Source organism: Rhinichthys klamathensis, unplaced genomic scaffold, assembly GCF_029890125.1.
Source record: "Rhinichthys klamathensis goyatoka isolate OS25496 unplaced genomic scaffold, OSU_Roscu_1.1 h1tg000228l_1, whole genome shotgun sequence".
NCBI lineage: Eukaryota > Metazoa > Chordata > Actinopteri > Cypriniformes > Leuciscidae > Rhinichthys > Rhinichthys klamathensis.
The window spans coordinates 1,213,939-1,286,027 of record NW_026606752.1 but is presented as its reverse complement, the minus strand read 5'-3'; the positions used below and the strand labels follow the sequence as shown (position 1 = coordinate 1,286,027).

Genomic DNA, 72,089 nt, shown 5'->3' with positions numbered 1-72,089 from the left:
TAGGGTTAAGTTTAGGGGTAGGGATATGGGTTAGGTTTAGGATTAAATTTTTAAGACAAGAATGTTGTTCCAGGATCAACAAAATATGTTGACCCAGGAATACGTATAACTCTGCAAAATCAGAATATGCATCCTGGCACAACACTCCTGTTAGAAAATGTAATCCTAACCATATCCCTATACCCATAAACCTAACCCTACCCATAACTTATCCCTAAAATCAGAGGGAAATGATAGGTGAATAACACTGATGTAGGCCTTGAAGCACCAAACACTGCTTGTAAGCTTAAACTTGACATGAACTGTAAACCTGTCCCTCAAATCTGATTGGTCGATTGGAATGTTGTTCCAGGATTGTTTTACTTGGTGAAATCAGGTTTGAACACAATCCCATTAGCCTGACTTCGTCATACTCATATTCTAGTCAGAATGTGAGTCTGATACTGCTTCATAGGGCTTTGATTATGAGGCGTGTCTTAACCGAACCAGGAAAAAAAAAAACTCTGCACTCAATTGGATAGACCTACAATCAATGAGAGCAACGCAGTAAGTCAACTACTTTGCATAGCACAGTTGTCAACTACAGAACTCAAATGCACGCACGCTGGAAGAAGTAAAATAACGAGTGTTGCTTCTTTTACTTGGTCCTCTATGAGTGCGACCAAAGGAGAAACCACAACGACCACAGGGTTTTCATTGCGTCCCATCTTCTTAGTGACCATCGGAGTCAGCTGATAAATTAAACTTTTGCCGAATCCCGTAGGAAGGACGGCAAACACATCTTTCCGATCGACAAATGCCTTGATTGCAGTTCTCTGTTCGTCTATTAAAATGAATGCGCTGTCGATTTCTTTTACAACAGACGCGATAGCGGAATCTATACATCTCAGTTCTCCAGCTGCAGTCATCTCTGAGGGAAACCAGTTAAGCGCTCTTTGATAACGTGATGATTACGTCCCTGCAGATCATCTGTCCATCATCGTATAAAGCCCGCCCTGGCAATTTGATTGGCCCGAACATTTTTTGACGGATCATAATTACTCCTCAATGGAGCGAGTCCAGACCGAACTTCCCGACCAAAAAATGTTGTGGGCGGAGTTCGGGCTGGCATCCAGGCTACAATCCCATGGCAGTTCGCCACAATTTTACATTTTGGCCAATTGGTGGCTAATTCGTATTATTTTGTACAATCGCATTCACATGTTTTTGAACGGTCTGCTTGCGCCCCAGTGAAAGGTTGGGTTTAGGTGTGGAGCTTTTTGTTTAAAAATGTTTTCTTTTGAATAAGGTGCTGTTCACACAGAATACGTTTTCCCATTCCACTGCACAACTTTTCCATTGTTTTTCTATATAAGCACAAGCTAGATGGATGTGTTTGACCGTTACATCTCATGTGTCGTGCATGGCACGGCTTTCTAAAAACGTGGCAATGAACTTTAAAAAAACACGAATCTATAGGCCTATGCATTTTTGGTTTTGTTTCACTGACCTGTGTCTCATGTTTTTAAAAGCAAAACTGGTTTCTATGTGAATAGGCCCTAACATTGTACAAATTCATATAAAATTGGCACCTCGTAAAATGGTTTCAGACTCAGTTGACGCCCCTTGGTAATTCTTTGGAGCTGTTTGCCAAATACTGATTTCATCTGGCCTCAGTCCATGTGCAAACAGTAGTTTGGGCAGGTGGGAAACTGGCCCTCCAAAACGCAGAGAACTAATTCACGAGACTTCTGTGACATTTTCAGACTGAACATGTGTTGCCAGGAAGTGAAGCACATGTTGTTCACAGGAAAGATGTAAATAATTATCTGCTCACAACAGGTTTTCTTTCCCACTGGGTGTTCTTACAAATTTCGCCGGAAAAAATAAAATTATACTAATGATGTACACCCTTGAATGAAGAACTTGGGCCGGCTTGTTTAATGCCATGTAAAATTACAATAACATGCACAGTATTTGCATTTGTAGATTGATCATTTGAGGCTAAAAATTGAGGTTGTACAAATGGGAATTATCTACATCACCTCTAGAGAGTTCAGAATATGAAACAAATGGTTTCCATGAGCAGAATTTTTGTCCACTTTTTTTTTTTTTTGCCTTGGAAATACATACTTAGTATGATTATTCATTTTTAGATGCACAAAATACGCCATAGAAAAAGAAAACGCTGTAATGCTACAGTGCACAATATTGTTTTATTAATTTGTGCGTTTCACTTAGCAATGTTAAGTTGACTGAACAAACACTTAAGTAAAGCTGACAATACATTTTTAGTATAAACAAATAAGTTGGATGCAATTAAGTTCATGCAATTACATGAGTTTTTAAGTAATGTGAACGAGGATGGTTTGAGTGAAACTAACAACAGTGAAAGTTCATATTTTTTTCAAGTGTGGCTGGTTTCCCAAAAAACAAACAAAAAAAAACTGATAAATAAATAGTGAATTTTAAAAAGAATGACTGGAACACAAATGAGATTAAAAACAGCATTGAGAAAATCAGTTTTAAAAAATGCATATAAAATGAATATTGAGTTGATATATGTCTCATTTACCCATATAAAGTAATTTTAGCATCATACCGTAGCATCTAGACAAATTAGCATTAGGTAAATATTTCTGTGCACAAAATAATAATAAATTACAGGATTATTTGGATTGTGACGATCAGTAAAAGCAGAAAAAGTAGTGTTCTCTATGAAATATGATTAATCAGTCTTAAATCTGACAAACGCTGACATCACAGTCATTTATTCTGTATCTGAGGGTTGGTTCTGCCTCGGGTGAAACCTTCAACTACAGCAAACGTCAGTTTTTTATCTCGCTTGAGCAAAGTTGTCGCTGCAGAGATGTAATATGTTTGTCTTTCGATTCAATTAGCTTACAAAAGACCTTGAAGCAATGCAATCAATTATGGGATGATGTTCTTTTACCTTGCAGTAATGCTGCCTTCAAGTCACGTAGGAATGATTGCATTTTGAGTGCACTCGAACACAACACAAAGTCATAACTGCCAGTTTTTTAAAGCACATCTTTCTGAGAATAATGGTGGTGAAATGGTTTTGATCATAATTCGTTGTCAGTAAAGTTTAGTGTATGCGGTTTATGAAGCGACACGCTTGCAAAACAACACTACATTTCCCATAGTTCTCTTTCGCAGCCTAAAAATGATCAAATACATTGGAAAAAAAGTTAGACATCTAAGGCCCACACGGTGCAATGCGGCACCAGGCGCAACGCAAGTGTTCGCTGTTTCAGCCCGACGTAGTTATCATTTTCACGTCCTGCTTAAATAGCAAAATAGTTTGTTTAAATAGTTGTTTAAATAGCAAATGCATTTGCGCCCATTTGTCCGCCCATGGGCTGCTGGTCTGAAAACGAGGTGTGTTCAGGCCATTGTCATTGCGCGTTGCTTTTTTAAGGCAACTGAAATAGAGTATTTTTTTGTTATTTTAAGGGCGCATTAGTAATATGAGCCTATAGGCAGGTCCACAACGCGCGTACATTATGCTTATTATGCCAAATATTAAAAATAAAAAGAATTACAATGTAAAAGATTATTATGGTGTACATACAGATATGGTGGAATCTGGCTTGTCCCGTAGATGGTCTGCTTGCGCGCTTTAACCTCCCGCACAAGCAGATCCGTTTCCTGTCTGGAGACGCGTTCAGTTTTTCCCCTTGAAAATTCCGCCATTACAGCAAATCAGCCATGGCGTGAGCGCAACTGGCTTTTAAAGGGAATGGGATGATGGGTAAATGGGAAAAAAGTTCTCTGATTGTTTTTCTGCACGTTACATCCAAAACACACCCATTACTCATCAAGAGAATAGGGACAACCCTTTTAGACCATGCGCCTGGCACGCCAAACCATTTTTCCCGTCATCAAACTAGCAAAGTTGGATTCGGACAGCTTTAGACCATGCGCTTAGATCGTTAAAATAGGGCCCCTAATGTGTATCCTTTGCACCTCATTTCGTTGCACTAGTACTAAAAGCCTCCAAAATCACGTCATAATCACGATTTAATTTCAAATTACTTGCACAAAAGAGCTTTCCAGGAGAACTCGAAGAAGATACAATGAAAGAAAGTAGCCGCTTGCTTTTGTTTTTGCTAACATGGATAACGTAGCTTGCTAAGTTACGTGCTAGCAGCCATAACAGCATTTAGTATGTTTCTATAACTTAAAAAATTTAAAAAATGACAGCAAACTTCCATAGACCTTATTCACAGCAGCGCCATCTTTGATTTTTAACGGGAATGAAAGCGAGGCTGTGAGGGATAGAAATACAGTGCATATCTGCAGTGGGTTGAAGTGTTATATAATGTGTTTTTGGACTGTGTTTGCTGACAAAACACTGCATAAAAATCTTTCCAAGACATTTCAGTTGACAGATAACATGACCCGTGGAAAATAATACCTGATCTAGGAGCTTTATACAGCTTTTTACAGGGGATGCCATTGAAAACACAGGAAGTCTATCGCGCAGCCTCGCTTTCATACTTGTCATGGCGCTGCTCTGAATAAGGTCTATAGATTTCATTGAAACTAAACTGATAGAAACTCTGTTAAAACAAACCACAGTTTGCTAGCTGTTTCCAAACATGTCGCTTTCTGAGTGACCAACCCTGAGCCACGGAAACAAACACAAATCCATCATGACAAGCAGGATATGGAGAGATTACACCTTCCCTAACATCTACTTATAGAGCCTGTGACCACTAATGGTCTCCTCTTTGCAACCATGTGTTCTATCATTTGATCTCATTTGGCTAACAATAAAAGAGCCAATTAAAGCATAACCACATTACTTTGTTAATAAAGCAGACAGATTGACTCAAGGGAACATTTCATTGGCAGTTAATTATGCACAGTGGTAGTCTCGAACCCACTGAGCCAATGTGTAGCAATAAAAGCCGATATACTGCTGCCAATTCCCACTCACAGCTGCATTCAGCTCTAAAACCAATGGATAGCGGCTTGCTAAAGCCAGGCAGACACTCTCTGAAGAGAAATAGAGATTTGCAATTCTGCTGCTACCTCGGAGAGTTGGGGAAAGGTCCGTTTTTTTAATGAACAATGAATAGAAGACGGCACGGAAAGGTCAACTTTAGGTCACTGTTGGTTTGCGAAATGCTACGGTTCTTGGAATTAAGCTGAAAACAAATGGCATCAAGAGAATTAGCATTCTTGTGCACCTCTAAAGAATGACTTCAACAGAACAGTCATACACTTGCCTTCAAGAGACCTAACAAAGACACCCCATTGTCTCAGTATAAAGCTATCAAAGATGAATCAATGAAACTTAAGCCTGTCACGCCGCTGGATGGCTTGACCTTGAGTGATAAACTTGCGTATGTATCTGCACAGGCTGGTTCCGCACTGCACAGGCTGGTTCCGCAAATAAAGCAGTGTGTGAACAAGGACTCGGTGCGCCAGACTGACATTTTGTCAATACTGTATTGGCGTTCCACTTAACCCCGGAGACAGAGGGATTATTATGTTGTTTCATGGTGGCAAATGGGTTGTTCACTCACTCAGACTCTATTTTATGTTATTTATGTCTCTGTGTGTGCTTGACTAATTTAATCGACTGTTTCGGTGCTTTAGTGATCCTAAAAACAGAATATTTTCCACACATATGTTGATTCTTATTAAATTTGACGTTACGCCAGAAGCACACAGTTTCACATTTATATTGATGGTGCAGCGCTTCCTTTGAAATGTACCGACACTAAAACAAATAAACCATGAGAATTAATTTAAAAATGTAATTAAAGATAAGTTCTGTCAATAAAAAACAGGCTTTCATCTGTAACACAACATTGAACATTAATAGCAGTGCCAATGTTTAGTGGGATCAGATCTACTTTTTAAGCTGACAGCTTATAATTCTTTATAATTAGTAAGACATGCAATAAAAATGATGCTTATTGATAATGCCCAACATTTAAATATTCATATTCTTAACAAGGCAATTACATTTTGCAATCATTTTAGGGAATTTCATAATATTACTACGAATAATAATAATAATAATATAAAAATGTTTTATTCAAAATATTATGTAATCGTATTATTATTACTTAAAAACTATTGACTATTTAAATTACAAGTTAATAATAAAATTGTTTAAAATATTTTATAATCCTATTTAAATATTATTTATCCATAACATTATTGTTATTGCATGTTATTACAACAACATGTTATTACATTGCTTTAACTCTAAAATAAGTTAAGCCATTTTTAACTTTATGAGTTAAACAAGATTTAATTTTTTTTAAGTGAGTTTAATTTAATTTAAGTTGAAATTACTTAAACATCCACGTTGATTGTACTTAAAAATGTAAGGCAGCAACTTTTATTGATAATAATATGTAAATATTTTTTTAATACTAATATTAGTTTTGTTATTTAAAACAATTTGCTATTTAAAATTTTTCTTGAAAAGATTTGATGGAATGCTTTGAACAGTTGTTTATTAAGAAAATTATTTTAAATTACATCAGCGTTATCTAGATCAACATTTATATGTTAAATGGTGCTACTGTCCTGACAAGTCAGTCTAGGCTGGCCAAAACCGAATCGCTCCAGTTGTTCTAGTTATGAAGATCAGTTACATCTTCATGTCATACCGAATGGCCGTCCAGCAGTTTGTGATAAATGATGCTTGAAAAGCACTTAGATCAGTCACCGTTAAAAATCTGGCTGCGAGCTCACTGGTACAACTTCATTTCCAAGGGTTAATATGACATGCCCTCTCCAAAACAATGAGAGTTTAAGCACATTTTCCTGTCACTCGAGAACCTTGGCTCTTTGATGAAGTGATCGATGGGGCAGGTTGAAGCAGATATGTTATACGGACACATACATCTTGATGTGATTCTTTTTGTGGCCCCATAATTCACCGAGAGCATGTCATATATTTAGGTCTTCCCATGATGCCGCTCTCTAGCAAGCCATTTAATGACAATGGACAGGCCCGGCGTCGCTACTAATACAATCCATTATCTGTTTACAACAGAAAAAAATTATTTTATTCACCCTGATTTCGTTCCATTGGGAGATTATCAACGTCGTATGAAAAAAAAAAAAAAAACGTTGTATGGTGGTATGGAACATTATTTTTTTACGGTACATTCCAAGCTAAAAAAAATATGTTCTAAGAACCTTTTGCTAACGTTATGAAAATGTTTTTTCTGAATGTCCTCTGAACGTTTTTTTTTTTCCTGGTTATATAAGGGAACTTCCATTTTATAATTTTGCACGTTAAAGGAACGTTACTTTTCAAAGTTCTCTGAACAATCTAACACAAGTACGTTTAAAGAAGTGTAAGACAGACTAAAACGTTTCAGAAAAAGTTCAATGAATGACGTTTTTGTGCCTAACGTTTTGAGAACATTATTATAGAGATAACTTTGAACAAACATTCTTATATTACTGTATGATTATTTGTTCACAATTTTGAGAAAAGTCCTTTCAGGAGCTAAATTACTAAATTTTTGGCCTTTTTTTTGTTCTCGCTGAATTATGGGGCCTCAAAAATAATCACATCAAGATGTATGTGTCCAAATAACATATCTGCTTTTAACTATAGTCTACTTTTGTAGCACCGTTTGGATTGACATGAGGGTGAGTAGCCTAATATAATGAAGTATTAACTATTTCTTTAAAGGCCCAGTGAAGTGCTTTGAAACGTGTAGTGTTATTCAATGTGTTGATGTAATTTCCACTGAAACAGGAAGACAGGGCGGGGCATATCGAGCAGCTCCTCCCCCTTTTTTAAAATAGCCAATAGCGTTTTGTTTATATCACAGCTCGGCCAGAGCCATTGAGCTCCTTAAAGCTGCATTTGACAGCCACAGTGTAATAGATTCTCCTTTTACATTTAATATGAAACTGTTACTAAAGCACAAAAGTGAACATGATCACGCTGAGGTAATAAATGAAAGCTATGCACGAGTGCAGCAATGTGAGTTAATATGTGATTTCAGAGGTCGTACGTGTTGTTCCATCCATCTCTCAGTCACCCCCCCCCCCCCAATCATCTATGCCTAAAGCGGGAGGAATGGTGTCTGGAGAAAGTCTATCCTCCACAAAAAAAAGGAGAAATATTGTCTTTTAACAGCCACATGAAAGGAGAGATGCTGTGAGCCACTTCAACACGACAGAATAGCCTGCAGGGATTTAAACAGAGCGAGAACCGTCTCGGGCAGATTTGGATGCTGTCACGTACACCGCGCAAACTCACCGTTTATGTGGGGATTATAAGCAAATAGTTATTATTTTCATGAAATGGAGCATTTCCATTCTAACTAGGGCTAGCAATGTTAAAATATTGAAAAATCTATTAAACATTAAATGTTGAATACTTGCTACATCTGTCTCCAGCTAATTGAGTTGCTACCAAGAATGTTAGGACTCAGGAGAATAATTTGTCAGTGCAAAAACATCGAATGGTCCAATTTATTGCTTGCTGCAGGCTGCGGAGTTCCAACTGGCTTTGATCAACCTTTTTAGGTCAGTATCACTTGAAATACAGAGAGGTCTCAGTAACCACAGAGAAAATATTTCATCTTTTTCCTCTCTTCTCTTTTTAAAAAAGAAAGGGGAAGTATTTTTGTAGTCGTCTGGTTGGTTGCGAGGGAGATGCTAAATTCTTTATGGGGCAGGAAAACCAGGATAGCGAGGTAGTTACTCGCCTGTGTTGTTTATTTGCAGTTACGCACCGATAATCGGTTAAACATTTATGATAGCGAACGCAATTATAAGTTTAGCTGCAACACCATCAGATTCTGTCCCCTGCTACAGATCAATGGATCGACGGTTGTCAATAGGCATTTCCCACACAGCTCAAACAGAGCTCGTGCTTATATCCTGAGAATTTTGAAGTCAAAGCAAGGAAACATCAAACGGGAGGCACTGACAGCTCGCGCGTCCGAGTTGCGTTTCTGACAGACAGACAAACCGCTGAGATGGATGGGAACAAACGTCGCTTTTTTCTTGTTTTTTCCCCAAATCTTGTTCATAGGGGCTTTGTTCATTTCCTATGTATGTATATTCATATTTAATTTTGCTTTGCATCTGCCATGTCAAGCCCCTAAAATAACTACAATTTATGATGAACCAATATTATGAGGGTAATATTCCATTGACGATAACTGTCAAAGCGGATTACATTGGTGTGTTCTAAAAATGAAACTATTTGTAATTCACAGCATTCCCATCAGTAAACATTTAATCAGCGAGTTTTTTTTACAATTTAAAAAGTAGCCTATAATTATTTACGACGTAAACGGAATTAAACAAATAATTGCGACTGATATTGCTTTTTCATTCAACGTTTAAGTGAAGTGATGTTAATATCAAGTAACTTACATTTTTCCCATATGCTAGAAGTGTTTTAGGCTATATTTGACTCTAAACGAAAATAGTTCCAAGCGAAGCAAAGCAAAGTTTACCAATGCTTCATGTCTCGTTCCTGAATGAATCACTATTTTTGAACAAATCTGTTATATTAATGATTCAATGGTTCATTCATAATGCATTGGCTGCGTCCGAAATCGCATACTCTCTTGAATAGGTACTTATTTTAAATAAGTAATTACTTCATGACCACTAAAAAAAGTATGTTCTACTATATGTAGTATGAATGAGTGTCGTATAAATGTAATATAGATGTACTACATCCACCATGTTGTCATTATCATATGATCAACCAGCGTCAGTTACATCGCTTCACTGCCATTCATTAATCTTCTCCCGTGGCCTCCTGGGATAGTAAAATGTCCATCGTATGCACACTTCAGAATCTCGCCGAAAAAGTAGTCGGTCATCCAGATACTTTTTGTCTTATCTTTTATGAGTACTGTGTATTCGGACATACTGTTTTTCGCCTACTACAAAGTAGGAAAATATGCGATTTCACTCGCTTTGTTCCAGAATGAATCAGCAGTTTTGAATGAATCGGTTGAATGAATGATTCAATGAAACCGTTAGAAAGAGTCACTTCTTGTTATCATGTAGCCTACTGGAGTAAAACTTTTTTTAAAGACCAATTTTTATAACCACAAATTTATGCTTTCAAATGAAATGCTAGTTCTGTAATATAATGGCACTTATTAAAATGCTAGAAAAAGTTCATTCATCACTTTAGGGTAAAGACACAGTCCATTGTTCTCCATTGTTAACCTTGAAGATGTGTCGAGATGCCATCTTTTCCAGGCTTCTGCCCTGATCCCATTCATTATCACTCAGAACGATCCCTTAGGTCACAGGGCCAGAGATTTTAATCACGGGGCCATAAATGGAAAAATTAAAGAGTGCATTTATAAAACGCTGAATGTGTGAAATGAAGTTTTTGGATGGCAAACCTGCAGTGGTCTGCTCTGGTCGTTAGTTTTGTAAAAGTGAAGCCAGGTCATCTATCTGGGCCATGTGCAGCCGTCTTTAAGACGCAAACACTACTATTATTCTGCTTTATGAGCTTGTCTGAAAATACTACACTGTAACATGCAATGCCACACTTCACCTTAGTCGTAAAATCTGACTTAAGGTTTATTTCTGGCCTGGGCTGTAAATTACAGTAAGATTCGCTGTTATGGTGAAAGGAACAATCACTTGATCCTCTGCAGCCACCGTACAACAGCAGCACTGAACATGGCTCTTGACATATTAAGGAAGGAAACATTTTACAGTCAGGACAGTAGTTAATATTATAGTTTACCAAATAAAGTATAATAAATAGAGCTATAAAGCTGCCTTGTATTAGTTTTATTTTGATCCTGTCTGATTTTATAATTAATTTAATTAGTTGAACTTCATGACCATTAAAAACATAAATGGGTAGCATGAGACCTGTTTGCCACATATCATTCTTTTGTACATTTTTATAAGACTTCGTCTACTTTTTTCTAATTTTGAACTATTTTTTAAACAATGTACAAAATGCTATTATATATAACAACTATACAGTATTAAAAATATAAATATTATAATAATATATTAAATATAAAGCATAAAATTATAAATTATTACTGTAAAAAAGTTGCTGCCTTAATTTAAGTACAGTCAACTTGGATGTTTAAGTAATTTCAATTTAAATTACATTAATCTGACTTAAAAAAAATGAGTTGAATCTTGTATAACTTATTAAAAAAAGTAAAAATAAATGCTTAACTTAATTTGGTGAGTTAAAGCAATGTAAAAACATATATTTGATTACACAACAGTGTAATGGACAGCTATTTATTTAGATAGCTATACGTTTTATTTTTCTCATATCACTGTGATATCTTAAAACAATAACATTTCTCGCTTTTGTTCCTTAAAAAGTCAAATCATTAATGTCCATTTATTCACTTAATGTATTAAAAATCCTGTAATAAGCAGAATAATGTACAGTCAGCTGGTAATTATAACAAAATAAACTATATTTTGCAATCATGACCAGCTAACTTTACATTTTTCCTTATACTTAATAGCTATTATTTTTATATATCTGTTCTTCCATAAAATCAAGCACAGCATCCACAGACGGATGGTTCCGTCTGTGGAACATCCACAGACGGATGTTCAGACGAAGGGCCTCGATTTTTACGCGAGAGCCATGACCACGCTAACAAAACGTGAAGGGCTGTCCTTCTCATGGGGCCGAGACGCCCACCCCTGCGTGGGGAAATAAACGCGCTCACTCCGGTCCGCCCCGCACATCAGTCACGGGGGTAATGATCTCCGACTGCGGACAGGGTTACAGCGACGGCTCCGATCGCTCTGCCTCGTGGCCCCACCGGCAGCACGGGCCCCCAGATACAGCACGCTGTCAGCAGATAGACACTCTCTGATGTATGGGCCATGTAGGTCACTGAGATTAGTGTCACAACCTTCAGTACGCATTATAATGGAGTTTAACATGGGTGTCATTGCATTACTTTTGTCAAGGGCCAGTGCAGGACAGTTATGTGCAATGATTAGAGTAAATAAAAAATCAATCCAGGTTTTGATGACCTGTAAAAGAGACGGTTTCAGCCATTAAAATCATTTTCCGCTTCTAGAATGCCAATTCATGTATAAAAAGTTCACCCAAAAATGAATATTCAGTTATTATTTACTCACCCTGATGTCGTTCCAAAGCTGTATAACCTTCTTTCTTCTGTGGAACTCAAATGGAGATGTTTTGACAAATGTTCATGCTGCTCTTTTCCATATAATGAAAGTGGATGGGGAATGTAAAGCTTAAAAAATGACAGACTCTTAAAACTAAAGTTTCTTTATTGGCATCGATGGTTCCACGAAGAGCCTTTGACATCCATAATCTGTCCGTTTCTTCTCATTTGCAAAAGAAGTCAATACTACTCGCATGCGGTTTCACACACGCGGAGAGCTCCTCCACTCAATTATTGTGTAGTATGATAATTAACCAATTCACTATGCACGGCCAATTCTCAAAGGCGTCTTTGAACTAATTGTTCTCATTGACTCAATTAATTATTTGTTTGCTGATTTAATTATTTTCAGATCTGGAAAAATGGCCTCTTAAACAAGAGGCCAATGACTGTTGCCAGAAAATAAAAATTCATAAAACAGGACTTGTTTTACAGGAATGATGTACTTACCAACTCTTTCTAAAAAAACAAAAAAAAACCAAAAAAAAAAACCACATACAAATATTAATAGATAAAATCTGTCAAATTTGATTGCCAAGCCAAATATCTTAAATTTGAAGACATAATATGGTGCCACATCAATGTTTGGGTTTGAAGAATTAGAAAAAAAATCTTTATTTATGATATATACGGAAAATATTTGACTAAAGTAGGCTACTTACACATTTAGAAAATTAAAATTCTCAATTTAATGCAAATTGCGGAAATAATTATTCAAATTCACTATTTTACTCATTTATATAATCTTATTCTATTTATTCTGCTTATTCCACCAGTCTTTACAATATTATATATTGAATATATTGTGTATATAGTACTGTATATTACAGTGAAATGCAAAATTGGGTACAAGGTCTGTTCTGTTTACACTGCAAATAACCGTACAACCCATATAATCATGCAAATAAATACACTGTATAAAATTAAATAAGTTATGACAACATCTGTTTCTACATTGCTTATCCCCTCAAAACAAGTTAAGCAATTTTCAACTTTAAAAAAAATAAATTATACAAGATTTTGCTCTTTTTAAAGTCAGTTTAATGTAATAAGTTGAAATGAGTTAAACATCCAAGTTGATTGTACTTAAATATTTAAGGCAGCAACTTTTTTTTATAGTGAACTTTAAAAAGGATGCGAATATGTTTCCACATCACCTCATCTTCGAACATAAAACAGGTAAATTACCCAATTCAGCCTGCATGCATCATTTTAATAATTTTGCATATTATTTGGTCTATATTTATTGAAATATTAACATTTTTGATTACTCTTGTATAAACAGTTGGTATTGTGTTGGTTTGCCATTTTTACTCACTACAAAATACTTGAAGTATAGGCCTAAATGTGAATTCTTACACTGATACCGTTTAAAATTGGGACTTTTATCTGGAAATAATGGAACACATTCAAATATTATTGATAAAATCAGCACACAAGTTATTTAAATTCTGACACTCTTCATATTTGTCCTCTTCAGGTGCATGGAGGCTGGTATCTCGACGAAAAATGCTACCTATCTGATTGTCCCAACACTATATTTGCATTGTTTTAAGGGTCGGGTTAGGGTTTGGGGTAAGTTTGGATGCTAATAAAGCCTCAAACCACATGAATGTAATGCTAGTAGCACACACATTTTTCCTTGTCAAACAAATCGTCAGAACACCGGTCCTCTGGCATAAAACATCATCTCAATGCCAGTGTCCTGCCCTCCACTTGTACCAGACAAGTCGACACATTAAATTGTGACTAGCCCATGGCATCCATCCAACGGCTCTCAACAAAAAGCTAATATTCCCCAGCAACGCGCCAACCCCCGTCCGCTGACCGCGCCCCCGTAACGACCGGCATATGGAAAACAAATCGTCGAGGCCGGGATCAGACACCACGCGGATGTTTAAGGCCTCATGGCAGCCGCTTTTTTCCCCCACCCGACAACTCCCACTATTATTTATCATGCTGTTTTAAATGTTTTTCTCATTTGTTTCCCCTTAATATTTCATCGTCCCTTAAATATTCATTTAACTTCTTCTGCTTTTGAATTTTTTACCAGCTCCTCTTTCTCCACTCGTCTTTCCCGGGCTCAGCGATCATAAATAATTATGCATGTGCTCCTAGAAACAGACTGCATAAATCATGCACATGAAGTTTTTTTTGTCTTTTCTCATTAAGACGTGTACTTCAACTAGCCTAAACACTTCCCACTGCCCCACTTGTGGAAATTGGATGCTGTATCCCTCAATATCATCGCTTAAATTGGTTATAGCCTCTTGGTATTACACCGAAAGGCGCCTTTTAATTCCTTTTGTTACCTTTATATGCGGTCATCTTGAATGATGCTTTGTTAGCGCAACCGTTGGTGCGATTTAAACTCTTGCTAACTTGTAAACATTTAGGCAATTATCTTTTCGCGAAACCAAAGCGCCGGCTTTCTCGCCCTGAGTGGCTCTTTCATGCCAGCCGAAGCAGGGAAATATGTTTGCTTAATAGCTTCCTTGTTATGTCCTCATAAATTAAGAACTCAGTTCATCTCGTCGCGCTCCACAAGAGGAAAACATCAAACATCTCGCGCGGAACTCACGCCCCGACTCAGGAAAAAGAAAGTTTGCTTTTGAAACATTCACAACACTGGAGGAGAGAAAGGGAATCAGAGACTCACCCCAGATGTCAACGGAATCAAATCCCGTTGAACACACATCTGTTTCTCAAGCCCACTCCTGATCACACACAGGTTTCCAAATGTTTGAGGAGGGGAGAGGTTATTTGTGAGGAATGAGCATATTTGAGCTCATTTGCATACAAGCAAATCAATATTTTATCCCTCCCAATAGTTATCGTGTTTTACTCTCGCAACACCATCCTTGAGATGTTAATATTGCAGGCGCAAATATCTCAGTCCATCTGTACGGGGAAAATAAGACACTTTTATCGTCAGACAACAAACATTGATAATTAGTAGGGAGGAAAACTTTAAAACATCATCTTGTTTGCAAGCTATTTAATGTGTTAAGCAAATTTGCTTTAGTTAATGAGAAATCCACGGCTAGCCATCCCATCCTGGATCATTCTGATGGTCCAGATATGCACTTTTTGTGCACAAATTCACACATCAAAGTCAGCATCTGCTCTGTATTTGTGTATAACGCCTGCACAGAGCCTCTGCAAACATCCGGGCGAGCGGAAACAAAAAGGTACTGTAAACTTTGAATATTGTGGGATTATCTGTTACTTAATGAGGCCGTTCGATCAGACAGAGCAAATAGCAGTATGTTAATTAGTGATTATACTCAATGATCCTGAGCACACATCGCAGATATCTGTGGTACATTTATCAGTCGCCCATAGCCAGAAGCAACCAAGACATTATACAGCATCCATATCCGGATATATAAACTATGTTAATATGATGCTGCAATGAAAGTCCAATTTAAAAAAATATCTTGGGTACAATATATTTTTTTTAATGTGACTATTTTGCATTTTAGATATAAGCTCTGTAAATTTTCTTTGTTCTGTCACAAAATTAGTGAAAGCTCAGAGTCCTCTCTCATTTGCATACGCTAATTGCTCGTTCTCATCGTGCAGTATGAAGTAACCTCATTTGATAATAAGACAAGACCAATAAATCATGGACTTCATCATTAAATGAATCGCTTCCTGGGGGAATATTGATTGTTTTATCTAATTGTTTTTGTTATGTTAAAAAAAAAGTCAAATGTAAACTATTTATACACCTATGCCATTATAAGCAAGTATAAATAGATTATTACAATTATTTACATAATTATAAAAGTCTTTGTATTAATGGGGTTTGCTCATAATTGCTCATTTTCAAAATGGACATTTTCAGATGTTATAGTGAACATATTCTATATTGACATTGTCATAAAAGATTCTGACATTTCAAAATTAATTCATATATATATATATATATATACACACACACACACACACACATACATGCATACATATATATATATATATATATATATACACACACACACTTTTAAAAAAAAATATATATATATATATATGTACATTCAGGTGTTATTATTATTGTTAATATTTCAAATTTTTTAAATTAGAGTATTGCGATTTAAGCTTACAACTTTATATAATGATTGAAGCAGAGAAGAAGATTTGTTAAAGCAAGTCACCATTTAAAGCATCACCATTTAAGAGGTTTAATATTATAGCATTGCTTTCAAAATTGCAAATTTTTGCTAATGTCAACTGAAATTTCAGAACAGCTTTTATAGACTAAAAGTCAATGTTGTCATTGTCATGAGGCTCTTGAAAACTGACATATAAAAGACATCTCTACTGTAGACATGCATCACTAAAACATCAATGACTTAAATGATAATATCTTATAATCAGCTTTATTGTAGAAATCAAAACAGTAAAATAAATATTAGTTTTTGTGCAGATTTTTGGGGGCATCAAAAATGGGAAAAATTAACTTGTATATGTTTTGTTTACTAAACCTCCATGTACTAACACTGAGTATAAAAACATTAATCGAAAAAATAATGGTATTCTAACACATTGTGATTTCAATGTTGACACTGAATCACTAAACGTAGCGAGGTCCTTCTAGCAGCTAATGGTGTTCTGCCGCCATCTTCTGGCTTACGGTTGAATAGATCAATACTTGACGGCCTTTATGTTATGACATCTATTCTCAATTCGACTCATTCATTAAGTCACAATCATATATACACTGCCGGTTGCATATCGGGATTTATTAACTATTCTACGCAAAATACATTGACAGTGTCATTTGCACCACATCTCGAAATAGGCTAATTTGTTTAACGTTAGAACTCCGTTAAGGAAAATCTTGCTAAGGCTAATTTTATGGCTAGCATTCTCCTATACACACACAATTAAATGTAAGTTTTACACTTTTCGGATAATTTGACAAAGTGACTAAATAAATATTCTGTTCAAAAGTGATATTTACCTTGAATTTCTTCGGACATCACGTCTATTTCATCTCCAACTCTTCACCGACTCTGTGGTGTTGACTCCTTGGTAAACTACACTAGCTTAAAAAAAACAAAATAAAAAAAAACAATTGGGTGCCACCTTTAAATGCCAACACATTAATCTCACACCCCCCATTAATATAATAAACACCAAATAAAACATTTCCCCTTCTAGAGAAAGAAATATGTTAATTTCTGAGCTCACTCGTGACTTTTAGTATAGAAACCGGGAGACTTTTATTTTGAATGAGGCCCGGAAGTTTGGGTATTATTGTTGAGTCAGACTTCACCTTAATATACCCGACACTTCCAAAAGAAGAATGACGGCCGGTTAAAGCAACAGATGAGATGGATCCGCAGAGTTTGTCAACTACTAAATCTGCCCTTTAGACCGTTATCGACCATTTTAAGTGTTATGTGCATGTGTTTTGATATGATCGACACGCACTCTCACCGTTATATCCGTTAAACTGACAGCCGTTGCGCTTTAGGAAGGAAGCAGGAGAGGAAAAGGGACTGACTGCGCACTAAAAACACACACTCATCGGGAAGTTTACTTAAAAGGGCAAGATTGTTTTGCAACGTACTTCATAGCCACATAAACGCTCGTATTTTAAACATAATCTATTATATTTATTGATATTAATCAGAGATAACGTTATATTAGACTATGTAAAGTCCTGATTGGTTTATTATTAAGGTTTGTTTTCCGTGCAAAGGATTGTTTTTCTTGTGTTTTGCTGATCGATAATAATCGATCACATACCCCCGAAGTGATCGATCATGGCCACAGATGCAATAGCGACTGAAGAAGTCTCAAACCAGAGAGACTCGAGTGATATGAACGCTAACAAAAGTAATCCCGAATCAGACACACCCAACTGGACATCTGAGACGCAAGAAAACAGAAATATAAGTAGCCCAACATCATTATCATCATCATCATCGGTTTATTCTGGGGAAGAACTACCTGAGGACTCCATAACAGGGAATTCACTGGCGAATGGAAACAGTGGGATACGAGCAGGAGATCCACCGCAGGAAGCAGCGAGTCCAGACAATAGACAAAAACAAGGCGTGAGGACTTCAACTCCTGTGCACACACTCTCTTCACCAGCTGAACACAATGGAAGGTATTTTTAAAGTCCCTGTGAAATCATATTTGACAATCCTTCTTTTTTTATGGAATATAGCAGTGCTTATTATAAGTGGTTTATCTGTGCCATCATAATCAAAATAACATCCCCTCCCTCTTGTAATGACATCTCTTCTCTGATGATGACGTGTTTACTGGCGTGAGGGCGGGACAGCCTGTCACTCACATGAGATCGACCAATAGCAAACCACAAACATCCAATCAATTCCCTATGAACAAAATCAAGTCTCATCCTACAATTTATTCTTGTTTGAGAAGTTACATATGGATACACATCACAAAAGTGAAAAAAAAGACTATAACAATTTACGTTTCTTGACGAATTTAACATTCTCTGTGTCTCGAAACAAATGCTGTCTAGGTAGGCAGGACACTATGGCTGCGTCCGAAATCGCTTACTTCCCTACTAAATAGTAGGCGAAAAAAAGTATGTGACGAGTAGTATGTCTGAATTCACAGTACTTTTTAAAAGATAGGCAAAAAGTACCCGGATGACCTACTTCTTCCGGCGAGATTCTGAAGTGCGCATACGATGGACACTTTACTATCCCATGAGGCAACGGGAGAGGATTTGTGAATGGCAGTGAAGCTAAGCAACTGACACCGTAGGTCACGTGATAATGACAGCATGGCGAATGTAGTACGTTCAGATTACATTCATACTATATAGAACATACTTTTTTTTAGCTAATTTTACTTTATTCGTAATAAGTATCTAATCTAGAGAGTATGCGATTTTGGACGCAGCCATTGTTTTAAGACTGTCAGTGATACAGTCCATGATGAATACGGGACACTTTGGTCTCCCATGACTTTTTTTAGTCATCAAAAAACAAATTCAATGGTTTTGTTGAGAGAAGTAGTTTGATAAAATAAACATGAAATTAACATGGAAGGAAAATGAGCTAGTTAGGGATGCACGATATAGGATTTTGGCCGATATTCGATATGCCGATATTTTCAAACTAATTTTGCCCGATGCCGATACCGATACCGATATATTTGTATTTTTTTTTAAGTGCAAAAAAAGCTTATTAAAGCTTCTATTAATGTTCTCAGTCAAGAGCAGTGAGTGATTTCCTCTGTGTTTTGTTGTTTTATTAACATTAACGGGATAGTTCTCCCAAAAATTTAAATTGTCATCATTTACTCTCTCAAGTTTCTTTCTTCTGTTGAAATTATAAAAGTTATTTGGAAGAATGTGGCTAACCAAACAGTTGCTGTACTTCAGTGACTTCCATAGTATATTTAAGCACAAGAAAGAAATGAATCCAGGTTTGAAACAACATTAGATAGACAGAATTTTTATTTCTGGGTGCAGTATCTCTTTAAAGACAAGCGGCAGAATATTATTACTGTCTCTTTAAGAACTGCACGCGAGTAACGCGACGCGTCTAATATACACGCATTTGACAAGCAGATTTTCTCTGTTTGCTTTCACTTTAGACATAACCAACTTTGTTTATGTAAACCGTGTGTGTATTTGACAGTATCAGCGCAATAAGTCTCGAAAGATTAGTCCAGTATGCAGGCGCTGTGACGGCTTTAGTTCCTGTGAGCGTCGGGTGTAACGCGCTCAGAAAAGCGGATGTTAGAACAGCGCATCAGCACGTGAATGACATGTTTACCTAGCAAGACTTTGACGCACATGCAAATAATGAACTTTTGTGAATTGCGGTGTCCCGTGAGTGTAACTCTACCTCTGCGTTTACATGTGATGTGATGTGAATGTACGTCGCGTTGTACAGTATGTTGAGATGAAGGCGCCAGAATTGAACTGATAGAATGCACGATACTATGATTTTTCTTCAAAAGCAGATCGTGGAGACATTTTAATCGTCCACCGACGCACACCCCTAGTTGGAAGTTTAAGTTGCTGGCGCTCATGCTTCGTTCGCGTCACGTGCGCATAGGAAACACGCCACCCTATCGGCAAGACTCATCGGCAGAAATATTCATATCGGCCGATGCCGATGATGGTCATTTTAAGCTTTTATCGGCCGATACCGATGTTGTCCCGACATCATCGTGCATCCCTAGAGCTAGTTTATAAATGCATCAAATGTCTGAATCTTCTCTTAAATTGTGAGATTTGGCATCAAATTGGATTGAATAATCCTTACGTATTTTAATTGAATAACTAAACAATTTTACTATTAATTGAAATGCGTAAATCTGAGAAAAAAAAAGGTTGTGTAGCTACTTTCGGTTATTTGCAAACCCGTTACCAATTCTGAACTAGTTTTTATTTTATTTTGTAATTTTTTGATTATTGTTAGAACATTGCAGAAACTATTTAGACCAAATTGAATTGTGGTTAACAGGGTTGAAAACCCTATAGAAATGCAGTGATCAGCATTTTCTGAAGCAAGGTTAAAACAACTTCTTCTTTTTTTTTAGTTTCAGACTTTATTTTGCACCCTGTTCGTGGAGGACCTTTTCTTTCTGTGCTCTTATTGTCACTTAAAGAGTGGTTACTTACTTGCAAAAGGTACGCCTGCAGGTTATTTAGCTACTCCTAACAATCTCTAGGTGTGCTATACACAGTCTATTCAATCATGTCCTTTGTGCCAAGTGTGCCACTGTTATCAATTATTAATCATAGTCTAATCTGTGATCCTACTTGACAGTTTTGATTTAAAGGGATAGGCCTAGTTCACCCAGAAATAAAACAATTGGCTGGTAATTTACCCCCCCTCAGGCCATCCAAGATGTAAGTGTCTTTTCTTCTTCAGTAGAACAGTAACAAAGACTTTTAGCTGAAACTGTCATTGGTGATTCGTATAATGCGAGTCAATGGCTGCCGTCACTTTGAGAGTAAAAAAAAAAAACAGACAAGGGCAAAACAAAATTAATACCGGTGGCTCCTAAAGATACATTGAGGTCTTATGAAGCAAAACGATCGGTCTGTGCAAGAAACTGAGCATTATTTACAACATTATTACCTGTAATAAAGACTGTTGTGAACACGCTATGGACCGTTTGCAGAGGCTGTGGATTACAGGTAATAATGTTGTGAGTAAATGATGAGTAATGGTGAGTAAATGAACAGCAAATTTTCATTTTTTGGTTGTTCAGTGTCAGTGATTAGAATATAAAGTAGGGATGCACCAATATGAACATTTTGGCCGATACCGATAATTCTTTATATTTGAAAGCCGATAACCGATATATTGGCCGATAAATCTAAATCCAAATATAAATTTTGAGAGCCTGATTTCAAAAAAGTCTCACCAATAAAATCCACGTCCCAAGCACACAATTATAATGTTCTCATTCTAATTTTATGTAGCCTATATGACAGACTTGCACTGCACATGTTGCTCTGAACCGTATTTTCCTTTTTTGAAGTGATTCCAATCATATTTCAAGCAATTCGAAAACATCATGGCGAACAGTGCGCATCTGAAGTGTCTCAGCTGAAGGAAATAATCCATTATTTATCGGCTTTATTATATCAGCCAAATTTTCTTGTCGGACCGATAACAACAACATTAAAAGTGAACATGGGTATATCGGCCGATACCGATACGGTGGCCGATATATCGTGCATCCCTAATATAAAGTTACAAAATGTTAAACATAAACTAGTGCTAAGAACTAGAATCTCCTCTACCTAAATTTACGGTTAGGAGCTGCTACTGCCCTCATGTCATGAACAGAAAAGATGTTTTCGTCCATACAGTGAAAGTCAGTGGAGTCCAAAGTTGTTTTGGACCCCTTTGAAAAACATATTTTTGTGTGTTCCCTATTTATGGCGTACTCGTTTTTGCAAAGTGACACGAGAAAGCATGCGGCGTTGTGTCCCATGACAACAGTGTGAACTGTTGCAGATCTCTTCTAGGGAGGGTGGCATAAAGAGCAGCAGACATTCCCCCTGGAGGAGTATGACGGACACCACATGGATGGCATGGCAATTAGCTCCCGTCCACAGTTAACCAGTGTCCACGTCTCCCCCTCACATCTGAGCGCCAGCTTCTCTTTCAAATGACTAAACAGCTGGTGGATGAATGACTCCTTTGCTGTGCCTCATTCATTAAAGTCGGAAGACATAACAGCCTGGACTCACAAAACACACACACAAACACGCACACACACACACACACACACACACATATATACATTGTGTTTTAAACATTGGAAACTTTCTGCATTTTAACCTTTAAAAAAAAATCACTTAGTATGATGTATAAGCTGTTTTCTTCAGGGGGACCACAAGGATTTTGGATATTGCCATCTTTGTGGGGACATTTTGTCTCCATAATTTAGGGTTTGCCTGGACCACACACACACACAAATAACAGGGTAGAGTTGATGGAAAGAGATATCTTAGGTTTTTGATTGAACATGACTCAGGACGTTTGACTATGTTCACAGTAGTATACTTGTAAACTGCTGTTTTTGCAGTATGCGGTCTAAATATTGAGTAGTGCGAATATTTTCTGAATGCATGGAATATCTTGTTCATTTATACGTACGCATTCGCCAAAATATGCAGTATGCAATGAGTGCACTATATAGAATACTATATCCCACAATGCAATGCACTCAATCTTGTGTCTGTTTCCTGTGTGACAAATGATCTGGAAGCAACACAAGCAGACATTTTTAATGTTTATCCTTACCTCTTCATTGTTTAATCTGACTATTATACATTTAAAAAACGTATGGTGACACTATAATTAGGTTCTCTAAGTTAAAATTGCTATTTTATGTTAGCTATTGTGTTAACCAATGAACAACATTTTCGCAACATTTAAATGTTAAAAAATCATAAATGTTTAATATTTAAAGTTAAATATTAATGCTATTATAAACAAACATGATTTTTTTTTATTATCAAACCTAGATGTATAAATGCTTTAAAAATGTAGTTCATCATATTCATTCTTATAAATGAAAATAAACTAAAATGCAAGTATTACACAGAAAACCTGAACTTCAGGTTAGAAAAACTTAAACAAAATTGTCTTGGCAACTGAAATAAAATAAGTTGGAACGAAAGTGACAAAAGCACATAAACAAACTAAAATTTGATTGAAACTAAAAATATGAAAAAAGCTAAATGCCATAATGGTATATAAATAATACTAAAATAACACTGCTTCAAACAAACATTTGCTCCCAAACTAGCTACACCTGTTATTTGCAACCCTGTTACCAATTCTGCTATAGTTTTTATATAATTTTTTTTACTTTTTTCTGTTTAATTTAGATGCTTATTTAACTTTTTTTTCTTTTCTTTTTTTTTGCAAAATCACCCAAATAAGGGCTTTAAATTACAGTAGTCAACATTTGAAGTGGTTAAAAACCTTTCATCAAAGTTATACATGAATTTTGAACAATACCCGTTCTTGTCTTAGGATAACTGAAATTGCGTACTGCATACTTTTTTTTGCATTTTTCGCACGCTAAGCTGTACATTATTCCAAACCAGTGTTTAGTATTCTTTCATTTTGTAGTGTTTAAAAAAAAAAAGACTATATATTTTATTTTTATTAATTTATTTTAGTTTTATTATTATTTTTTTCTAGATCAAGTTAAAATGATTTAATCAAGTTAAATCTAGCTGAAATAAAATACGTTTTTGCATATTTTATTTCAATTAATGTTTATTTTATTTCAAGTAACAAAAATGTTTTTTTTTTAATGTTTTTAGTTTAAGTTTCAGCCTGAACACATCTCATGAGAATGTATTTGTTTTTCTGTGGTTTTTGCTCTTCTGTTACAGTCTAAATCATAAATCTAATCAAACATTGGATCTAGTGTTTGTTAATTAAATTTAAAAAAAAAAGATAACCCCTTGAGGAGCGTCCCGTCCTACCAGTGATCTCGCTGTGAAATGACTTTAGTTCTAGTAAGAATGGCATCTGAACCTGCTCTGTTTCCAAGAAATTAGAGCGGGTTTGTTCTTTACGTCAAAACATTGAACTTTGAACACAGTCCAAGAATTTCAGGCTTTTTCAAAGTCACCACCCAAATCTATCCCCAAAGAAGGTGAAACTCTTTCGCCCACTTCCATTTGTAAAAGAGCTTATCTCGTATGTAACAGAATTTGTTGTGTGTGAAGTCCTCAAGAGTTTACATGCCTTTGGATTTGAGATTAACGCACCAAAGAAGCCCATATGGATTTCTGTATGCCGTAAGCTGCGATACACTGCGTCTTAATGTGCAGTGGTCTTATTAGGCAGTTGCAAAGCCTTTTCAACCATTCCTCAGTAACTACATCAGTTTGAGCTCTGGGATGAATGACTATCAGCCAGTATCGGATTTTGACTTCTGGACTCTTTCAACTCGAATGTATTGGTTTTTTTAGTGAGTGAATAACAGAATATGAATTACAGTTGTTTTAAAGTCAAAACAGTTGGCTAATGGATTCATTTTTTTTCTTATCATTCTCTTCAGTTTTGAGCACCAGGAGTCAGTGGCGACCACAGAGGCTCGGCTGAGAATGGAAGGGGTTGAGCTAAAGGAGGAGTGGCAAGATGAGGATTTCCCCAGGTAGGCTTTTATGTATGTGTGTGTGTGTGTGTGTGTGTGTGTGTGTGGTAGCCGTGGGCATTTGTTTTTTCCATGTATATATTCAAGATACATTACCGTTCAAAAGTTTGGGGTCAGTAAGAGTTTTGACAGAAAGTATTACTTTTATTCAGCAACAGTATAAAGACTAAAGACTTACACATTGATACAAATGTCCTGAAAACCTGTAAATTAGTTTCCACAAAAATATTAAGCAGCAATAAAAATAAAACAATAAAAATATTAACTGTTTTCAACATTGATAATAATATTAAGAAATGTTTTTTGAGCACAAAATCAGCATATTAGAATGATTTCTTAAGGATCATGTGACATTTAAGCCTGGAGTAAAAATGCTGAAAATTCAGCTTTGCCATCACAGGAATAAATTACATTTTAAAATATATTCAAATAGTTATTAAAAATGTTAAATGCAGTCTTGAGTTTTGCATACGATTTTTTTTAAGCATAAAAAAAGTCTTGTGGTAATTAATCTAGCTTGTGCTGGAAATTCAACCCAAAAATTATTATAATGCATAACAACCAGACTATTATTATTATGTAGTTATAATATATTATATTCATCATATATTATAAATAAAATTATTATTAAAAATAAAAAACATTATAATTATTGCAGATTATACAATTTACAAATGAAAGATACTTCATCTAAATTGATTTCCTTTTTTTTATTTGAACTGCACTCTAAATAAATGTCTTTTTTTAATGATGTTTAATTCATAGCTGGAAAAAAAGATCATTTGTTTTATTTGGATGCAAACTACAATATTAAGATTATTCATAACAAATTAATAAGTCTGGCATTACAGCAAAAATAAAGACTCAAAACAGTTATACCTTGTAAATCTAATAGGATGAGCCAGATTCAAAGTAGTTGTAAAATAGCTAACTTATGTATGTAATGTGACCAAATATAAATGCAAAAATAAAAAAATTCAACTAGCCATTATTTTCTGCTTAAAGGCCCCCTGAAATCAAAATTTAAGTTTTTTAGCTCTTAGTATGAATATGTTAGCCTTAAAGGGTTAGTTCACCCAAAAATGAAAATTCTGTCAGTATTTACTCACCCTCATGTTGTTCCAACCCCGTAAGACCTTCGTTCATCTTCTGAACACGAATTAAGATATTTTTGATGAAATCTTGAGAGCTGGATCACTCCTCCATACTAGTCCATAGGCTTCTTCAGGGATTGAACTTGCCGGCCTCGAAAAGTTATTAAAGACATTGTTAAAATAGTCCAAGTGACTACAGTGGCTCAATCTTAAGTTTATCAAGCGACGAGAATACTTTTTGTGCGCAAAACAAACAAAAATAACGACTTTATTTCAACTATTCATTTCCTTCTCTTTGGGCCTCTAGTCAGTTAACGTAGTGTGATTCCGTAGAGCTACGTCACACGTAGGCTCACTATTGGCCGACGCTGGTCATGTGCGTGATGCGTGTGACATACAACAACAGAAGCTTACGCTATTACACTAGTGAACTGACTCGAGGCCCCATTTGTTTTTAACACGTTGAACAGAAAATAATTCATTGTCAATTTGGACAGCCCTAATATATACACAGTCATACTGCCCAAGCCTAGAGTATCATCTAAATTATATTACAATAAATTTGAGTTGTGTTTTTTAAATTTGGTTTTCCAGGCCACTCCCAGAGGAGGAAGATATTCAGCTTGATGAGGAGCTTTTCACTGGGTCTTCTGGTGAAGGAGCACCTGGTAAGCCATAATGATATACTCCCAATATACACTCACCGGCCACTTTATTAGGTACCCCATGCTAGTAACGGGTTGGACCCCCTTTTGCCTTCAGAACTGCCTCAATTCTTCGTGGCATAGATTCAACAAGGTGCTGGAAGCATTCCTCAGGGAGTTTGGTCCATATTGACATGATGGCATCACACAGTTGCCGCAGATTTGTCGGCTGCACATCCATGATGCGAATCTCCCGTTCCACCACATCCCAAAGATGCTCTATTGGGTTGAGATCTGGTGACTGTGGAGGCCATTTTAGTACAGTGAACTCATTGTCATGTTCAAGAAACCAATTTGAAATGATTAGAGCTTTGTGACATGGTGGAAGTAGCCATCAGAGGATGGGTACATGGTGGCCATAAAGGGATGGACATGGTCAGAAACAATGCTCAGGTAGGCCGTGGCATTTAAACGATGCCCAATTGGCACTAAGGGGCCTAAAGTGTGCCAGGAAAACATCCCCCACACCATTACACCACCACCACCAGCCTGCACAGTGGTAACAAGGCATGATGGTTCCATGTTCTCATTCTGTTTACGCCAAATTCTGACTCTAACATCTGAATGTCTCAACAGAAATCGAGACTCATCAGACCAGGCAACATTTTTCCAGTCTTCAACTGTTCAATTTTGGTGAGCTCTTGCAAATTGTAGCCTCTTTTTCCTATTTGTAGTGGAGATGAGTGGTACCCGGTGGAGTCTTCTGCTGTTGTAGCCCATCCGCCTCAAGGTTGTGCGTGTTGTGGCTTCACAAATGCTTTGCTGCATACCTCGGTTGTAACGAGTGGTTATTTCAGTCACTGTTGCCCTTCTATCAGCTCGAACCAGTCTGGCCATTCTCCTCTGACCTCTGGCATCAACAAGGCATTTCCGCCCACAGAACTGCCGCTCACTGGATATTTTTTCTTTTTCGGACCATTCTCTGTAAACCCTAGAGATGGTTGTGCGTGAAAATCCCAGTAGATTAGCAGTTTCTGAAATACTCAGACCAGCCCTTCTGGCACCAACAATCATGCCACGTTCAAAGTCACTCAAATCAACTTTCTTCCCCATACTGATGCTCGGTTTGAACTGCAGGAGATTGTCTTGACCATGTCTACATGCCTAAATGCACTGAGTTGCCGCCATGTGATTGGCTGCTTAGAAATTAAGTGTTAACGAGCAGTTGGACAGGTGTACCTAATAAAGTGGCCGGTGAGTGTATGTAATATGTAGAGACAATTATTCATTTGTTACTATGGTCAGGAAACATTGTGAAAGCTTTTGTTCTTTTGACTAAAATTGCAGCTCCACAGTCTTACGGACTAAACAGTGCAAAGAAATCTAAAAAGAAACTTTTGGCTCCGGACATCAGCCTAAACCTAGACCACAGTGAAGGCTCGGTCCTGTCTGATGAGCTGGATGAGAGTACAGAACTGGACCTGGATGATATAGACACTCCTTCAGACAACAGCAACGAGTTTGAGTGGGAAGGTATGATGGTGGTTAAACCTGTAAATGTTAACAGTCTAACATAAGGGGTCATGAACTGAGAATTCAAATTTTCATTCATCTTATGACAGTTAAGAGTTCTTTATACTCAGTGCTTTAAGTGGGCCGGTACGCACCGGTACTCAGTACCGCCACTTCCAAATATAGCTCTTGAGCGTACCGCCACTTCTCCGTGCGCCCAGAACGTGCTTTTAGCGTACCGGTACGCTCATTTGCACATCTGTTTTAATCCTTTGGCTGCGCTGCCGCTTTTCAGAGCTCCCTTCACAATGCACGCCTCCTAATTCGTCCCACCGAGAGCAGAGACTACATTACCCATACACCCTTGAGTTTTACAAGTGAAAAGCGCATGCGTTGCTTTTGCCGCTGTCAGTGTTAGCCATAGATATCCATAATAAAGGCCTTTATTATGGATATATATAGGTGTTAGCTGCTCGGTCTGGTTAAACCCCGCGAAGGTCCGTGTAAGATCGTGTAATGACGTAGGGCTAGCTCATTGGTCGCACGTCAGAGGCGCCCGCGCCATTGGATGTGCAGTTGCCGCAGTACAGCCTATGAGCAAGCCAGATGCTCAATGTGTTTTACATATAAGCTTCATTAAATCAGAATCAGAAAAGGAGTTTCCTGCACATTCACTATATAAAATTCACTGGAGGAAAAAGTTCGCGTGGCCGTCGTCAGATTTGGAAGTCGCTCAAAAGGCTCTTTCGCGGTTGTGGCTTCAGTCGACTTCAGTGAGGCGCGGTGGTTTAGGGGATCTGTAGTTCCTTCGCTCGGAAATGAAAATATGTACACTCTTGTACCTTTGATTTTATTTGGATTTTCTCTTCGTTTTTTCACTCGAAATTATGTTGTATGCTTATGAGTTCAGCCGTAGCTGATTATCCTCAGACATGCTCTAAAACTCTTTAGATACGGTTTTTCCAAAACGTCAAAGGGAGAAATGAATGGGAAATTTACTTCCGGCACCGAAGCTCTCTCGGGCTGTGGGCGGGACTGTGATGCTCCCCAGACAATAACATTTAATTTTGTAACAGAATAAAAAAATTTTTTTTTTTTTTTTTTTTTTTTTTACAATTTTGTAACAGAATAAAAATTTTTTTTTTTTTTTTTTTTTTTTTTTTTACAAATGTAATTTTACTCTGTTTATTAATGTTTTTACTCAACATTTGTGCAGTTTTTGGAGGATTTATGATATCTTTTAAATTTCTATAAATAAATAAATATTTATTTAAATAGGCTTTTTACAAAAAAAAAACAGCATTTTATGTCAAATTCACTTTATAAAAGACCCAGATTTCTAACTTTCATTCATGGAGATAACATGGATAATTTTACATGGTTTAATGTAAGATTTTTGGCCATTATTTTGAAAATGCAGTTTTAAAATAAAATAAAAATCACTTTAACCACTAGATGGCTATAGAGCTTCACTAAATGCTATTTGACTAATCAAAATATATCTTTTCACACGTTTTTCCAGTTGGATTCATATCCACATTTTGTAAATTTTATTTATGTTCAGTAGCTCTTTCTACTGTACCTCTTTCTAAGGGTATTTTTTCAATACCAATTTGCACATTTTATTTATGTTCAGTAGCTCTTTCTAGATAAAGCAAATCCACAAACTAAAAAAAAGGATTTATTATTTTTTATAAGGTCGTCTGTTGACTGCTGTTTATATAAAACCCCTTCAATATAGTTGTTGTTACCTCAGGGGAGGAGGGGAGTCAGCAAAAAATAAATAAATAATAATAGAGTACCGCCACCTCTTTTGGTCCACTTAAAGCACTGTTTATACTATAAAAATAACCCTGTAAGTTTCAAAACTCAAAACTTAGTGACATGAGAACAAGAAAAGATCGTCACATGATCAATACCATTACCTTCCAAAGGATCCTAATGCTAGGATAGTGGGGTTTTTTCCCAACAATGTGAATATCTCAGCAGTGCATTATTTGTTTGTATTCGGTACATTTCACTGTGAATTATTAGGTAAATTTCGGCGCAGGCTTTGCAAACAGACTTTTACGATATGGATCTGCCAGCAATGCCACAAACATGTAAGTAATCATGTTTATTCTAATGGCTGATCTGTGATCAGTGATTTCTGACGTATAATTATTCAAGTTCAGACAGATTATCTCTCAAAATCGTTCAAAACTGTTTATGCATCAGTAAATCAAGTGACTAAACGATCAACTTCACGTCGTTTCTTAATAATCTTATTAAATCTGTGATCAAACAGAAAGCGATCAAAGAACGCTCCCTTTCCAATCGCCCAAGCTGTCAATCACACAGCGCGAGTTTATCTGGACACTTGCCAAAACTCCCGTTATGTAATCAATGACGCTGTTGTTACACTGCACAACGAAGCTCTTACTGTATTTACATCGTGTTTGCATTGTTATTTGGTGAAAGCATTCGTGAGAGTGCAGAAATTGTGTTGCAATGATAAGATCTCTTCATTCACGCGATCAACGTGAACGTCTGTCATCTGTTCAATGCTCATCACTGCAACCTTTCATGTGATGGGAATACATCTAACTTTGCACGATTCGTTAATCTCGATAGCTGTAATAGTAAAAACGTAGTAAAAGATTTCGAGAGAGTTTCACTTGTAATACTAGCTATTTCATATGCAAAGATGTCAGCCAATCACAGCAGTGGGCGTTTACACTGAAGTCTCACACAGACACGCCCCTTCAAACAGAGCGTTCAAATCAGAGGGCTTAAATCAGGCTTGGAAAACTGCCTTTTGGTTGTAAATTGTGACAATTTTTGATGTAAAAATCATACTAACATTATAAGGGCAACCCAGGAAACATTATAAAATAATAAAATAATCCAGTTCATGACCCCTTTAACATAATCCCTAACAGCGACTAATCTAATTAATTGGTCATTTTGCAGCCATTCAAGCTCATGTAGATCCTGTAGAAATGTTCCTTACTAACAGTACAGAGATCTTTTCATGGACTGGCTTTTGTGCAATAACTCTTAGTTAAACAGTGTTATGTGTTCTTGTTTTGTTTTTCTGTCCCGCTGCTCTCTTCTCTCTTTCCTGGAAGGATTGTTTCTTCTCATTCGTTTGCGACAGGCCGCAGGCCTGCGGTTTGTGGTAAGGTTACCTGACTGGATGTTTACTCCCCGATCAAGTCCTACAGCATTGATTTATTTTTCTTTATGAGATATCACCCTTTTAGTATGGTGTGGAATGACACTACAAATCAGAGGTTATCCATTGTTTTTGTTTGAAAATTTTGATGGTTGGATTTTGATTTGTGCATGGTTTTCCCCTCCAATCTCATCAAATCTGATTTTGTTAATCAGCCTCATTTTGGTGTCCTGATCATTTTTGTTAAATCACCGCAGCTTTCCCTCCTGAAAAAAGAAGTACATTTAGCATACTTTTAAAAAGTGTACTTATTTCGAAAATGAGTAAAGTTTTTAAAGAATATACTTTAGTGCAAACTGAATGTAATGTTTTTAGACACTTAATTGCATGTTATTTACAATTGAATTCAAATGTATTCTAATAAATTTGTATTAAATGCAATTTTCGACACTTAGATAAAGTGTTCACACACTACAGTTAAAATTATAATCAGGTTATTTACACATGGTTTAGTGTGTAAAAAAAAAAAAAAAATGGGAAAAAAAGATTATTGCAACATCATGATTTCAAATGTACTTTAAAGTAAAACTTTTAATTAGTAATTATTACAAAGTGTACTTAAGTGTTTGAAGACACTGTTATGAAAGTGTACTCTTTAGGTACACTTTAGCAGCCATTTAGTTCATTAATATTATATTATCTGCAGGTACAATTTGACATGTGTATATACTGTATATATTACTATTAAGATTTGAAGTCTGCTACTAGTGCATATTAAATACAGTTAAATGTAAAGTAGGCAACTTCGGAGCGGCTAGCAATAGCAAGCTAGCTTTGAAAGCATTAGATCCCACCCTACCTTCAGAGCATCTCCAAAGCCACGCCTCCTTCGAAACACAAGAACGCACACAGCAAAGTCTGCAAAGCGCCATTTACATTTATTTTTACATTTATTTATTTTGCAGACGCTTTTATCCAAAGCGACTTACAAATGAGAACAATAGAAGCAGTTAAACTAACAGTAGGACAACAATATGCAAGTGCTATGACCCCTCTCAGTTTCATCTAACGCAGTCCATAATTTTATTTATTTTTTTAAATAGAATAGAAGAGATTAAGTGCTGCCGAAAAAGATGCGTCATCAGCTGTTTCTTGAAAGTGGCTACTGACTCCGTGGCTCTGGTTGAGTTGGGCAGATCATTCCACCAGCAGGGAAGCATGAGAGATGGCATTAAATTACCTCATGTCTCAAAGCACATGATAATAATGAACGTAAACAACTTACAGAGCTCTAGTTGTACCACCTGACTGCTGCAGATTCATTTCAGCGTTGATAGACTTGGATGTATGCATTTCCATGTCAAGACTAAGGACGTGAACCGCTCCGAGTGGAACTTCACGGGTTGACCTCTCGTAATTACGGTTACAACATGGCGTGAACGCAGCATAAGCTCGTTGTTTTGGTTCAGGGGGAACTGTAAAAGGTGGCTGTTGTTTGTGGTGCTCGGTGACTGACATCTGTCTACAACTCTACATAGCCTCATTGAACACGCTGTGATGTCTGCGTGAGCAGGTGTGCGGAGGTATGGAAATACATATGTTGACAGGCAGGTAGGACATCGGTCAGACCGAATGCAATGATTGGACGAAAAAATGTTTGGTCCTGAGACTTCCACAGATGATATACACTCACCTAAAGGATTATTAGGAACACCTGTTCAATTTCTCATTAATGCAATTATCTAATCAACCAATCACATGGCAGTTGCTTCAATGCATTTAGGGCTGTGGTCCTGGTTAAGACAATTTCCTGAACTCCAAACTGAATGTCAGAATGGGAAAGAAAGGGGATTTAAGCAATTTTGAGCGTGGCATGGTTGTTGGTGCCAGGCGGGCCGGTCTGAGTATTTCACAATCTGCTCAGTTACTGGGATTTTCACGCACAACCATTTCTAGGGTTTACAAAGAATGGTGTGAAAAGGGAAAAACATCCAGTATGCAGCAGTCCTGTGGGCGAAAATGCCTTGTTGATGCTAGGTCAGAGGAGAATGGGCCGACTGATTCAAGCTGATAGAAGAGCAACTTTGACTGAAATAACCACTCGTTACAACCGAGCTATGCAGCAAAGCATTTGTGAAGCCACAACACGCACAACCTTGAGGCGGATGGGCTACAACAGCAGAAGACCCCACCGGCTACCACTCATCTCCACTACAAATAGGAAAAAAGAGGCTACAATTTGCAAGAGCTTACCAAAATTGGACAGTTGAAGACTGGAGAAATGTTGCCTGGTCTGATGAGTCTCGATTTCTGTTGAGACATTCAGATGGTAGAGTCAGAATTTGGCGTAAACAGAATGAGAACATGGATCCATCATGCCTTGTTACCACTGTGCAGGCTGGTGGTGGTGGTGTAATTGTGTGGGGGATGTTTTCTTGGCACACTTTAGGCCCCTTAGTGCCAATTGGGCATCATTTAAATGCCACGGCCTACCTGAGCATTGTTTCTGACCATGTCCATCCTTTTATGGCCACCATGTACCCATCCTCTGATGGCTACTTCCAGCAGGATAATGCACCATGTCACAAAGCTCGAATCATTTCAAATTGGTTTCTTGAACATGACAATGAGTTCACTGTACTAAAATGGCCCCCACAGTCACCAGATCTCAACCCAATAGAGCATCTTTGGGATGTGGTGGAACGGGAGCTTCGTGCCCTGGATGTGCATCCCACAAATCTCCATCAACTGCAAGATGCTATCCTATCAATATGCGCCAACATTTCTAAAGAATGCTTTCAGCACCTTGTTGAATCAATGCCACGTAGAATTAAGGCAGTTCTGAAGGCGAAAGGGGGTCAAACACAGTATTAGTATGGTGTTCCTAATAATCCTTTAGGTGAGTGTATGTACATGTTTTGATATTTAGACCACTTCTATTATTGATTACTATCAGGATGTGAGGAGTTTCAACCAGTATAACAAAAAGTGTTCATAAAAAATGTACCTACCCTACCTTTAAGCGCACTTCTTTTTCTCATTAGCTCGGTTCCGAACCCTTGCTAGCTGCCTCGCTGTCTACATAGGCAGCTCCCTTCTAAGACAGTGTGCCAATCGAAATTGAAGTGACTGATTTGAAAAGCTCAAATAAGTTATGCTTACAGTTGATTCCTGTAGTCTTATATTAGCTTGTTGGCGACTTAATTAGATTTTAACTCACAATCGCGAGTTATAAAGTCTGAATTGCGAGGTATAAAAAAAGTGAGAGATAAAAATTGAGAGATAAAAAGAGGTAAGTTTTACTTGTTTTTTTTATTTTTATTTGAACTGTAAGTCGGTAGAGCATCATTCCCAATCACATAAATGCACACATACAGTCACTGAACTGAACCCTGAAAGAAAACAGCCCACATACAAGTATTAAATAGATAACACCTCATTATTTCCCTTGTCAGATGATCTCCCAAAACCCAAAAACACAGACCTGCTGCGTAAAGGAGTGGAGTCGGTGCAGGAGTACACCAACACAGAGGAACGGGAGGAGGGACGTCGCTGGAGAGTTTTCCGCTTTGGAGAGCAGGAGCACAGAGTGGACATGAAGGCCATTGAGCCCTACAAGAGGGTTATCAGCCATGGAGGTCAGTGACCACACATTTCCATGCCAGTGTGTCCTGTGCGTTATTCATACAAGCATGTTTGTACCATTCAGGAAGTGAATTCCATGAAATTCAAAACTGTCAGTATGAGAAACCGAATACATTCAGAGCAGTTTCATGGCATTTAGCTGCATTCTCACTTTTCCTGATTACCTTTTCAGCCAGAAGTGCCTGTTACCGTCTGTCACTCCTCTTTTTCCACTTCCTCCTTTTTGCAAACCACCAGCTGTTGCTTTCATTCTAAATGCCTCTTTTGCATTCTGTTATTTAACGAACAATTACACAGACTCTACATTGTGCTGTTGATTTAGATAGATTGGATTGGTCAAGTTGTTTAATAGCTGTAAAAGTGCAAACTAGCGTTCAAACGTTTGCCAGTGGCCGCTTTCAAACATGGTTCCCCTTTTTCACAGGTTACTATGGTGATGGATTGAATGCCATCATCGTGTTTGCTGTTTGCTTTATGCCTGAGAGCAATCAACCAAACTACAGATACATCATGGACAATCTTTTCAAGTAAGTTCTTGATGTTGTTTCTAGTGGTTCCATTTGACTTATTCTTGTCAAGAACCCTTTAAAATAGTACTCCAGTAGTCTCTGCAACATAATGATGAAATTAAGGCAAATATGTGTTGCCATTAATTGTAATTAGAGGACTGTAAAACAATTTTTTCTTCGGAAATGCAACCCAGTCACTTCGTAAACAGATTTATTCCCCTTTGGACTGATAAGAACCTGTATAGTACAGTGTTAATCTCATCTGAAAAAAAATAAAATCATGAATAATTTATCAACTACAATCAATGTTATTTCCATTGATTAGAATATGATTGACTAAATGCAATAAATATGACATGGATGTAGAAATCAGCCAATCAGATTGGATCTTATGATTTTTAATAAGTCCTGCCATTTTCATATGCATCTGCAAAGAAAATATTGCAATTCTTGGGTTATGGTCACAAATTCATACTTTTTGCAATTAAATACAGCCTTTTCCTTTCGCAGTATTGCCTTTTTTCCCCCAACAATATGCATCATGATTTTATCTCCATACTTGTGCCACCTGAGGCTCTTTTTTTGTTTTGGAGACCAATGACCAGCCTTTCTTTTGAACTAATTAACATGTCTAGGCGTATTTGAAGGTGCAGTCACATTTACCATTGTTTGGCGAATTTTCACTACAGAAATCGTCATTTCAATGGGATTCTACGCATTTGGGAAGTTCGCGTGAGGGTGAAATGTTTACCCATGCAGATTTAGAAAATTTTCAAGTGGGTTATGTGGATTTGGCTTGTTGACCAACAGAAAGCTGCTTTGTTTAAAAGTGACTTTCAAACCATTGATTAATACAATAGACAACGTACCTTTTTTTTTGTCCTTAAAAATTTGCCGAAATTTCGCTAATGTGACCGCACCTTTAGTCTCTTGAATAACTGTTTCTTAGACACACTGAAAGTGTTGTAGACAAGTCCGACTCCTCACCAGATGCATCAAACCTCAGGTAGTTTTGCAACTAACGTTTTGTGTATCATTCAGGTATGTCATAGGAACTCTAGAACTGCTTGTAGCTGAGAACTATATGATTGTATACCTGAACGGAGCCACCTCGCGCCGAAAGATGCCCAGTGTGGGCTGGCTCAGGAAGTGCTATCAGCAAATAGATCGAAGGTGAGAACTGAAGCTCTTTGACAGTATTTACTAACAGACTTTAATTTCATTTGAGTCATTTAAAGGGATAGTTCACCCAAAAATGAACTTTCTGTCTTTATCCTCACTCTCATTTTGTTTCAAACATGGATCACCCAGAAAGATGTTTAAACCTGTTCAGCTGTAAAATAATGTCAATAATGTGTAAAAACATTTCAATAATAATGATTTTTTGAATAATATAAAAATATTATGTTAAGAACAGCATTTATTTGAAATAGAATCTTTTGTAACATTATAAATGTCTTTACTGTAACTTTTGATCAATTTAATTCATCCTTGATGAATAAAGGGATTGGTTTATTTTATTTCTTCCCCCCCAAAAAAAAAAAAAAATTCTTACTGACACCAAATGTTGCAAAAGCTTTCTATTTCAGATAAATGCTGTTCTTTTGAACTTTCTATACATCAAAGAATCCTGAAATAAAAATGTGTGTAACTGTTTTCAACATTGATAATAATGAGAAATGTTTCTTGAGCATCAAATCATCATATTAGAATGATTTCTGAAGAATGTAATGTAATGCAATTTAAGAAGTAATGATGCTGAAAGTTTGCTTTGATCACAGGAATAAATGACACTTTACTATATATTAACTTAGAAATTTGTAAATATTCTGAATTAAACAAAAATTGTAATAATATTTCACAATATTACTGTTTATTTTTTTTTTATCAAATAAATGCAGCCTTGGTGAGCAGAAGAAACTTTTAAAAACATTAAAAATCGTACCGTTCCAAAACTTTCGACTAGTAGTGTGTGTGTGTGTGTGTGTGTGTATATATATATATATATATATATATATATATATACAGTGCTGGTCAGAATTATCTGCCCACTTGGTAAATATGATCAAAAATGGCTGTAAAAAGTAAATCTGCAATGTTAATCCTTTTGATATTTTATTAAAAAAAATTGCAAAAATCTAGTAGTAAAATAATTGAAAGTGGGGGGGAAATCACATTATGAAATAAATGTTTTTTCTCCAAAATGCGTTGGGAAGAATTATTTGACCCCTTTTATTAAATACTTTGTGCAACCTCCTTTTTCCAATATAACAGCTCTGAGTCTTCATAATGTGATCCCCCCCCCCACCCCACTTTCAATTATTTTACTTCAATGAAAGGTTAGATTTTAGCAAATTTTTAAAATAAAATATCAAAAGGATTAACAATGCAGATTTATGTTTTATAGCCCTCTTTGATCACATTTACCAAGGGAGCAAAATAACTCCAGCACTGTATATGTATGTATTCATATATATATATGTGAACATTTTCTCAAACTTTTAATAATATACAATCTCTGAACCCTGAAAACAAAATAAAAATGTTATGTTCACACAACATTGTTCTGTTAAAGGTTAAGGAAGAATTTGAAGTCTTTGATAATCGTGCACCCGTCCTGGTTTATTCGCACCCTCTTGGCCCTCACGAAACCTTTTATAAGGTCAGTCCTTTTCTAGTTATCTTCAGATATGTTTGGATATGAATTAATTTTCTGCAATGACCTGATATCTCAACGCTGCTTTATTCAATGCAAAACTTCCAATTACAGCTCAAAATTTAGCCAGAAAATCAAGTATGTGTTCAGCCTGACAGACCTGGCTGAGCTTGTCCCGATGGAGTATGTTTCCATCCCAGACTGTATTAAAGAGTAAGTATCCCTCTAGTATGCTCCTCCTGCCTGTTAAGAGCACTACTTCCTGTTTTTTTATAGGAAAAATCTGTTTTGTACAGTACATGCATTTCACTGAACAATGCTAAATACCTAAATTACCTTCCATACTGTTTTCTTCTCTCAGCAGTATTCCGGCTTTGTAATTATTTTATTGAAAGTCTGATCTGCTGCTAAGTACTAGCTGCTGTTGGCTGTGGTATCTTCAGAAACTGTCTATGCCCTAACCCCTTCTCCCTGCCTTTCCTCTAAGGTTTGACGAAGAAAAAAATAGGAAAAAACGTAAAAGGTATCTTTATTTTCATTCCAGAGATCCCTGCCAGATCTCTGTAGACTTCATCTGAATTTGCACGAAACTAACAATTAAGCGTTTGGCTTTATTAAGTGTCCACCTATACTTGGTCATTGGCCCAAAATTTGCTTTTTGAGCTTCTTTTCATCCTTGATTGTCATTCATTTTTATTCTGTGTGCCATCTAACTATAATTATGTTGATTGTAATGCAGCTGTTTTGCACTTTTTGATTTTACATTGAGCACGATTTGTCACATTTCCTAAGCAAAAGGTTTTGACTTGCTCTGAAATTACAGCATTGACCTTTCATTATAAAATCCAGTGAGGCAAGCTATATTTCCTGTAGTTTTTGTCCTATCGTTGTTACAGTTTCAGATCCCTTGCGGTTATCAACATAAAAAAAAAACCACACAACTAAGGCAGTTGATATCTTTATAAGGTTTATTTATTAGAATAATTTTTTTCTTTAGTTCATTTTGGTAGACTCATTTAGTTTTATACTAAAAACAACTTATTTTTGTATGCATATACTATACACTCACCGGCCACTTTATTAGGTACACCTATTCAACTGCTTGTCAACACTGAGTTGTTGCCATGTGATTGGCTAATTAGATATCTATGTATTTAGGCATGTAGACAAGACGATCTGCTGAAGATCAAACTGAGCATCAGAATGAGGAAGAAAGATGATTTGCGTAACTTTAAATGTGGTTGAACTGGTTGGTGCCAGACGGGCTGGTGCCAGACGGGCTGGTCTGAGTATTTCAGAAACTGCTAATCTACTGGGATTTTCACACACAGCCATCTCTAGGGTTTACAGAGATTGGTCTGAGAAAATATCCAGTGAGCGTCAGTTCTGTGGGTGAAAATGCCTTGTTGATGTCAGAGGAGAATAGCTAGACTGGTTCAGCTAATAGAAAGACAACAGTAACTCAAATAACCACTGGTTATAACCGGGGTCTGCAGAAGAGCATCTCTGAACTCACAACATGTCGAACCTTGAAGCAGAACACACCGGTGACAGTCCTGTCAGATAAGAATAGGAAACTGAGGCTACAATTTGCATGGGCTCACCAAAACTGGACAATAGAAGTTTGGGAAAACGTGCCTGGTCTGATGAGTCTCGATTTCTGCTGCGACATTCGGATAGTAGGATCATAATTTGGCGTAAACAACATGAAAGCATGGATCCATCCTGCCTGGTATCAACGGCTCAGGCTGCTGGTGGTGTAATGGTGTGTTGGATATTTTCTTGGCACACTTTGTGCCCTTTAGTACCAACTGAGCATCATTTAAACACCACAGTCTACCTGAGTATTGTTGCTGACCATGTCCATCCCTTTATGACCACAGTGTTTCATCTTCTGATGGATACTTCCAGCAGGATAACACGTCATGTCACAAAGCTCAAATCATCTAAAAATGGTTTGACAATAAGTTAATTATACTGAAACTGCCTCCACAGTCCCCAGATCTCGATCCAAAAGAGCACTTTAGGGATGTGGAGGAACAGGAGATTCGGATCATGGATGTGCAGCCGGCAAATCTGCAGCAACTACATGATGATTTCATGTCAATATGGACCAAAACCTCAGATTTTTTCAAATGGGGTTCAACCCAGAACTAGCAAGGTGTACCTAATAAAGTGGCCATATATAAATAACACTAATAATAAAGTGGGGTGGGGGACCGAAGTGTTGTGTAGATGGAACATTAGACGCTAGTGATATTCCAAATCTGAGTCATCCAATTACTGTTATTAATTCCATTCAGGTCTTTGGCCAAATGCACTAACTTGCTTGTGTTTGCAATGAACGTCTCACAGATTTCGATTCTGACGTTCTGTCCTCTCAGTTCTGCCACTGTTAGTATGGTATGTGTGACCATACTAGTAAATCATAGTTTATGGTGAAGGATTTGAACAGTTAAATCACGGGTGGTTTACATGCATGCCTGGCTGATGGACATTCTCACTGCTCACTGCATGTCCCACTGTACACGTCGCAGAATGCATTGTGTAAAACTCAAAGTAGGGACAAGACGGAGAGTTAAGAGTCGGAGTACACATACATTGTTTTCCATAGGCAACACCTTGAAAACCACCCACACCAAGTAAATTACAAGCTTCATAAATTTCATAATTTTTTTTTTTAGCCAGTTTGTACAATGAATGAACAGTGCAGAATCAACTGACTTAAGTTGCACATGAATTGATTTAAATGCTTGTTTTTGCTTGTATAACAATGTTTTTAACTTCAATCGAAAAGTTGTCTTTGTGATCAAACTAAACCTTTGATTGTAAAGTCATGAGACCATCTTTTTGTTGTCTCTATTGAATTATGTGGTACTTCTATTGAAGTGTTGGTATGGTTTTTCCCCTTATACTGTTATCATCACTTGTTTTCCTTCTTTTTCTTTTTAGTATTGACAAGGACATGCATGGAAAAGTGGAGATAGCAACTGCTGCAGTGACCGAGTGAGTTAGAAGAAGAGTTGAAGAAGCTGGATGAATAAAAGAATATATTGGCTTTCTTTTAACTGGAGAACGCAAGATCTTGATGTCAGAAAAGTGCCTTTTAAAGGAATATTTCAACCCAAAATTCAAATTGTTCTCATTTACTCACCCTCATGGCATTCCAAACCCACATTACAGTTCCCCCCCTCTGGAACACAAAAGTAGATATTTAGCAGAATGTCCAAACTGCTCTTTTCGATAGCCGGGGTCCCCGTTCACTTTCATTGAATGGAATAGAGCAACTTGTACATTCTGCTAAATATCTCCTTTTGTATTCCACACAAGAGTCATATGGGTTTGGAACGACATGAGGGTGAATAAATTATGTCCGATTGTTTTTAATTTTTGAGTGAACTATCCCTTTAAAGCTTTGACTGCCTGTTACTTTGTGATCTTTTTTCTCTCTGTTGCATTTGTGTGCCAAACACCTGTAAGATGATATCTGGTTTCTGTGTGTTAAACATTTTAGTAACCTTTTATGTATCATTTCAATAAGTAGATACTGTCAACATGTTCTAGTTCCTATATCTTGCCCTTAGTTAAGGCACTCTGTTTTCGAACTAGTCGATGCATGTCTTCATTACATTTAAATGTCTATATTTATATCAAAAGGTGATAAAGGAGAAAGATTAATATATTTTTATGACTGAAATGTTTTTTTAGGGCCACAATCTGGCATTGTTTGTCATCTGGTCACTGAACATCTCATAGTTATACCACATATTGTTTACTGCTTTGTCTTGTTTGATTTGAGGATGTGGAGAAATGTGGAAAAGGGACAGTATGGAATCAATCAAAAATGTATTGAACCAGTAACATTTTTCCAATTCACCTTCATTAATGGTTTGGGAGGGTGGGGTTCTTGTATGTTACGTTTTTTTGCAAGTAAACTTCCACACAAAAATCACATTGTCATCGTGAATATACAACACTGCAATAGTTATTCAATATTGTGTTAGCATTTCCTTTACAGAGAACAGCACATGATGAAATGGGTTTTTTTTTTACTGTACTGCTATTATGAGCTCCTTTAGAACAAAAAATGAAATCCTTCATATTCCACAGTACTGACTTTATAATGTCAAAGATTCAACCCAGAGATGTTTACATTTTTTACTACCACCACTACACTACTTTACACTACTACCACTAATGTATTAAATATTATATAAAATTGTCTAAATTTGTGTCATTCTATCCATAAAAGCATGTATATATATATATGTTTACTTTTTTTTTTTTTTACAAATTTTTTAGATCTGTAAATGGTGTTTTATATATATATATAAAACACACCAATTATAGATTTAAAAAGTTGTAAAAAAAATGTAAATAATATATGTATACATGCTTTTATGGATAGAATGACAAAAAAAATTGACAATTTTATATATTCTAAAAAATATAATATTAGTGGTAGTAGTATAGATCAATTTGTATCCTGTCAACTTAAAAAGATTTTAAAAACTAAATAATAAACGTTCTTGATATTTTCTTTCATCATTTCTATCCAATTAAATAAATAATAAATCATACTGACAATATTTTGAAAAATGGATGGACAGTTTTTGAACATCACTACTGCCATCATAAAATTATGTCAGATTTTGCAACTGTTAGTAATGATCGACCATAAATAGCTTTGTACCTTAAAAAAGCCTCCATACATTTTATCGCTACATCATCTACTTCTGGATCAAACTTGTTTGCCAAAAGATGGTGTTGCTTCACAATCCATTTCAAGTCCCCAGCTCCATAAATACACACCCCCCGTCTGTGCGTCCCAGTGCATGGTGGGTAGGGAGCCCCACTCTTTAGATCTCCTTCAAGGGAGCTCCATTTCACTAGACGAGCAATTGCGTTCATGTCCGATTGCTCGTACTTTCTGTTTGGAGGGTTTGATCCTGGTACTGAAGGCATCCGCTGTAACGTAGCCCACATGTGCTCATCTGGACTGTATGTGTCTTTCTCCCATTCCATGAAATCTTGAGTCTCTTTGCTTTTAAAGATGTGATCCACAAACTCTCTTGAAACCACAATATAAGCATTTCCCGAGAACATAGGGCTCTGAATTGGCGGGGGTGACTTTCTAACATCGGTCCGAATCACACCGTTCGTAACATTGTGATGAAACTCCCAGCGCACCTTTTTAGACTCTACAGCCTCGGACTCCAAACTGTTCATTCCGTTCAGTTGTTTTAGAGTCTGAACCATTTCAGCATTGGTTTTAATGGGGAAATCAGTGCCACAGGTGTTGAGCAGATACCTCCACTGGACGGGTGACTTGAGCAGATCCTGCATGCAGTTGATGTCCGCTTGAACTCGAGACCAGGAGGCGTAGATCACATTCTCCAGTTTGCTGGCCAAAAACACGTTGGTCAGACAGGACGCAATGGCCCTAACTGCTTCTTTAAAGATCTCAGGAGACCTCTGGTCCACATGAACACAGTACACATTGTCAGGAGTGTAAATGGCTCTTAAGAGCCTTTCAAACATCTCAATCTTCTCATGGATCACCATGGAGTAAGCAATGGGGAAATCTCTCTCCTCTTTACTGAGAGAAAGCGTCAGAAACCCTCTCTCTCGGATGTAGGATGGACAATCCTTGGTTGCGTTGAGATAGAATGACTCTGATAGCAGGGATGTTCTTTTTTTTGAGGTCATGAGATTCCTGAAAATGCCCTTGTCCACTCCGTCCATGTCTCCTTGGATAATAGCAGAACAAGCCTGTAGTTCTCCAGCATCCTGCTTTAGTAAGTGATTCAAGACCGGCTCTTCTTTATGAGAACAATTTGTCCATTGTTCTGGATGGTTTATAAAGATGACGAACAAGGTTGTACTCACAGAAAGAATGGAGATCATTTTCAAAATCCTCTGATTGTTAAATGCCATGGTCATTTCTTTAAGATTATAACCTGCCAGGAGAGGAGACCTGTGTCAGTGAGGTATAAAACAACCCCTCTTTTTAAAATACCAGAAAGGTGTAGCAGGAAGCAAAAGCCAGCAAATCATTTACAAAGGGGAAGGTCTAGCCTCTGCAAAAAAGGTATAGAAATTGTTACATAGCAGAGGTGTGACTAGAAGGTGTGATCGTCTGATCTTACAGTCAGTAAGAGCATTGTCAAAAAGTAAACTTTGCACACCAAGATATTTTGAAAACAAAATACAATTTTGAAACATTAAGGAATATTTAAAGTAACAAGTGTCATGTGTCTGATTTTAAACTAAGGGTGGCATCTTTGAGGAAGCTGATTATCTTATCTTTTGGTTACCAGATCTGTCGCTTTTCTGACAAGTATGTGTTAACTTTGTGTTTGTAAAGCATTTTGCCTCTCCTAGCTCATCTAGTAATCTGTTTGCAGTTATAAGCATCTCTGCACCCATTTTTTTATATATATATATATATAGTTCTACAGAGGCATTATAATCTTGGTGCCACACTTGAGTTAATTATTTGGTGTTGTTCTCTATACTACTTTTACTGTACAAAGATGCTGTCCACTTTTGTCAGTCTAAAACTAATGAATATTTTGGGCAGGTTAAATTAAATGGTAAATGGTAAATGGACTGCATTTATATAGCGCTTTCACAGACCCAATGGCCACCAAAGCGCTTTACAATTTGCCTCACATTCACCCATTCACTCACTCATTCATACACCGACGGGCGACGGCAGCCATGAAAGAGCATGATGCTCACAGAAAGAGATTAATGGATTATGTTTGAACTTGTTAAACATAATGAGTTGTCAGTGTTGTTGTCACATTCCAGTGGCTGAAGGAATGTTGCTGAACATGCAAAACGGCCTTATGAGACACATTTCGATGCAGAGGTGTGTAACGGTACATTTATTTCGTTACATTTACTTGAGTATTTTTTTTATTTTTTTTGGAGAAATTGTACTTTTAAGAGTAGATTTAAATGTGGGTACTTTAACTCGAGTAGCCTACATTTCTAATGAAAAAACTGTAGGTCTGCTTCGTTACATTGGGCGACGTTCCTCTCGTTACTTTGTTTCAATGCAATAAACGTTAGGCTACAAGTTGTTAAATGCGTAGTTTATTGAGCGATATGAGCGATTCTCAATTCACAAATGAATCACTCTTTTGAGTCGATTCTGTTCAAAGACTTCATCAAACAAGTTGGCAGATCTGTCTAAATCGGTTCGCGAATCAGTTTAAATGATCTGTTCAGTTTCCTGCACGCACTGAATCGTCTGAAGCGCTTTCAATTCACACTCGACTCGGAGTCGTAACAGGAAGATTTAAGAACACCAAGAGAGTTGGATGAAGTGGCCGTGGACCTACAATACAGTCAAGTGAAAGCAAATCTGCATGCATCATATTTTTGCCAGCGATGAAGATCTTTATTAGTTGAAACATCTTCGTATGCTGCAAGGGGGTAATCCATCAGCCGGAAGTTGAAGCTGCCTCCGGGGGCCGCCATTGTAGCTAGCTATCACCTGCTGTTAGCATCCCATTGACTCCCATTCATTTTGGCGTCACTTTGACAGCGAATAACTTTACATCTGAGGCGTCCAAAGACTTCATTTGTCCATTATTTATTTCTTAAGAAACACAACAATGTATAAAATGCTCCATTACCTTGTATCTTACGTTATGGCCCCGTAGAAGCCATTCTTGTAAAAATAGGCTAACGATTGCGTCATAACCACGGGACGCTCTGTCGCACAGTAGAGAAATTACCGTATAGACAGAAGTAGAAGCTCGTAGGCAATCGTTTACTGTCTATGAGGCAATCGGGTGGACATGGAGGCATAAAGTCAAGGGAGAAGCCCATAGATAGAGAGTTCATAAAAGCAACGGGACAAAATATTTCTTCCCGGCACAGCTACTAGAAGGTCAGAACGGTTGCTCACGTGACAACTACGTCGTCAAGCTCAGTTTGAGCCTGCGCAGTGCGCTTGGCTATCAGGAAGTGAGTGCCCATGTTGGGCTTCAACTCTCTCCGTTGAAATCAACGGGGTCGCTGTGTCCATTTCTTTTACTGTCTATGGTATGCTGTCTGTGAGTGAATGATTTCACAGGACGATAGGCCTACATTCGATTTCATTTCATTCAGGTAATAGCACATTTTACAATCAAGCAGATTATTACGCCACGATAGCACCACTACAAAGTATGACATTATCCATTTTTTTGGACATATACATTAATTTATAGGCTACATTAAATAAGCTACCATTGTCCACAGTTTATGAAATGAACACCCGCCGTCCCGCGGTAATGTGTGTGTAGTGCGCTGGCGTGCGAACTCGACTTGAAAAATGCCTTTGCCTGCCTTAGACACAGTTAACCAGTTTAAACATGCTTGCAGAAATATACATTTGATTACATTTTGGAGAACAGACAGAAGAAGATCCGTCGATGTGCAGTTGATCGTTGTTTGTGTTCAGATGTAGCGGTCATGAGCGCGAAGAGTTTTAACTCTTTCTCTTTGTCAATGGTTCCTACATGCCTTTGAATGCAAACCTCTGCAGAGTCTTTATTTCGACATTGTCTAATAATCCAAATGTAGTTGTATAAGTTACTATTATACAAACCAAAGGGCAGGCAATGGTTTTCGGGCTACAGGTGGCAGAAATAATGCTTGTCTCTTCTGTTTTTGTTGCAAAATAGCCTAATTATGATTATGCTGTCCTCGCAACTGCGTCACTTTGAAGAAACTAGACAGCTAGCTAACAAACACACATGAAGCAGTTTATCCTTCCAGAATGTTTACTTCTGTGATCCTTTTTCTTATTTGTAAAACTGAAATACAATAAACAAGAAATGAAATTACAATTTGTACATTAATCTGTTTGAAATACATATAAACGCGTACATCACAATCTGCACGTGCGTATACATGTGATAGAAAACTTATTTACATTTTCATATCGATCACAAACTATTCTTCAAGAGGAAAGATTATGTTACCTCATAACACTTTTAAACATCGCTTAAAATAGTAAATAAACTTACAGGCATATCTTCATCCAGGGCAAAGACTGTTTGAGCGTCGAATTAACTCTACAGTATGCTGCACGTTGAACTGCTGCCGAACTAATAAATCAACATTGCAAGTGCGCATGTACAGGAAAAATAACAACTGCAATACTGCAAATGTCCGCTAGATGGCGATTATATAACATGACAATGGGCAGAACACTCCTCGCCTGGTATAAACTGTTATACCATTATTATTTTTGTTTGTACAATCACATTTTGTACGTTTACCAATTTATCAAGTTATTTTTCACATGACAGAAGAACAATTACACTTGAGATTGGTCTAAGATATACTCTAGCAGTCCCTTCTTTAATTATTTTCACTTCAATTTTGCGAACTTTTCCATCAGTACTTGGAATGACCTTTGTAACAAGTCCCATTGGCCACTCGTTGCGTTTTACTTGAGAGTCCTTCAACAATACAACATCTCCTTCTTGGACATTTGGTTTTTCATCTGTCCACTTCCTACGAGCCTGAAGTGTAGACAAGTATTCATGTTTCCAACGTTTCCAGAATGTATCTGCAAGATTCTGAACTTGCTTCCATTGACACTTGTACATATCCTTAATGCTGAACTCTCCAGCTGCGCAAGCCTTTTGAGTTAATAACATCGCTGGGGTAAGAATCTCTGTTTTCTCACAGTCTGTTGAAATAGGAACCAAGGGACGTGCATTCATTATAGCTGTTACTTCACCCATCAATGTGGTAAGAACCTCATTTGTAAGTCGAGTGTTTGCTGACAGCATTGCGTCTAGAATGCGCCTGGCTATTCCTATCATCCGTTCCCACACTCCTCCCATGTGAGATGAATGAGGTGAATTGAATGTCCAGGTACATCCTTGATCCAGAAGGTAGTTCTGAATCTCAGGATCATCCGAATTGATTTTGAGTTCCTTACAAGCTCCTACGAAGTTTGTCCCTCTGTCCGACCTGAATTGCCTGACAGGCCCACGCAGACACAGAAATCTTCTCAGAGCATTTATAAAGCTTGAAGAAGACATTGATTCAAGTATCTCTAGGTGGACTGCTCTTGTACATAAACAAGTGAACATGACTGCCCACCTCTTACTTTCGGCACTGCCGCCCCGAGTGCGGCGTGACACCACATGCCAAGGGCCAAAAACATCAAGTCCCACATATGTGAACGGAGGGGCTACGTTTAGTCTGTCTTTGGGGAGATCTGACATTTTCTGCACTTGCAGCAGTCCTCTGAGCTTTTTACAGATGACACACTCTTTGATGATCTTAGAGACAAGTTTTTTAGCTCTGATGATCCATAAGCCAGCTGTACGCAGTGCACCTTCGGTAAAGTGACGACCTTGGTGTACTACCTTTTCATGGTAGTGTTTGATCAAGAGAGTGCTTATGTGATGATTAGCTGGAATGATCAGAGGATGTTTCTCACCTTCTGTAATGTCTGCATTTGACAAGCGTCCTCCCACTCTAATCAATCCATCTTCATCAAGAATGGGATTCAGATTCCTAATAGTACTTTGACTAGAGATCTTTTCGCCATTGTACAAAGACTTAAACTCTTCCTGGAAGATCTCTTGTTGAATACATTTGATTATTGTTGTTTCTGCATGTGCAAAATTCACTGTGCGATCCATTTTGCAGCAGTGCCAACCTTTACAGTCCTTTTGTGCGCTACTGGAGTAAGTTTTAACAATGTGAGTAAGAATAGCCACTCCTCTCACAAGAGATTTCCAACTGGAAAATCTACTAAATCTGTGGGATCCCAGCTGACATTTATTCACCTTTGTGGCCAAGGCTGTTATTTCAGGCCTGATTTCTTTGTCAGATTCTGGATCGATTAGATTGAAAACTTCATGTTCAGCTTGTTCACTTACATGAGTTTGACACAGAAACGCTGGACCTGTGAGCCAATTTGTGTTCTGTAGTTCAGCCACTGAAACTGGTCTTGTAGCGTTGTCCGCTGGGTTTTGAGTGGTAGCAATGTGATGCCACTGCTCTGAGTTGGTAGATTTTCGGATACGTACAACCCTGTTAGACACATAAACATGGAATCTTCGAGAGGCATTGTTAATGTATCCCAGTACTATTTTGCTATCAGTGTAGTATTTCACTGAATGCAGATCAATGTCCATTTCACTGGTTATCAATTCTCCAAGTTCAACTGCCAAAACGGCTGCACATAACTCCAAACGTGGCACTGTATGGGCAGGTTTTGGAGCCAGCTTTGATTTGCCCATAATAAAGCCTACATGACACTGGCCATTATCATCTACAATTTTGAGGTATGCTACAGCAGCTATTGCTATGGTAGAAGCATCAGAAAACACACATACCTCTTTCTGAACAGTTGAAGTCAGTGGCACTGATACGTAAGGCCTGGGAACACTAAGTGCTTCTAGATTAAATAAATCATCAGTCCACACTCTCCACTGAACTTCTCTGTTTGCTGAGAGTGGTGTGTCCCAATCACATTGGTCCACAGAAAGTTCTCGCACTAATGCCTTCCCTTGTATGGTTATGGGGGCTGCAAATCCTAGCGGATCATACAGACTGTTCACAGTAGCTAAGATTCCTCTTCGTGTGAATGGCTTCACTTCCTTAGACACTTGAAACGTGAAACTGTCAGACTGTAGATTCCAGCTTACTCCTAGACTGCGCTGGAGAGGTAAAGGGTCAACACCTAGAACTAGATCCTTTAGATCGTTAGCTCTGTCGTTTGCAGGAAATGCCTCCATAACTGAACTTCTGTTCGATGCTAATTTATGTAGTCTGAGGTTTGATTCTGCTAGCATCTCTCTAGTTCTCTGCAAGAGACTGACTGCTTCAGCTTCAGAAGACACTGAGGTGAGTCCATCATCCACATAGAAGTTTCTCAAGACAAACTGTTTTGAATCTTCTCCATACTCTTTCTCACCTTGATCAGCTGTTCGTTTTAGACCGTAGATCGCTATTGCTGGAGATGGACTGTTTCCGAAAACATGTACTTTCATTCTGAACTCCACGATGTCTTTGGTGGTATCATTATCTTGGTACCATAAAAACCTTAAGTAGTTTCGGTGGTCCTCTCTAACTACAAAAGAATAAAACATCTGTTGTATATCAGCTGTAATCGCAACTTGTTCTTTGCGAAAACGCAGTAACACACCTAAAAGTGTATTATTCAGATCAGGTCCACTGAGCAGTACGTCATTCAATGAGACGCCTTGATATTGGGCACTTGAATCAAAGACCACTCTGATTTGCCCAGGCTTTTGGGGATGGTAAACACCAAAGGTTGGTAAATACCAACACTCCTCATCTTGGTTTAATGGAGGTGCTGGTTCTGCTTGATCATTGTCGAAGATCTTTTGCATGAAATTAACAAAATGATTCTTCATTTCAGCATTTTTCTGAAAGGAACGTTGCAAAGAAAGGAGACGTTTTTGCGCCAGCTCTCTGTTATTCGGTAGTCGACGATGGGGCGAACGAAACGGTAGTGGAGCAACCCAGTGGTTTGTTTCATCAATATACATTTCTTTTTCCATTATTTGAAGGAATTCACTGTCTTCAATGGACATAGCAGGTTTGTCATCATTAGGAGTTCTGACGAACACATTATCATCTAAACTCTCTGTTTTGCATGTGGGAGTGCCTAGATAACACAGTGAATGTGTACTATCATGTTGCTTTGGAGCACTGAAAGTCTCTTTTACCTTCATGTAGTTTGTGCAGGGGTTGAACAGAGATGGTCGTCCATTTGATAGCACATTCGTTTTGAATGCGTTCACATCCGTTGGCTTATGAGCTCCCCCTAAGCAGACGTCTCCGACAATAACCCAACCTAAATCTAGTCTCTGGGCGTAAGGCATGTTAAGAGGTCCATTGATTTGCTCACGTGCTTTATGAACACTTAAGATATCTCTTCCCAACAGCAGAAGGATTGGAGCATCAGGATCATGTTCTGGAATCTTATCTGCAACAGATTTCAGATGTGGGAAGTACCGCGTGACATCAGGTGTTGGAATTTCAGATCGGTCATCAGGGATCATATCACATTCAATGAGTGAGGGAAGTTCTACCTGAGTTTTCCCATCGATGGATTGAATTGTGAAGCCAGATGCTTTGCGCCCTTTATTCTCCATAGATCCCGAGCATGTTTTTAGGGTATATGAGAATGATTCTCCTGTGATGCCGAAAACATCAAAAAACTTTGTTTTGGCTAATGATCGATTACTTTGATCATCCAGTACTGCATACATCCTCACAACATCTTCAGGTCTGTTACAAGGATATACTGTCACCAAGCAGATTTTAGAACACGATCTGGGCTTTGTCATGCTACCACAGATTTCTGTACACTTGGATACTATGTTTGCTGAAGTAGCTTCTTCTTTCTCCCCGCCATGCTGGCTCTCTCCCACAGGCCGCTCTGTAACCCAAGGAGCTGGACCTGGATGCAGCGCTGTAGTGTGCCTGTCACTGTTGCATTCTTTGCACTTTATGTTGACTATACAGTCTTTGGCTACATGCTGAGTAGACAAACAACATCTAAAACAAATGTCGTTTTCTTTCAGGTACTTTTTGCGATCATCTATGTGTCTATTTCTGAACTCACGACACTTTGCCAATGGATGAGGTTTATTGTGGATAGGACATTGACTGTCTGGTTCAATTGATTTCTTATCAGGGTTTTTCCTTTGAAAGGGTGTATGCACTGTTGACACCTCTGTCTTTCTGACTGACACAGATGATCGGTCGCTGTACTTCGCTGCAGACGACTCTGTTTTTGCATAAGTTTGACTACTGCTCGTTGAGAATGAAAAACTTGGATCATTCTTGATCTTCGCTTGATTAACAATGAATCTGGTGAAAAAACTGAATGGTGGAAAGGAAACACGGTAATCTTCCTTGTACTTGAAGCCTTGTGCAATCCACTTTTCTTGTAAACTGTATGGCAGCTTTTCAATGATTGGTTTAACTCCACGAGCAGTGTCCAGATACGTCAGCCCTGGTAAGTGGCCTACTGACTTTGCTGCATCCATTTCTAACAAGAGGTCTCCTAGCTCTCGCAACTTTACATTGTCTTTAATAGAGATTTTAGGAAAATTCTCCAGTTTTTTTAACAGAGCATCCTCAATAACCTCAGTGCTACCATAGCATTCTTCTATTCTCTGCCACGCCACCTGAACACCCAGTGTTGCATTATGGACATATACTGACCTGATTCTTTTGACTTGTTGTGATGATTCTGGCCCGAGCCACTTTACGAGCAGGTCTAACTCCTCACTGGCAGTTAAATTGAGTTCTCTTATCACACTCCGAAATGATGTCTTCCATGCCCAATAATTTTCTGGGCAATCATCGAATGTCAGTAACCCAGTACTTACTAATTCTCGTCGTATCAGATGTTTCGTTAGGTCAGTAGTCTCTAAAGGTCTCATTGGATAGTCTCTGCAAGAGGATTCATGAGACTTTGTATAGCATGTGGGATGCTGTGGAGCACTGTAGCCTCCGCTGTCTCCTATGCTTACTTTTGGTGTTGAGACATCGACTATGTTACTTTGTGGGAGAGAAATAAACCTAGGAGCTCTTGAAGTAAACTGTGGACATGTAGAATCTGGAAACTGTAGTGATGCATGAGACGTAGATTGCATGTGAACCTGCTCCAAATTATCTTCAGTCAGTGAATGATTCTCCACATACTCACTGGTTCTTTGTGCTGAATCTTGAATTACTAATTCTGAGAAGTCTTGAAGTGGATCCTCCGGTTCGACTGCGGCTTCATACACTGCTGCTTCGGCCGAGGCTGCAACCGCTGCCCTTTGCTTTTGTAGCACATGCAAATTAGCTTCTAATTCTGCTTTGCGTCTCACTGTTTCCGCTTCCAATTCTGCTTGCTCTTTCATCATTTTTGCCTCTTTTTCAGCATAAGACACTTCTGCGCGTGCCGCTTCGGCTTTTGCTCGAGCACGAATAGCTGCTGAACTGGCAGCTGATCTACTCGAGCGTGAAGAATATCTGGAGCCAGATACTTGAGATCGCTTCTCAGAAGCTTGCTGGGCCTTTTCAGCATCCTTATCTGGATCCATCTTGACTCCATGCAAAGTGCAGTCTTTCACTTTTTGATCTCAGAATTGTGCAGCATATGATGGTAAATACAGCTCTTGTTAATCTTTTCCGATGCGTTGATGCCTTTTTACTATGCTGTCCTCGCAACTGCGTCACTTTGAAGAAACTAGACAGCTAGCTAACAAACACACATGAAGCAGTTTATCCTTCCAGAATGTTTACTTCTGTGATCCTTTTTCTTATTTGTAAAACTGAAATACAATAAACAAGAAATGAAATTACAATTTGTACATTAATCTGTTTGAAATACATATAAACGCGTACATCACAATCTGCACGTGCGTATACATGTGATAGAAAACTTATTTACATTTTCATATCGATCACAAACTATTCTTCAAGAGGAAAGATTATGTTACCTCATAACACTTTTAAACATCGCTTAAAATAGTAAATAAACTTACAGGCATATCTTCATCCAGGGCAAAGACTGTTTGAGCGTCGAATTAACTCTACAGTATGCTGCACGTTGAACTGCTGCCGAACTAATAAATCAACATTGCAAGTGCGCATGTACAGGAAAAATAACAACTGCAATACTGCAAATGTCCGCTAGATGGCGATTATATACCATGACAATGGGCAGAACAATGATAATAATAGTCATTTAAATTAAAAAATATTTAAATAATATCATGTTATATATATATATGCTGTATATATATATATATATATCATTGATTCTTGAGAGTCGGGACAAAACATGTCCCACAAAGAAAAGTCTAATTTATAGCAAAAATGAAGAAATTCATCATGTATGACAAACTTACAAAGTTAAATCTAGAGGAATTGTATATACCTATCTGATTTTTAGAATAAACTTTTTTATCTTTTTGGGGAAAAGTTGTTAAAATGTATGGTCTGTGGTTAGATGGTCCATGTTATTGCACTTGTCCTCAGCAAGAGGTTACAATATTAACCATCCCAAAAAACTTTAAAAAAGCTCTACAATTGTGAAAACATATATATCAAATAAAAAATAAGGGGTATAAATATAAAAAACAATGCATGAAGTGAACATCAAACAATATTTTCCATAAATATTTGCCTATTAAAGTTGTGTCCTCAGTTTCTGTCAACCCCGTCAGATTTTTTCATAAAGCTCTTTAAATCAGGAAATAGCATGGTCAGCTATATCCTTGATGACCCCTTTTCATCTCCCTGTCTGTGGTGAATGCAGCACTACCACACATGCTCTGGAAAGGTTTACATTTTTTAATATTTTAGACAAACAATGTCAATATTCCTATGGTCACAGCTGGACCATGTCAATACCATCTTTCTGTTAAGATACTTTTTTTAAACCATAGTGGATTGAATTTAAGCATTTTAGTGAGGTTATTGGGACAGCTAGCAACTGAGGAAAAACTACCTAGCTGCAGTGTACAATACATGTTTTGGCGGGAAAATACATGCCCTTACGTCAACTCCGTCAGACGTCAACTCCGTCAGGTTCTATGTCTGACTGAGTTGACCTGTAAGCTGACGGAGTTGACAAATCCACCAATAACCTCTTAATGTGCGAATATAATATTATTTGTGAATATAGTGAAGGGTTAAACTGTTATTTCAGGGTTTTATTTACACATAAATGCACATACATAGCATGCATTACATTATTTAACCATACGCATGTCCGACGCCTGCTGCTCAAGGCATAAGCACAGGTTAGACAAAAATGAAATCTTAAGTAAGCTAATTGAACCTGATTCTAAGCTACAGATTGTGTGGTGCAGTATTGTTGTCAAGGAATGTCAATTTAAGATCACACCCAGTATAAAGTAGGCAGTGCAGGGCAATCACACATCCAACACACCCAAACACACACATACGCGCACACACACACACACACACACACGCCACTTTAAAGTAAATGGCTACTTACAAAGGAGGAAAGGAAGAGGAGAAGAGGTGGATGAGAAAAAGTAGAGCAGGAAGTGGTATAGGGGAGGTAGATGAAAACAAAGGGGGAGGAGGGCCCCTGGTTTCCCTTATTGTTTTTTTTTTGTGAAAGTTGGAAACGGTGTAATTTATAATAGTTGGAAACGGTGTATGCGCTTATAGTTTGCTTTACAGTAAGTTCAATACTCTAATAACAAGGAGTAGTTTTAGTAGTAGTTTAAAGAGCACATCTGTTCAATAATCACAATGCACACATATTTTTTGTCAACACCGTCATATCTTCATCAACACCGTCAGATCTTCATCAACACCGTCAGTTTTTCATCAACACCGTCAGTTTTTCATCAACACCGTCAGATCTTCATCAACAGCGTTGGATGTATGTTTTTGTTTTTGTAATTTTTTTGGGGGAAAAAATTCTTCCTTCAGTTTATGTTGTTTTTGTAATAAAGGACCATCTGATCTACATCATCTTATGTTTTATTTATTTAAGGAATTTGTTTTTACAATATTGAAATTAAAATCAAAGTTTGGAAATGCAAATATTTAGAAATCTGAGTTTTCAGAATAGTGTGAAATCACAACTTAAGTTTATATATTGTATTTTTTTTACATATCAGAGTAACTAAACACTATTACAATATACTTCAGAAATTTAGTTTCTTTTTGGATTGGAAGAATTAAAATTGTATACTTTTTAGTGTGTTTGACGGAGTTGACACAAATCCAGTTCTGAAGGGAAACATGCTTATTTGTTAAAAATGTGTTTTTATTTAGAACCTGTTCCTTTACATGGTTAAATAGCTAAGACCTTTCTCTGCAGAAACATACAACTCTAATTGAAATAGTGTGTATTTTTTTTAAAGTTTTTTAAAACGTATTTTGTCCCGACTCTCAAGAATCAGTGATATATATATATATATATATATAGGCCTATATGATCCAAAGTAACTAGTAACTAACTACTTGTAGTTTTTTCATTGGATACTTTTTACTCTTACTCAAGTAACTGTTAAGATTATTACTTTTACTTTTACTTTGAGTAAATAGTTCTATAAGTACTTGTACTTTTACTTGTACAGGTTTTGGATACTCTACCCACATCTGTTTAGATATTTGTGACACATTTCGTAGTGAAGTCTGAAACCACAGTGGAAATGATAAAGTGCACTCATTCAATCTCATAATGTACTGCAATAAGCAGTGTCCAACTCATACACTCAATGACTAGAGAATATGCATAATGTACTGTTAGGGTCACATCAAATTAACTTATGAATTGAGCTGTGACATCAAAGGCAACAGACATTCCATTATGCTTTTGCTTTTGCATAATGTGTTTCATTGTTGTCTGTTTAATATACTGCCTTTTTTAAACAATATTTACTTGTCACCTCCCCCAACTCAAACATACCAATCACAGCTCTTACAGGTGCTTTTAAAAGCATTTCTCAGGTAAAAGTAGGCATCTTTCAATAAAAGGTCCATTTGGAATACTTTTTAGCTGTGTTGCTATGTGCCATATGACTCATGAGTAAGTAATTGAGTCTAACACTCAAGAGAAAACGAACGCGTCTCACTTGTAATAAACCCGTCCAACGTATCTGCACTGGGCGCATTTTTTGACATGATGCTAAAGGACACGGAGGCTGCCTATACTGGACACGTCAAAGTAAACTAAATAAAAAGGAATATAATATGTCTTTCCAACGCAATCTCTTTCTGAATGGGTGCATGATGATGTTGTATTAGGGGCAATTGTGGGCTAATGGTTAGAGAGTCTGACTTGTAACCTGAAGGTCGTGGGTTCGATTCTCAATAATGTCAGGAAAGACTGAGGTGAGGCCTTTGAGGAAGGCAACTAACCCCCAATCACTTCCCGGGCGCTGCAGTGAATGGCTGCCCACTGCACCAGGTGTGTGTGTTCACTACTCACTGCTCCTAATGTTTGTGCACTAACTTGGATGGGTTAAATGCAGAGGACAAATTCCAAGTATAGGTTGCCTTACTTGGACTTCACTTTATTGAAGCGTTCATTTTAGCGTGTAGCTTCGACCCATTCACTTTGACATGTTCCTGAGCCGTTTAATCTTTGAAGGTCTAAGGGGCCTTTTACACAACACCATTTTCAACTAAAAACTGAAAACAAATTTGGAAAATGATAACGTTTTTGTCGCCATGTAAACAACAAAGACGCATATTACGTGTTCAGTCTAGGTGCGTAATGTTTGTTTCTTTACAAAGTGGCATCGCCAACTACTAGCATGGCAGCATAATACAGCGTTTTTAGTCGTTTTCTGAGATTCTTGTGAAAGGGGGGTAGTTTTGACTATGTAGTTGTCTGTACGTGAAAAAAGCAAAGGAAAAACTTTTCTGTTTTTAGTACATCGCCGTGTAAATGTACCCTAAATGCAGGGAATTTTAGCTATAGCAAATTATCTGAAAAAAGATATCAAGAATCATGAAATAAATTCATGCATTGTCTTCCTTTTGCTTACTTTTGTCACTGGCTTTGCGTAGATTCTAAGAAGAATGCAATACAATGCATAACATAATAGATGGTTATTACATTACTACTGAGATTGCGTGACCTTGCCTGTGTTTGTTTTAGAAACCGTTGCATGGGCCCTATTTTGGTATGTCACTTAATACAGCTGAAATAAAATGATGCATGCCAGATCATTAAATCATGGTAAATTCCTCTCTGACAAAGTTGATCCAGGAACATGTTAAACTTGTTTTAATCGGGTTGTGCAGAGCAGTGACATCATCTCTAAGATGCTTAAAGAAATAAATTAAAAAATAAAAACTACTTATGGTGGGGCTCTTCAAACGTTTTTCAGGGAAAGGAAAAGCTAATTATCACTATGTCAATTGCAATTTCGGAAGAGTGAATCACTCATATATGTATATGTCACTTCCGAAATTTTGTTCACAAGTCTTTCATCTGAAGTCTGAGTCAAGTCAGGAGTCTTTTGTCACGAGTCCGAGTCGAGTCTTATGTTATTTCATGCCTAACTTTTAAAAATGTATTATGCTCAAAAATCCTATTTTAACCTAGTTGTTTTATATATACAAAATATATGATCTTTCTATCATTTGCTTTGTTTGTAATAAAGGTCCTAAGATGTACAAAACAATCATCCTGGCAACAAGAAGAGTAGTCATTCTCAAAACAATCGCTAAGTGGATAGAAAAAAAGCTCAATTTAATCGATCCTCAATTCAAACAGTAAGTATACCTTTCCCCTGGACAGCCATCGAACATCCTTGTTCGTCCTTGAACATCCACAGGCCTTGCTTTAACAAACTTTACAATTCTCACAGCATCATCCAAAACTTCCTTCACACGGCCAGACACTCCCTTGGTGGCTACCACCTCTATGTGGCATCTAATTCGGTTTCCATAACAAGATTGAATTTTTACACGGCCAACCCACAACCTGAGAGTGGGTGGACTGTTTTTTTTTCAAGCCTCTAACCACAAAGCCTCCCGGGTATGGCTGAACCTGCTGGAAGCTATTGCTCCCAGTCCCACCAGTACAGCCCTTGCACGCAAGCTACTACACCACTGGCAAGGTACAGTCCGAGTACTAGATATTATATATGATATTATTACATTTGTTTATTAAACTTTTGCTTGAGGGTGCTTATATTTAAATTTGACTTTGTGCTGTTTTTTTGTTGTTGTTTTTTTTACCCATGTTTTAATTATTACAAAGTCTGACTTACTTCAATGCCTTGAACACCCTGGGCAATCACATGCTTTGACTGCAAAATCTTGGATGGAGCGGTCATTGTCCACAGTCTGTCTACTAATACAGTAAACACATTTAATGAATATGCAAGTAATGTGTTCATCCCTTACCTGCAGAGGCAGCTACAGGATACACAGAGGTTGGATATTGTATGGGATACATAAATCTCAGACAGTTTGGAGTCCACGTGTCAAGAGAGGTCAATGCGTACACAGGAAAGTGTCTGGCCAAACAAAGCTGCCAGGCAATTGGATGGATTTCCTACATGATCCAATGAATAAGAAAGAGCTTTTTCCCTTTCTGACATCTAAGACTGAAGAGTTCAACTGGGCCCCAGACAATTATCTGTATATCACATCAGGGTAAGCTGTATCTTCCTTTGGTTCCAGCAGCACCCTGAGCAGTTGCAATCATGAAGAGGCAAACACCCGGATTGTGATTCATATACAGCATGCCCTGGAGCAAGGAGTAAAAACTGTCCATGTGCGTACTGTGGACACTGATGTCATTGTGATTCTTGCAGGTTTATTCCATGATTTACTTGTGATTCAACCTTTGTCTGACATCTGGGTGGCTTTTGGCATGGGCAAAAAATACAGATTTGTAAAAGTCTGTATGTAAAAGTCTGGGTAAGGACAAGTCTCAAGCACTGTTGATGTTCCATGCCTATTCGGGTGCTATACAACATCTGCTTTCACTGGGAAGGGTAAGAAGTCAGTTTGGCAGGCCTGGCTGGCAAGCCTATGATGAAGCCACTGAAGTATTTGCTTCCCTTACCAGAAATCTATTCAAAATATTAGATGCTGCTTCATGGCAGTTCCAAAAGCTTGACTGATCTTGTATGCCAAGTCCAGTCCTTTAAGCTCCATTGTCCAAAAGAGGAAAGAACTCTTCTGCCATGGGAGTAGGACAATGGAAAAACTGCCACCCACCCAAGATACTCTGCTGCAGCACATCAGACGGGCAGTTTATCAGACTGGAATCTGGGCGACCAGCACACTCTCACAGCAAGGTATTCCTTCTCCAAGGGACCATGGATGGACCAATGAATCAGGGTCTTGGGAATCAGTTTGGATGACACTTCCAGAAGTCCCCACAGCCTGCAGAGAACTTATCAAATGTTGCTGTAAGGGGGATTGTTCCACCTGCAAATGTGGCAAAGCAAGTGTAGACTGCTCACCTCTTTGCAAATGCAACTGTAAAGACTCATAATTATCAATTACAGGGCCAATAAAGATCATATTGCTAATACTTTGACACTTTATCTTGTGCAGGAACTTGAAAATCACTGTGTTTTTAAGCATAGTTCATTGATAATGATATACTTCTAATATGACATGTTACAAGGGTTTTTTCCGAGGGCTCCTAAGCCAAAATTACACTATAGACCCTAAGGAAACACCATGCAAAATTTGGTGACACGTGTAGTGTATTGTAATGGTCATATTTGCATAACTATGTTTGGTATCAGGTTGGTTAGCTTCAGCTGAAAATTATTTCCTTGTAATCGGTTCCTGGCACAATGTAAATGTACTAAAATATATTCCACAATGTTTACTAGATTTGTTGTATAAAAGTTGTAAATATGTAGTCCATTAAATTCTAAAGGAATAGTTCACTCAATATAAAACAATAAATCTCTCTCTCTCTCTCTCTCTCTCTCTCTCTCTCTCTCTCTCTCTCTCTCTCTCTCTCTCTCTCTCTCTCTCTCTCTCTCTGTCACGTTGTGGGTTTTGTGTCTTGTTCCTTGTTCTTGTCTGTCATTTGATTCCCTGATTGTCATGTGATCGTGCCATTGTCTTGTCATTTGTTAATGTCTGATCATTGTTCACAGGTGTTCCTTGTCTTGTAATTAGTCTGTGTATTTAAGCCCTCATGTTTGCCCTGTGTCTTTGTCTACTATTGAATGTTTGTCCAGGTTCTTGTTCTGAGTTTCATGTCTTGCCATGCCCTTGTTTTATGTTTGATGTTTTGAAGTAAAGTTGCATTTGGGTTCGGGATGGGCAAATGAAGCCTCATGAAGCACTGAGGCATTCCCCTGAATGTTTCGGGAAAAGATTCGAAGCATCAAGAGTGTCGAAAACAGCACTTGTGGCAGGTCAAATTTATAGCAGCCATGTTAATGAGCAGCTGAGTGTGCAGCGTCGTTGTTTTATCCATTAAGCACAAATAAAAGCCTGATAACGCTAAATGTTCAGTTTTCTGATAATATAATTCACATATTAAAGTGTGGCAATACAATAAATGTAACAATTATATTAATACTAATTATAAAAATACCAACAGAGTTGCTTGATGCAAGTAAATGTTGGTCTAATTATTTTATGGTTTCTATGCTGTCTATGTGTCAGAATATATGATCATGTAACATAGGCTATAGGCTTATTTATATATATATATATATATATATATATATTAAAAAAAAATTGTGAATTTTGTGAGCTCTGCCATGGGGTGGACTTTAACGATAATGTCTTAAAGGACATGTTCCGCTATGGGCTTACGGATTTATAATGTCAGAGATTCAACCCAGAGATGTTTTTACACTTTTTTTTTGCACAAATTTTTACATCTGTAAATGGTGTTTTATATATATATATATATACACACACACACACACGCTTTTATGGATAGAATGACACATTTAGACAATTTTATATAATATAAAAAAATATATAATACATTAGTGGTAGTAGTGTAGATATAGATACATTTGTATCCTGTCAATAACTTAAAAAAAGTTAAAAAACTAAATAATAAAAGTTCATGATATTTTCTTACATCATTTCTATCCAATTAAATAAATAGAAAATCATATTGAAAATATTTTGAAAAATGGATGGACAGTTTTTGAACATCACTACTGCCATCATAAAATAATGCCAGATTTTTCAACTGTTAGTAATGATCGACCATAAATAGCTTTGTACCTTAAAAAAGCCTCCATACATTTTATCGCTACATCATCTACTTCTGGATCAAACTTGTTTGCCAAAAGATGGTGTTGCTTCACAATCCATTTCAAGTCCCCAGCTCCATAAATACACACCCCCCGTCTGTGCGTCCCAGTGCATGGTGGGTAGGGAGCCCCACTCTTTAGATCTCCTTCAAGCGAGCTCCATTTCACTAGACGAGCAATTGCGTTCATGTCCGATTGCTCGTACTTTCTGTTTGGAGGGTTTGATCCTGGTACTGAAGGCATCCGCTGTAACGTAGCCCACATGTGCTCATCTGGACTGTATGTGTCTTTCTCCCATTCCATGAAATCTTGAGTCTCTTTGCTTTTAAAGATGTGATCCACAAACTCTCTTGAAACCACAATATAAGCATTTCCCGAGAACATAGGGCTCTGAATTGGCGGGGGTGACTTTCTAACATCGGTCCGAATCACACCGTTCGTAACATTGTGATGAAACTCCCAGCGCACCTTTTTAGACTCTACAGCCTCGGACTCCAAACTGTTCATTCCGTTCAGTTGTTTTAGAGTCTGAACCATTTCAGCATTGGTTTTAATGGGGAAATCAGTGCCACAGGTGTTGAGCAGATACCTCCACTGGACGGGTGACTTGAGCAGATCCTGCATGCAGTTGATGTCCGCTTGAACTCGAGACCAGGAGGCGTAGATCACATTCTCCAGTTTGCTGGCCAAAAACACGTTGGTCAGACAGGACGCAATGGCCCTAACTGCTTCTTTAAAGATCTCAGGAGACCTCTGGTCCACATGAACACAGTACACATTGTCAGGAGTGTAAATGGCTCTTAAGAGCCTTTCAAACATCTCAATCTTCTCATGGATCACCATGGAGTAAGCAATGGGGAAATCTCTCTCCTCTTTACTGAGAGAAAGCGCCAGAAACCCTCTGTCTCGGATGTAGGATGGACAATCCTTGGTTGCGTTGAGATAGAATGACTCGGGTAGCAGGGATTTCTTTTTTTTAGAGGCCAGGAGATTCCTGAAAATGTCCTTGTCCACTCTGTCCATGTCTCCTTGGATAATAGCAGAACAAGCCTGTAGTTCTCCAACATTCTGCTTTAGTAAGTGATTCAAGTCCAGTTTCCCATTAGAAGGATAATTCTTCGTTATATAGTTCAGCAGATAGAGAGAAAGTGTTGTACTCAGTGAAAAAATGGAAATTCTTTTTAGAGTCCTATGTTTGTTAAATGCCATTTCAGTTCTATATCATTTTAAACCAGACCTTCCAGAAACTACTGCCACTGTGCCACTAAGGCATGAAACAGCTTCTCAGGTTCATATACCACAGAGATGCGGCAATAACTAAGGCAGGTGGAAACGGTAGGCAAGGTAGGGACCGCTCATCCATGGAGGAAGCCCTGGTTACCAGCCATGGATTCATTTCTATGGGGACAATTAAGTGACATTTCCTTGGATCTTAACTATATTTAGAGGCAAAAACATGCATATAAGATGTTGTCTGTATACAGTCAAATGCAGGTTAATTGTATAAATGAAGATAAAGAATAATGATTCAAGCGATTGATTCACTGAAGATGTGAACTTGAAGTATATTTTTGTACAGACACACACAAGCTACAAAAAACTATTTAAATTCAAACCGGGGTCTCTGGCGTGGGAGGCGGGCACGCTAACAAGAACGCTAAAGACCGGTCCTACTCGCTAGCGCCTCTTGAGGTCAGCGCCTCTTACTGGCCTACGTCTGTTACACCAGCAAACACAGAACATCCCCCTAACGTTCCCATACGTTTCCCATTTGGTTATTTTTTTGGGAACCAAATAAGAATGTCGAACGTTCTCTGTAGGTTCTTTTTTGCAACCAAGAGAAGCATCCCAGAATGTTCCCAGCAGGTTATTTATTCTATAACCTAAAGAGAGCCTTTAAACATTCCATGCAAGCTATTTATTTTATAACCTAAAGAGAACCTTCCCAGAATGTTCCCTGCAGGTTGTTTTTAGGTTTTATTTTTATAACCTTAAGAAAACCTTCTCAGAACGTTCCCTGCAGGTTATTTATTGTATAACCTTAAGAGAACCTTCCCAGAATGTTTCCTGCAGGTTATTTTTAGGTTTTGCCCCATGTTTGTAAGATGTTATTTTTTATAGCCTATCATTATTTGCTCAATTTAAATTTGAGAGAACACATTAAACAAGAAACAACCAATCTGACAAAGTGCGTTTTTATGGTTACAAAGTAAAATTATTATAATTATCATTATTTGATTTAAATATACACATACCCCTGTAGCCCATCAATTATGTCCGTGCTCAAATTTGCTAAGCCATTCCCTTCTTCCTATATAGGCTAGTACATCCCATATAGCCTACTATTCGGTTGTTAAGTCTGACGTCACGCGTGACGTTTAGCCTCTTCCGGGCCCAAGCGCTCCGCTCGTCCACTCCAGATCCTAGACTAAATAAACCCTTTTCTTAAGGGCTTTTTTCGCTTCAGTGCCAGTGGGTGTTACTAGGGATTAAGGGATAGCACCCACTGGCGCCAAAGTTTCTTCATTCGTTTAAGATTTGTAACTTACCTTATCAACTGCAGCCATTTTCTCTTATCTTTCTCGTCACAGGGAAAGCGGTAGAATGACAGTTGAATGTCACTTGTTTTTTAACTCCGATCTATTTAAACAACACGGGAACACGTTAAAACTCGGGCGAAAGCGGTAGGTAGGTAGAGAGGACCCGGCCTTTGGACCCGGAAACAGTATTATCGGAGAGTGGTTACGTCACGACTTAACAACCGGATAGGAAAGAGTAACCAAGAATATGAGTGCCCGATTTTGGACACAGTAACTCCATGGCTATGTCCAAAATTACCCCTTATCGTTAAATAGGGGACAGACATTTGTTATGGTGTCCGAAACCATAGCGAGTGCACTCATTCAATCCCGCAATGCACTGCAATAACGAGTGTACAACCGTACGCTCAACGGCTAGACTCGAGAATACCCATAATGCACTGTGAGAGTCGCAAACTGAATGAATTCCCGCGTTTCGCCGGGAGATTGCGCCTGCAGCTGAATCAAATCATCCATCCATTTTCCAAACTGCGCTGGTCCAGCATAATATCATTCAGGTAGCCTAAATTCCTTTTTAATTAAATTTGTTATTAAAATTGATTAATTAGGTAGTTTCCATCATGGCAGAGTTTTAGATAATATTTTCAGGCTACTATACGAGCTGCCAGTTTAGCAGCCAGAAATTATTATTTTAAAAACAGCACAAACTATGCCAAATCAACAGCCCTTCCGGCGCACTCAGTGTCCGAATTCACTCACTCATCAACTCTTTCAAATGGAAATAGTGAATTAGGGTATAGCCTAGGAGGCAATTTCGAACACAGCACGTGTCATTAAACTGAATGAAATATAACACGCGGTAGCTAATTAATTGCGATCATTGGTCACTGCGAAAACGAAAGGCGCCATTTGTCCATGGCATGATATCAGTAGAGGCAACGATATGCGACACAATTATCGACGCAAGGCTATCCCTCTCACAAATCATTCATTTGGCTTCAGAAGACTTGGAACATTAAACACCATTTGCAGCTATTGAGACTACTTTTGTGATCCATTTTTTTAATGGTGCTTTGCGTTTAAATCACAGTGCGCTTGTAAAGCTGCCTAACTTTTTTTGTGTTTCACTAAAGAAAGAAAGAATGAAAGAAAGTAAAATCAACATTCTGTCATTATTTTATTCAGACATCTGACTTACCAGCAATGGCAGTCTCGGGTTGGGCTATTGCTGTTGAAAGATGTTAGACTAGCTGCTTTGAGTCCACATGGTAAAAAGTAACATAAAGCCATTCTGTAGAAGAGTGTAATCTACATGGCACTAGATTCTCATACGGTTCTAGTTAATTCAAATAGTCTATTTTAACGAGTCTCCAGCAGGGGGCACCATAATATCAGATTTTCAAACAAGCTTTGTAAACACTTCCGTACATGGTTAGCATATCGTGTTTGCTCGGTTAACAACACAGAACCCCACAACACAACTTTGAGACTATCAATTGGGCTGTGATCAATTATCCTGCAGATGCAATAATTATAAAAAAAAAAAAAAAGATTGGCTTATCCCATAATTAACAAGTCTTGACATGACAGGCAGCATAGAGGTCCATTTCATGCTTTTAAGATCTCTCAACACAAAACTGGCCACTGGTAAAACATCTAGCCTACTATGATATTGAAAATGTATGAATGAATATGCTGAAAAACCTGTAAGACCACGCGGTTACTTTTTTAATTGCTGTCATTAGAAAAAGATGCCTAAAGGCATCTACAATCATGGATTTGACAATCATGAACAATCACTATCAGGTTTACCCACTTATAATTTGACACTTATTTTAGCTTATTTTACACTCTTAGAAAGAATGTGCTGAACTGTCCTCAACAGTGAATGTGTCAGGAAGATTAACACATAAATGTGTAAATGTGTCATAATAACACATCATGTGCTGCCTGTCGTCGCCTGCTGTTTAAATAAGCACCTAAAACCGTACACAAAAAATGTGCTGTTTTGGCACAAAATTAGTTTAGACAATAAATAACAATAAAATAAACTATTTATGAGTTCAACATTCATTATTCATTAAACATTGACGAGAAAATTCACAAAACTCAAACTGCAGAAAGTTATTTTACCCCCCAATTTCATTAGGCAGATAACCCTTTACATCATTTCAATCTCTTCATAACTTTGTATCTTGTATTAATGTAGATCTGATCATCCAAAAAACTAAATATCGGTGGGGACTCGAACAGACCAGAAGGAATTTTTACTGTGCCGCTCCATCTTTTCCACAGCATATGAGTAAAAGTAATCCTTTTTTGGATAAAAAAGCTTATCCAAGGCACAGGTCAGGCTCTGATCTTCCAATGTCGTTTTTGGCAACAATGACAAACTGGCGGGCGTCACTGATTAGTTTCAGAACTCAAAGCTTCCTCGTTAGTCCAATACGAGAGAGAGACGCAAACACAGAATTACTCGAGCAACAATATGATAGATACCTCTGAGGATTACAAAATGCAGTGCCAAGTTGTGAAACAACATTGCCTTATTTGCATTACCTTCCTTGTGATCCTAACATTAAGAAAGCATGGATGAACTTTATTTTTTAACAAAGTTCAAGATTGTATCAGTAAGACACTGTTCAGTTGTTTGCTTTTATTTTACTGCAGATTCACTTTTAAACTAGACTCCGTTCAACAGGCTTTCCATAGACTGAAAATAAAAGATAATCCAGTGCAGACTGAATCCGACAGTAATTTTGAAACACACACAGTAACAATGTTTTTACTTTGTGTCATTATTATTGCTTTGTCTGTCACAAAAAAATCCCAGAATGTCTTTCGAAAGAGTAGGGGTGTAACCCCGGCATGCTGGCCTAATTTGCCCAGTGGCCTCTGTCCATATACCAATTGGCTTCATCACTCTGTCTCCTCTCCACCAGTAAGCTGGTGTGTGGAGGGTGTTATGGCGCACTATGGCTGCCGTCGCATCATCCAGGTGGATGCTGCACATTGGTGGTGGTTGAGGAGATCCCGCTTTTATGTAAAGCGCTTTGAGTGCAGAGAAAAGCGCTATATAAATGTAATGAATTATTATGTATTATTATTATTATATATTGTACGAGATTAAAGCTGCAGTCCGCAGTTTTTTCCTCTTTGTCGCCATCTCTGTTCGAAATCTGCAATTGCAGTCATTCGCGGAATTATCAACTTTACGTGAGTTGCACCTCGACACGGCATAGTGCGGATGAATCCAATGTTTGAGGAGAGTGTGCGGCTGTCAGTCGCCACACCGGTGTGGATACTATTCGGAATCACAGATTCTACTTTTTGGAAGTATGACCAACATAATAATTTTCAACCAAAAATGTCATCTGAACAAGTAAGTAACAGCCACTTCTGTTCTTCTGACCAACTAACTGAAAAAAAAGCATTGCAGTAAATCGCACTGATTAAATCTAACGATCGATTATCATATCACATCAAACCATGCGAATTATACTTTGTTCTCAAATTGTTAATGTTAACAACATCAGCATTGCGTGACTACATTTAAAGCCCTTCAGATATTTATCCTTGTTTTCGCATGGGTCCGGTTGCAGTCTCTTTTTCCAAACTCTCAGTCCAAAGTCTTTTGTATTTTACAACGGGTGAGTCTATAGTTGTCACTGGTGATTGTCGTTTGAACCTTTCTGGATCCACCATCAAATTGATAAGTTTAATTAAATCAAGTGCTGTGAGAAAAGGCTATAAATCTCCACCTCCAGCATCCTCACACGCAATATAGCCTACCAGCCGAGACTCCTTTATGTGTACAGATGTGACGTAATGACGCAAAGACATGCTCAAATCTCCCGCGGAAATCCACCAGTACCACTGGAATTAAAAACATTATTACAAGCTTACCGTTTTGAATCGAGCTAAGGCAAGCAGATAGTTTTGAACACTGGCTGGTTATGTACTTGCTCAATTTTTTTTGGATAATTTTTAACCCAAAAAAGTTACGGACTGGAGCTTTAATAGTGTAAGGCAATGTTTACCTGAAGAAAGCAGGCTACTTTTCAAATCCTTGCTCCTTTTAAAATCCTTGCTCCCCATGACCTCATGAGCTGTTTCCATCTTGGAAAAGCCACTCCATTATTGACTTTGGTCTTGTTGATATGCCTGTCGTGACTCGTGTTGTTGTTTTAGTTCTCTCTTTCGCTTCCTTGGCAACTCTGTTACATGTCCTCGAGAATAGGCGTGATCCTCCTTCTTCAACAGGCTTTCAAATCTGCTGGCAGTCGCGAGTAATCTCCCCCTCGCATTCGTCATGGTGCCACTGACTGTAAAAGCGCGAAAGGCGAAGCTTGAATTTCCAGGTATGTCCCTCTTTGGCTAATGTATTTTCAAGATGGAGGCACAACCTGGCTGCCGCCATTCGAGCGACTCGCGCGTATGTTTTCTGAATGGCAGATTCTACGCTTACGGGAATACTTGATTAGTTGGTGGAAGTAATTACACATGAATGAGAAAGAACAATATACACATATAATTTTGAAAGAACAATTTTTTCTGCTAAGAATCAACTTAAAAATTACACAGTATAGCTTTAAGCATATTAAAATCTCCACATAGACATGTAAACAACATTAAAAACTTGATTTTCACCATAGGGGGTCTTTAAATACTTATAGAATGTAATGAGTACCTCACAAATACATAGTTAAAAACTGTTACCCAATCACAGCAGTGGGTGTTTACTTCCAAGTCTCTAATGTGGCACGCCTCAAAACAAGAATGTTTCAAAGAGGGGGATAAAAACAGGATAGAAAATAGCCTTACTTCTAAATTATGTTTTTTTGATGTAATTATAAGTGGACCTCAGAGAACATTATAAAATGTTTTAAAAATGCACTTCATGACCCCTTTAAAGGAACAGAATGCCGCACGATAATTGTTTTATCTTGACTATCGTTTTTCATGATCATTGGAAGGCGAAATCGAAACTATTCAATACATTTCACAGCTCTATTATTTATATGTTTGTTAGTTTCAGAAACCTTGACGCTTTTCAATTTTTTTAAAACACTGTCTGTGCTCGTGTTGTGGAATTGATACAGAAGCAGCTGTATTGATATTAATATCGGCAAGGAGTGTGTGACGAATCGATACATTGTTGTATCTATATTTCGAGCACAGCCCTACTAGCCATGGCCATATGAGCTACATCTCAGGCCAGGTGTGCATGGCGCTGTTCTGACAGTCGAGAGGTTGTGAGCCCCAACACAAGTAATTCAATGAACTTTTATGATATTACAATCTTTTTTGTAACAATTATTTTGCACATTTAGCAGTCTATATATGCCGTCTTTACATTAAGTTAACAAATTTATCTAATTTGTTACCTTGGCGCCAAAACATATTGTGGCATCTAACTTTTTGAAAAACAATCATTCAACCCTGTATTTTACTCAATATTAACTTTAAATGATGTCAGTGAACGATGAAATGGTGCCAGTAATGGCGTAGTTAAAACAAATGGTATCATTTTGGTTTACTGGACATTGATTATGTCCAAAGTGTAGTTGTAGTTAATCTAAAAGTGAAAAATGTCTAAAATGATTGCTGTTATTCTCGTCGCTTCAAAAAATTAAGCTTGAACCTCTGGAGTCACATGGACTATTTTAACGATGTCTTCCTTTCTGGGCCTTAAAAGTGGTAATTGCATTGCAGTCTATGGGGGATCAGAAAGCTATCAGATTTCATAAAAAATATCTTCTTTTGTGTTCGAAAGATAAATGAAGATGTTACCGGTTTGGAACGACATGAGGGGGAGTAATTAATGACAGAATTACATTTTACTAACCCTAGCAAGCCTGACGTCGTCATACTTAGATTCTAGTCAGAATGTGAGTCTGATACTGCTCCATTGGGCTGTGATTATGTGGCGTGTTTCAAACGAACCAGGAAAGAAAATGCTCTGCACTCAATTGGATCGACAAATGCCTTGATCGCGGTTCTCTGTTCCTCTTTTAAAATGAATGCGCTGTCGACATCCTCTATAACAGACGCGATGGCTGAATCTACACATCTAAATTCTCCAGCGGCAGCCATTCTTTGTTGTAAACGAATTCAACCCAAGCACTCTTTGGTGACGTTGATTACGTAACTTTTGATCATCTGTCCATCATCATATAAAGTCCACCCTGACAAATTGATTGGTCCAATTGATTCAACCCTCAAATGTTGTGGGCGGGGCTAAGTTCGGCTGGCATCCAGGCTAAACCCTAGCTGGAGTGTGAAAACTTTTGAACAGGATGAAGATTTTTTCTTATTTTGTTTAAATATAAATAAAAATAATGGTTAGTATGTTGAAATGAGTATTCCAAAGACACCCAGATGGTCTTTTTTTCCCGGCACACTCAATGGCTAATATTGCCCACAACCTATTGTTCGTTGGATGAGGACTCGATTCGAACTACAAACACCCTAAAAAAAAACCCAAAGAACACAGATATTATTTATTCAATGTTATTTTGATAAATTTTGTAGCCCTAATACAAAGAGTGTGAACTTGAGTGCTACAATAACTTCTTCTAAGAGTGTATAATTATCTAGACAGTCTGTAAACCTGCTATAATACCAAGTGGAATTTCAACTGAATTTTTTTCAGTTCGTTGCTCATTCATGGGTAGACATTGGTATTCTGTTCAAATGAGTTGTTCTGTGGTCTGAATAGGAAGAGATTTTATCAAACATTTTGCATGTTCTTGGTTCCGCTTCTATGTTTGATCTAAACATTGGAAATTTTCCTGCTTATTCTTTCCTTGTTTCAGGATTTGTTAGGATAACCTACTGCATAAGTTCATTTCCATGTTTATCAAGTTTCTTAAGAATATGGCAGCCCTTCATAACAGCTTTCATAAATAGGCCATAAACAAACGAGATTACAAGATTCATTTGCATAGAATAAATGTAAATTCAGCACAATATCAAGCAAGTAGTTGGTTTATTATAAATATATATGTTTGTATTTGGTCTTGTACATTGTGCATCATCGACCCATTACCTTTTATTGTGAGACCTTTTCTTTTTTGTACTCTAATTCATTTTTATTTTTCTTATTTAAATTCATTATAATCAAATGTTGGTTTATATTAAATATTATGTGTAACACAAAGTAAGCGTCTGTAGAAAAAAAGTACAAATATTTTATAAAGCCAAACTATTAATTTAATTCATTTTTATTTGACAGTTTGCATTGTAATATGACCAGCATAGAACGTGTTATATTAAACATTTATACATTTACATATCAACATCCATTTCTCCAATATTTACAAACATTTTTAAATTAATTTTATGATGTTTTTGAAAACATCATAAAATTATGTCAGATTTTTCAACTGTTAGTAATGATCTACCATAAATAGCTTTGTACCTTAAAAATGCCTCCATACATTTTATAGCTACATCATCTACTTCTGGATCAAACTTGTTTGCCAAAAGATGGTGTTGCTTCACAATCCATTTCAAGTCCCCAGCTCCATAAATACACACCCCCCGTCTGTGCGTCCCAGTGCATGGTGGGTAGGGAGCCCCACTCTTTAGATCTCCTTCATGGTAGCTCCACTTCACTAGACGAGCAATTGCGTTCATGTCCGATTGCTCGTACTTTCTGTTTGGAGGGTTTGATCCTGGTACTGAAGGCATCCGCTGTAACGTAGCCCACATGTGCTCATCTGGACTGTATGTATCTTTCTCCCATTCCATGAA

General features: G+C 37.6%; 4 protein-coding genes across 5 annotated transcripts in view; 1 reads left to right on the top strand and 3 right to left on the bottom strand.

Moving 5' to 3' along the window:
* The first annotated feature begins 17,421 nt into the window (after positions 1 to 17,421).
* Positions 17,422 to 41,069, top strand: bnip2 (BCL2 interacting protein 2). 2 transcript variants are annotated; one of them, XM_056264941.1, is made up of 11 exons: positions 17,422 to 18,291; positions 24,720 to 24,815; positions 26,504 to 26,577; positions 27,901 to 28,086; positions 34,678 to 34,860; positions 35,292 to 35,394; positions 36,418 to 36,549; positions 37,952 to 38,038; positions 38,147 to 38,245; positions 38,520 to 38,555; positions 40,985 to 41,069. In XM_056264941.1, exons 1-11 carry the CDS (start codon positions 17,942 to 17,944, stop codon positions 41,040 to 41,042), a joined length of 1,404 nt encoding a protein of 467 aa, XP_056120916.1. In that variant the 5' UTR covers positions 17,422 to 17,941; the 3' UTR covers positions 41,043 to 41,069. The 2 variants fall into 2 exon arrangements, with proteins under 2 accessions (XP_056120916.1, XP_056120917.1); XM_056264942.1 differs by lacking the exon at positions 38,520 to 38,555 and having other exon boundaries at positions 17,423 to 18,291.
* Positions 41,070 to 42,553: 1,484 nt separating this feature from the next.
* On the bottom strand, positions 42,554 to 44,292 carry LOC130099372 (beta-1,3-galactosyl-O-glycosyl-glycoprotein beta-1,6-N-acetylglucosaminyltransferase 3-like). Its single transcript, XM_056265044.1, has one exon. The coding sequence runs from the start codon at positions 43,973 to 43,975 to the stop codon at positions 42,665 to 42,667; it is 1,311 nt and encodes a 436-aa protein (XP_056121019.1). The 5' UTR covers positions 43,976 to 44,292; the 3' UTR covers positions 42,554 to 42,664.
* Positions 44,293 to 61,673: 17,381 nt separating this feature from the next.
* LOC130099283 (beta-1,3-galactosyl-O-glycosyl-glycoprotein beta-1,6-N-acetylglucosaminyltransferase 3-like) lies at positions 61,674 to 63,003 on the bottom strand. Its single transcript, XM_056264892.1, has one exon. The coding sequence runs from the start codon at positions 62,998 to 63,000 to the stop codon at positions 61,702 to 61,704; it is 1,299 nt and encodes a 432-aa protein (XP_056120867.1). The 5' UTR covers positions 63,001 to 63,003; the 3' UTR covers positions 61,674 to 61,701.
* Positions 63,004 to 71,539: 8,536 nt separating this feature from the next.
* The window catches only part of LOC130099282 (beta-1,3-galactosyl-O-glycosyl-glycoprotein beta-1,6-N-acetylglucosaminyltransferase 3-like), a 1,533-nt gene continuing 983 nt past the window's right edge, over positions 71,540 to 72,089 (bottom strand). Inside the window, exon 1 of the mRNA XM_056264890.1 lies at positions 71,540 to 72,089. This exon is cut by the window's right edge and continues 983 nt beyond it. Coding sequence (XP_056120865.1) covers positions 71,694 to 72,089 — 396 coding nt within the window. The 3' untranslated portion in view covers positions 71,540 to 71,693.

Coding starts and splice junctions, on each gene's coding strand:
- bnip2 (XM_056264941.1), top strand. CDS start 17,942: ATGGCCACAGATGCAATAGCGACTGAAGAAGTCTCAAACCAGAGAGAC. Junction 38,039..38,146: donor CTCACGAAACCTTTTATAAG/GTCAGTCCTTTT, acceptor TTCCAATTACAG/CTCAAAATTTAGCCAGAAAA. Junction 38,246..38,519: donor ATCCCAGACTGTATTAAAGA/GTAAGTATCCCT, acceptor CTTTCCTCTAAG/GTTTGACGAAGAAAAAAATA.
- LOC130099372 (XM_056265044.1), bottom strand. CDS start 43,975: ATGACCATGGCATTTAACAATCAGAGGATTTTGAAAATGATCTCCATT.
- LOC130099283 (XM_056264892.1), bottom strand. CDS start 63,000: ATGGCATTTAACAAACATAGGACTCTAAAAAGAATTTCCATTTTTTCA.